This window comes from Trichomycterus rosablanca, chromosome 12, assembly GCF_030014385.1.
Source record: "Trichomycterus rosablanca isolate fTriRos1 chromosome 12, fTriRos1.hap1, whole genome shotgun sequence".
NCBI lineage: Eukaryota > Metazoa > Chordata > Actinopteri > Siluriformes > Trichomycteridae > Trichomycterus > Trichomycterus rosablanca.
The window spans coordinates 23,044,438-23,095,316 of NC_085999.1; the positions used below are offsets into that span (position 1 = coordinate 23,044,438).

The window sequence follows — 50,879 nt, forward strand, 5'->3', positions numbered from 1 at the left end:
GCTCTTAATAGATAAACAAATATTGTTATGAAAATACATGCTAACAGGTTGTCATTAGATCAATTAAATTAATAAAAAATCAGTGTACTAAATATTTAAAAAAAATAAATGACATCATTTCCCTTTGTGAATGAGGTTGAGTGTGCATGTCGCGAACAAACAGGAAAAGAAGGTGGGTACTAACCAAGCCTATTGTGCCGCCACCTGTTTGGGCATGCAGAACAACCAATGAGAGAAAGACCATAGATGGGAAATAGGTCAGCTCATCTTTATAGTCATCACAAGAACACAATCTATTCATACCACACATTAGATAGCCTAATGTGCCATGACATCAATATACACATACTCATTTGTCTTTAAATCTGTATGGACTACAGTGTCTCAGTGAGTGCTCCCTAAACTATTTTTTTAAATATTTTCTTTATTGTTTAAAGTACCTTAATGTACCTTTTACATATACTAAAGTCATGTTTTCAAACCCAGTGTTATTGTGAGACTAGATCTCATGCAACATAATATTTAGCAAATCATAATAAGCAAAAATCAATTAAGTTGGATTCTGTCATTTGAAGTTTTTACTGTAAAGGTAAAAAAGGACATGCTTATTAATACAATACAAGCTTGAGGACTTGAAACAATGATGTTATTATTTTGTGGTGTTGGTATGCAGAATACATTCTTGATTGATAGTAGTTTTGAAGCATATGTGTACTACAGAAGCCCAAGAAATTGGCTTCTTACCTATGGGCAAAACTAGGTGACTAAACAGTTTGAAATTCTATTTGTTTATATATTTTAAAATAATTGATTTACTCAGATTGTATGCATTCCACAAATTGCAAGAGAAATTGAGGCAATTGCATTGAAAGAAGGCTGTCTGAAGATGGGGTACAAAAGCAAACTTCGAAGTCTGTTAAAGCTGTTACATTACATTTGTTGTTACATTTTGTTTATTTTTTTATACAAGGTTAAACGCAGCACCTTGGATTGTTTAAAGTGAGGCTCTTTAAGCAAAACGTTTTTTTCAGATGATACAATAAAATAGGCAAAAGAAACTCCATTTTCAGTTTGATCCACTAGTAAAAGGGCATCAAAGGCATAACCATATGATATTAGGCCTTTGTTTAGTGCATCCATGAAAACCATTAGATGGGGGGGTTTCCTGCAAAAGAGCCTTCTGTGTAAAAACAACTGAACTCAAGTGTTAATCTGTTGGGATTGGTTGATTAAATACACGTCCTTTAGGTCAGTGCTGATCAACTTCTCAGCGCTCACAGAATCAGAAGACTTTGTTTCACTAATTGAACATCAGGAGGAAGATAGTACTGCTTTTGACTTTGATGCTTAAAAAATTATTCTTCTCTTGTATCCTTGTGTTGTAAGAATGCATGAATTGACTCTCATCTCAATTAATAAGCTGGACTGTTTTGATGATTTTTTGGTTTCCTCAGATTGGTAATTATTCACTCAAACCACAACTTCTGTGTTTCGTCCAAGCATCAAAAATAGAGGAATTAGTAATAGAGGATAGAGGATACTAGAGGAACTAGTCATAATCAACAACAAGACACAGTTGGGAATGTCATATGTAAGTAAAACAAGCTGCTTTAGAAGCAGAATGCAGGGTGAATGTACAAACTATAAGATGCTGTTTGAAAATAATTTAAATTTAGTACCAAATGCTGCTTTAGAAGTAGAATGTAAAAGAAAACATATAGACTGTAAGATGCTTTATGAGCAGAATTTAAATGTTAGTACCACAAGCTGGGAACCAAATAGCGCCATGAGAACAGAATAAAAATAAGTTTTTTGTACATAGCACAGGGGTTAAAATGTGCAATGAGAACAGGGTGTTGATGAATTTGTGCAAACTGAAGCTAGCTATCTTATATTAAGGTCTCACGAGAGCAGATGCTTCAAATTCAGTATTCCATGCATTTGCTATTCTCTACCTATAGCTAAATATAGCAACTTTTAAAGTTCAGGGTGTTTTGCAATTTATTTTGAAAAATACCTTTATTTGTCATACATACATATACAGATGTACAGTACAATGAAATTCTTTCTTCACATATCCCAGCTTGTTAAGAAGCTGGGGTCAGAGCGCATGGTCAGCCATTGTACGGTGCCCCGGAGCAGAAAGGGTTAAGGACCTTGCTGAAGAGCCCAACAGTATCTTCATAACAGAGCTGGGATTCAAACTCTCAACCTTTCAGTTGATAGCCTAAAGCCCTACCCACTAGGCTACCACTGTCCCTTGTTTTGTAAAATATGCAAGGACAACATGTGATCTTGCTGTTACATCTGCACTTACCTTTTTATTTTGTAAGGTTATCCAGATGAGTCTTAATTGAGCTGCTTGCTGTTGTAGCATTTGCTGCCTAATTCAAAATGATCAAAATCCTGCTCCTCTGTGATAAAACTCTGCCCACAAGAACCAATCGTTTGCAAAGCTGCTGCATTTAAACCTAGATATTCATTAGGAGTAGTTATAAGGTTCATTTAGATTAATATTAAATAGGGTACCAACACATATTTTTGAGAATATTTTTGTTTACAAATTACATGGTACAGACAAAGTTTCAATAGTTTGTCAGAAGAGAGAAACTCGAATTAATCTTAACAACCCAGGAGCATTCAAACATGGGTCTTTCTGAGATAAAACATTGTGATTATTGTGTGTATGAGCAAGTGGCAGCTCCAGTAGGTGGGTCCGATTTGGTTAGCATCAAGTTTATGACACTAAACTGATGTCTCAAACCTAAACAACATTCTGAGATGTGTGGTGTGCATGTATAAGCTGATGAGTGATGCCTGAGCAAGTGTTTGGAATATATCTGACTTTATGTGGCGCTGCAGTTTAGTCACTGCAATCTAAGTGTTAACAGGCAATTGAGACACTTGAATGAGCAGTTAGTTCACACATGGTTCTTCTTAAACATACACACCTTTGGACCTGAAGAGAGCTAAATCAACAGAGAAGGAGAGAGACGCACCCATACAGAATGAAGTCATTTCAAACCTTTTGAAGAAATGTTGTGTGTACAAACAGTATGTTCTTATTGTAATGTATTCATGAAATGTGCTGATGGGAAATACATAGCACTCATATGACTGAACAGTTTATTTTAAATAACCTCTTTAAACAATGCCCAAAAATAACAGCTTATACAAAAAATACTTTGGTGTCTTACTGTAACGTGTAATACCACAAATAACCAAACATATCTCACTGGACTAAAAAAAGAACAGATAACTCAATACAGACTTTTATTGGAAATCTTCAAGCAGTTAGATAGATTGTCTGTTATTAAAAGAAAACACCAAGTGAAGTAATGGAATGTATTACAATATATTTTGCCATGTTTCATGATATTGGGACACTTTGGCCAATTAGTATTTAAACATCACTGTTATTAAAAGCATTTGCTTATTTAGTTTTTAATTTTTAATTATTTAAATAGAAACTGTAAAACATGTATTGACTTAATTGTGGGTGATTAAGTGTGGATCATTGGGTAAATTGGCAATTGTATCAATTTAAAATTAAATCCACAACACGATAAAGTGTGACAAAAAACAATGGGTCCAAACACTTTTTGGATTCTTTTTGCCTTTGAGTCTCCAATACCTACCAATCAACATTTACTTCAAGCTGCTTATTACGAAAAACTCATGAAACAGTGACTTATAGTTGAGGACCAAGCCCAGTCCATCGAAAACAAGTATGTTCTAAGAGTATGGTTTAAATAAAGTTGTATATGGAATAACTAATTTTATAGAAACTGCAAATACAAGATACAACCAGGTAGAAAACATAATTAAGAATTTTATATTTTTATTTCTGTCTGGTGTTAAGTGTACAGCTGACTCACACTTAACCCTTTAAAAATTTCCCACCTCTTTCTCTCACTGGTTAATTTGCTTAATATTGAACTCAATGTGATTTTATTTTACCCACACAAGGGTCTCTGGGGTCCAAAGAACAAGGCATTAAAGTAATTGTCAACAGAACACAAGGATTAAAACAGTGTAATTAAAAACAGTATTATAGTAAAACCATAGGAAAATAATAGGAAATTGCCGCCTTTTCACATCTATGCCAAGTGACCGAGACAGCCAGCATTTTCCTGTGGGCTCCTGATGGGGCATACCTAATGTTATTGAGGTACTATAGAGTGAGACCATAAATGCTTTTAAAAATTAGTAATTGAATCTTAAAATCAATACCCTGTGGCACTCACCATGAGTTTAAAAATGTATGCATTTATTTTTTATGCAGATGAAACATAACATTACAAGTATTTTAGTCAGTAAATACAAATATAGTTAAAAGTCAGTGTTGCCGCCAAGTTGGAGGCATATTATTTATTTATTACATTTAATTTTATGTAACTGTTAATAATATGTGGATAGACCTAAACTTAATACTTAGGGATCTCCAGATCCTTATGGCCATTTTATGAACTTCTATCTGATAAAATATTCTGTAAAGTAATTCCTGTTTGTGCCATAGTCTACTAATTTAGGATTGATGATTCTGATCAACTACAGCTGGTGACTTGCCTGTGCCCATATAAAAGGGAAAGTTTGACTACATTAAAATGTACATGGAACAGTGGTCTCTTGCCAAAATCAGTAAGACAACCCAAACTGTTACCTTAAGCTTTGTTGAGAGGATAATTGTCCAGACGGTCAAATGTAATCTAATAACCACTAACCAATTTAAAAATCTGGTCTGCCATTAATACTGCTATGATCTACAGCACTTAGCATATGCTTTTCATAAAAAATACTTAATGTTGTGACTGAAAACAGTCCAAGCAATTAAAGACCTTGTCTAAAGGTCCAACAGAGGTAACCTTGCTGAAGTAAGGTAAATCAGCAATGTTTTGATTACTAGTCCAGTACCCTTACAATTGAGCTACCACTTCCTTATTTTCAGCTTGATTACCTTTGCCCACTTCCTCTCACAACAAGAAGCATAATTCAACCTGTTGTAGTCCCAACAGAACTACAAACCCCAGGAACAACAGTGCTCATAACACTCATGCGTCTCAGCTGATTCATTTGACTAAGCCATTAAAGGTAGACGGCCGGTGTGTGTGTATAAATCAGTTTGAGAGCGTTCGTTCCATTTTAGCCACTAGCAGCGGTTTGAAAATCAATTTTTTGCATATCAATTCCTAACATTATGACCATTGTTTCTACACTCACTGAATATTTTATCAGCTCCACTTACCATATAGATGCACTTTGTAGTTCTACAATTACTGACTGTAGTCCATCTGTTTCTCTGCATGCTTTGTTAGCCTGCTTTCACCCAGTTCTTCAATGGTCAGGACCACCACAGAGCAGGTATTATTTGGGTGGTGGATCCTTCTCAGCACTGCAGTGACAATGCTGATGGAGTTTTTAAACACCCCACTGTCACTGCTGGACTGAGAATAGTCCACCAACCAAAAATATCCAGCCAACAGCCCCCAGTGGGCAGCGTCCTGTGCCACTGATGAAGGTCTAGAAGATGACCAACTCAAACAGCAGCAATAGATAAGCGATCGTCTCTGACTTTACATATACAAGGTGGACCAACTAGGTAGGAGTGTCTAATAGAGTGGACAGTGAGTGGACACGGTATTTTAAAACTGCTGTGTCTGATCCACTCATACCAGCACAACACACACTAACACAACACCACCATGTCAGTGTCACTGCAGGGCTGAGAATGATCCACCACCCAAATAATACCTGCTCTGTGGCGGTCCTATGGTGGTCCTGACCATTGAAGAACAGGGTGAAGCAGACTAAAAAGGTATGTAGAGAAACAGATAGTGGTATGTAGAGAAAAAGATAATGGAACACAGGGATAAATGCACCTCTATCCCAACTTTTTGGAGTACAAGCATATATTATAAATGTGTTTATATTTTCAAAATACAGTACAACTATGAAAATGAAAATACTAAAAATGTTTACCTACCTTTATCAGTTAAATAAAGATTCAAGAGAATTAAGAAATTACAAATTCTTATTTTTATTACAACAAAATGTTCCAAATTTTCTGGCAATTGGGATTTGTACTTTAGATAATTAAACTATTTTTTTATATTACACAAAATAAGCCAAGTATCCTTTTTTTAAATGATGATTTCATTTATTAAAGAAAATGCAGTTTTGCCATATCTGGCTGCATGTGAAAAAGTAATTGCCCCCCTAGCAAACTACTGCTGAACAAGAACTCGTTTTGCATTTACCAAAAACATCTAGATGACACCCAAGACTTTTGGTTAATATTCTGTGGACTGTTGAGATTCATATTTCTTCTCTGAAATTCTAAAGGAGAATGTCTGCCTGTCAGTTTGTAACCTAAAGCTCAAGCACAGTTGAATTATGCAGCAAACAAGCAAGTCCACTTTTTTATGACACAAAAGAAAGAACATTAGTATTTTGAAGTCCTGACTTGAATTCCAGTGAGATGCTGTGGCAAGACCTCAAACAGACAGATCATTCTTCATGTTCATTAACAATACTTTTTCACAGCACTATTGTACAACCCCAAATCAGAAAAAGTTGGGACGGTATGGAAAATGCAAATAAAGTAAAAATGCAGTGTTCCTTAAATTTACTTTGACTTTTATTTGATTGCAGACAGTTTGAACCTGGGATTTTTCATGTTTGGTCTGCTCAACTTAATTTCATTTGTTAATATACCTCCATTCCTGCATTTAAGGCCTGCAACACATTCCAAAAAAAAATGGGACAGGGGCAATTTAGGGCTAGTAATGAGGTGAAAAAACTAAATAATGATGCGATTTTAAACAGGTGATGTCAACAGGTGATTGTAATCATGGTTTGGTACAAAAGCAGCATCCAGGAAAGGCTAAGTCTTTGATGAGCAAAGATGATCAGAGGATCTCCAGTTTTTCATCAAATGTGTGAGAAAATTGAAAAACAATGTATCTCAAAGACAGATTGGAAGGGATTTGCATATTTCTCCCTCTACAGTGCATAATATCATTTAACGATTCAAGGAATCTTAAGCTGTACGCCTGTGATCTTCGATCCCTCAGACGGCACTGCATCAAGAACTGCCACTCAACAATAGATGATATAACCGCATGGGCAAAGGATTACGTTGGCAAACCTTTGTCAAGCACTACAATACAGAGTTACATGCACAAATGCCACTTAAAACTTTACTGTGCAACAGAAGCCTTATGTTAACCATGTCCAGAAGCGACATCAGCTTCTCTGGGCTCATAGGCATCTAGGATGGACCATCACACAGTGGAAATGTGTATTGTGGTCAGATGAATCAGCATTCCAGGTCTTTTTTGGAAAAAATTGTCACCGTGTGCTCCAGACCTGTGTCAGTGCCCTTGGCAAAGGTAATTTACACTTCTGTGATGGCAGCATTAATGCAAAAAAGTACATTGAGATCTTAGAGCAAAATATGTTGCCTTCAAGACGTCATCTCGTCAATGCAAATCCACATGCTGCACACATTACAAAGGCATAGCTGTGGAAGAAGAGGGTACGGGTACTGGACTGGCCTGCCTGCAGTCCTGATCTGTCCCCAATAGAGAATGAGTGGAGAATTTTGAAATGAAAAATGCGACAACGATGACCCTGAAGCGTTGCGCATCCTAAAACGTGTTTACAGGAAGAATGGGACAAAATAAAACCTGAAACACTAAATCACTTGGTATCCTCGGTGCCAAAACGTCTTTTAAGTGTGGTGAAAAGGAATGGCAACATTACAAAATGGTAAATGCTTTACTGTCCCAACCTTTTTCGGAATGTGTTGCAGGCCTGAAATGCAGGAATGGATGTTTATTAATAAATGAAATAAAGTTGAGCAGACAAAACATGAAATATCTCAGGTTCATCTTGTCTGCAATTAAATAAAAGCAAAAGTAAATGTAAGAAACTCTGTGTTTTTTTATTATTTGCATTTTTCATGCTGTCCCAACTTATTCTGATTTGGGGTTGTATGTCCAAAATTTATGACTAAGTCATAAACTAATTCCTAGAAATATTTTCTGACATTAATATTTAGGTGTTTGTAACAAATGCTTAGTTTAGCTCAGTTTTTGGATTGTAATGTTATGATTTCGTATACGATGAAGAATAATCTTGTGGGCGTGGTATATTCAAATCACGGGTGTGGTGTACGGTGGGCGTGGTTTTTACGAACCTTGGCTCCTGTGTTTATTATAATCAGTGTGCATGAGCGCACAGAGAGGAGGGATCTCAACACGGTAAACCTACGTTCACGCGTCTGGAGTTGGAAGTCTGGAACTGATTTCTCTGTTAAAAAGTAAAGACACTGAACAGTTTGGTGTGTACGGAGCCAGTAAGAAATATTCTGATCCAGCCACACGTGTTTAACCTGTAGAAGAGCAGAAAAAGTAAAGCAGCATCGTCTGAAACCTGTTGGATTGTTTGTTAAAGTAATGACTGACTGAGCAACATGAAGGAGAATCCTGCTGGTTTACTTATGTCTGATTCATTTACAACCGATCGTGATTTTTTATCATTTTTTTGTGGACGCACTGGATTTACCTGTTATGAGGAACGTAAATGTCCTGTCCCTATACCTTGTTAAAGCCTGACGAAAGGAAAGTTTACTGCAGTAACGGTAAATGATTTACCTGTCGTCGTCACCATTTTTTCTTTACGGTACGTAAAAGACACTTAAATTTTATATGTATACAAACTAACTAACTAACTAACAATATTATATATATATATATATATATATATATATATATATAATATAATATTGTTAGTTTATATACATTATATACACACCGTTGATGCAGTTACCCATTCATATTTGTGTAATTGACTTATGCCTATTTTTTGTAGTTTATATATGAATATCCTTATTTAAATAAAGTAAAAGATGTTAATGATTCAGGAACATTGATGAGCATTAATTTAAAACAGATTAATGAATTTGAAATGAATTTGAAATGATTAATGTGTTGTTTCTACATGTCTGAAACTGAAATGGAACAAATACTATTCTACCCTAGTATGATTACAGTGCACACAATTAAGAGTTAAGGAGCTTGCTCAAGGGCCCAACAGGGGCAGCTTGGTGGAGGTAGTGGGGCTTTTGATTACTAATCTAGTAGTACCTTAACCATTGAGTTTACACTGCCCAGATTAAGGTGGTGGGACACATGCTTTAGAATGATAGTCAAAAATTATCTTAATGTGCTCAGTTAGGGGCATTTATTTACATTTATTTACAGTTTAGAGTCTGGGGTCACCTGGAAAAACAGTGGTTCCAATTCATGGCAGGGTGTCACATACTCACATATACTTTACAGTAGCCAGTTTACCTTTTGCATGTTTTTAAAATGTGTAAAATAAAACAAAATTACACAGAGGAGGCAGGCACACACCCTACCAGCTTCACCACTGTGTCGCGCTTTAGTTGGGTTAAAATTCTTAGACTTATTACATTATTCGTTAACCTCTGTGAATGGGAGAACTTTCATGAGGATGGCAATGTTTTATCATAATAATTAATAATTACATATGCACTCAGGTGGTACAGCGGTACATTTCACTAGCCCACAACCTCATTCAGAGATTCAGGGTTTGAATCCCCAGTGGTGCTGTCGGCTGGTTGGGCATCTGGATTGCTATGCATTGTGCCCAGTGGTTTCAGGAAACTGGACCCACCCAACCCTGAGCAGAATAAAAGAGTGCTAAACATAAAAATGAAATGATCAGTCATAATTAAAATAACTTTTTTGATTTGCAGTGAATCTTACCAAACTATGTCAGCAAAATATACATGGAATAACTGAGCCAATAAACCCACCACCCCAATCCACAGGTGTCAAAGCTTAAGGTGTCACAATTGTCTTTGTGTATACCCTACATGCATTCGCCCACCTGTTAAAAATATGAGTGAATATGACTTATCTCTTAAATCTGTTGCTTTTACATCTCTGTGAACTATTTTGTACCACTTAGAATGCCAGTGCAATTCTGGCATGATAGTCAAAAAATGTCTTACCTTTTTTATTTATTAGGTTTTTTGCTTTATCAGCTGCCTGTGGTCTGAAGTCCACTGCCTCAAAATTATTCACAACACAGGTCATGTAACCACCATCATAAACAGTCAGACTCCTCTTAGGACATATTTTAATCAAATTAGAAAACCACCAGACACAGGTCAACTGTTAAATCATTAACAGACTATATTGTTATATTAACCTGTATAAAACACACAGTACCAATAATAACAATTCCAGGAATAATACAGTTTGTATTCTTTTTAAACAGGAATAATTTTATGTAAACAAAGTCACGACTTCTGTATTAATGAAACATTTCTTTTCTTTTTCTTTTAGGTTTTCACTGCATTTATGACCATGGTGTTTTTGAAATGTTCACTTGGCCCAACGTGCATTTCATGTCTGGAATAAAACTCTGCTTTGATTTACGATGCTGTGGACTGTGAATATGCTGCTGGAGCAATTATGGTTTCCTTTAGGGATTTCTTTTTCCGAAGGGTAGCAATAAATTAAAAACGGGGCTGAGCTGAAAAACACTCAGGAGTAACGGCTAAAAATTCAAATGATTTTTTTCTTCTAATATTTTGACCAAAATTAGAGGCCCAGACCAGGATCTTTTCACCATGGCTAAGTCAAGGAAGCCTCAGGTCTCTGGTGTGGTGATAAGGTTGCTTTCTGTACTTGTATTGCAGCTGCCACATCTTGTGCTAACTGCCTCGAAGGACATAGTGTGTGAACCCATCACGGTGCCTATGTGTAAAGGAATTGGCTATAATCTTACTTATATGCCCAATCAGTTCAATCATGACGCGCAGGAGGAGGTGGGATTAGAAGTGCACCAATTTTGGCCTCTGGTCCGAATCCGCTGCTCTCCTGATTTGCTATTTTTTCTCTGCAGCATGTACACCCCCATCTGTCTCCCGGACTACAAAAAGCCATTACCACCATGTCGCTCTGTCTGTGAGAGAGCCAAGAGGGGTTGCTCACCACTTATGATCCAGTATGGCTTTGAGTGGCCTGAGCGCATGAGCTGTGAGCGGTTGCCCATGTTGGGTGACCCAGACCGACTGTGCATGGATCAGAACAACAGTGAGTCCACAACGGTATCACCATCAGTCCCCAAACCCACTCACAAAGGCTCGACTAGACATCGCTCCACATCCAAATCTCTTGCAGCTCAGAAGTGTGACTATGAGTGCCGTTGTCGTGAGCCTCTAGTACCCATCAAAAAAGAAACACATCAGTTGTTTAACCACGTGGAAACAGGGTCTTTCCCCAACTGTGCATTACCCTGCTACCAGCCATACTTCTCACAAGATGAACATGCCTTTACTACGTTTTGGATTGGTCTGTGGTCTGTTCTGTGTTTTATCTCCACTTTGACCACAGTTGCCACCTTCCTTATTGACATGGAGCGATTTAAGTACCCTGAGCGTCCTATTATCTTTCTCGCTGCCTGCTACCTTTTTGTGTCCCTGGGCTACATTGTGAGGCTGCTGGCAGGCCATGAAAAGGTGGCATGTGGAGGCTCAGGTGACCAGCAGCACATCCTGTATGACACTACAGGACCGGCTTTGTGCACTTTGGTCTTCCTGCTGGTCTACTTCTTCGGAATGGCCAGCTCTATCTGGTGGGTTGTTCTCTCCTTCACCTGGTTCCTGGCTGCTGGCATGAAGTGGGGCAATGAGGCCATCGCTGGATACTCACAGTATTTTCATCTGGCAGCCTGGCTCGTGCCTAGTGTAAAAACAATTGCTGTTCTGGCCCTCAGCTTTGTTGATGGAGATCCTGTTGCCGGAATCTGCTACGTGGGCAACCAAAGCTTGGAAAGCCTGCGAGGATTCGTGTTAGCACCATTGGTAGTCTACCTCTTCTCCGGGTCGTTTTTTCTGCTGACTGGGTTTGTTTCACTGTTCCGCATCCGCAGTGTCATCAAGCAAGGTGGCACCAAGACAGACAAGCTGGAGAAGCTGATGATCCGTATCGGATTGTTTACTGTGCTGTACACAGTGCCAGCCATGATTGTTGTGGCATGCCTGGTCTATGAGCAGCACTACAGGTCAGGCTGGGAGCAGGCGCTAACCTGTACCTGTCCCTCTGAAAGGCAACAGCTTGACCTGGGGCCTGACTATGCTGTCTTTATGCTTAAATACTTTATGTACCTGGTGGTTGGCATCACCTCTGGTGTGTGGATTTGGTCAGGAAAGACTATTGAGTCATGGAGAAATTTTGTGGCACGATTTTCCAGGACCAGAAAACCAGCTAACACAGCTTCATCTATGTATCGTGAAGCTAGCACTGCATTAACTGCCCGGGTGGGATCTGCTTTACCTGGATCGTACCACAAACCTGGTCTGCCATCACATGTCTGATTGGACTTATTAAGCAAACCTGTGACCAAACTGCTGCCAAATAAAACTGTACTACCTGCTGAAAATGCCAGATCTTTGTAGACAGAAAATTAACATCTGGAGATCATATTGTAAATGTAAAAAAGAAAAAAGAAACACTTAAAAAGCTAACTGAAAAAGATTTAGCTGTTGGACATTCAATGACTTGTCAGTTTTGAACAGTCACATAAGCTGTGAGATGTTTTTTTAGGAGAAAAAAACCACAGGCCTACTTAATTAGGGTAGACTTCTTAATTTATTAGTGTTATTGTAAATATTTGTCATTTTTAGATTGTGTTGTACAGGATATTTCACAGTTGTGTACATTTGTGTTTTTTTATGCAAACCAGAGGTGGAATTTATTTGTGCATATTACTAGACCTTATTTTCAAGTACCACATAAAAAAAAAATCTAATTTAGAAGCATCATTTACTGGTAAAAGTGATGTTTCTATTTTTAAATACACTTTACTCAACAAAATAATTTGGGGAAACCAAAATAAACTTCGTCTGAGAATCTGTTAGTAATGTTTACATGTAGCCAGACATGCCTAAATTTAATGTTTGTATGTTTATGTTCTTTCTTTGAGGGTCTATGCAACAATTCAGCATCTACAAACCCCATTTTCAAAAAAGTTATGACTACAACATCAAATATGTGATTTGTTCATTCTCAAACTTTAATTTAACTGACAAATGTAGAAAATTTGTTTCCAATATTTACACTGACTAATTTAACTGCATTTTGTAAATATACTTCCATCAGCCATAACATTAAACCCACCTCCTTGTTTCTACACTCAGTCCATTTTATCAGCTCCACTTACCATATAGAAGCACCTTGAAGTTCTACAATTACTGACTGTAGTCCATCTGTTTCTCTACACACCTTTTTAGCCTGCTTTCACCCTGTTCTTCAATGGTCAGGACCCCCACAGAGCAGGTATTATTTAGGTGGTGGATGATTCTCAGCACTGCAGTGACACTGACATGGTGGTGGTGTGTTAGTGTGTGTTGTGCTGGTATGAGTGGATCAGACACAGCAGCGCTGCTGGAGTTTTTTTTAATACCGTGTCCACTTACTGTCCACTCTATTAGACACTCCTACCTAGTTGGTCCACCTTGTAGATGTAAAGTCAGAGACGATTGCTCATCTATTGCTGCTGTTTGAGTTGGTCATCTTCTAGACCTTCATCAGTGGTCACAGGGCGCTGCCCACGGGGTGCTGTTGGCTGGATATATTTGGTTGGTGGACTATTCTCAGTGCAGCAGTGACAGTGAGGTGTTTCAAAACTCCATCAGCATCGCTGTGTCTTATCCACTCATACCAGCACAACACACACTAACACACCACCACCATGTCACTGCAGTGCTGAGAATGATCCACCACCCAAATAATACCTGCTCTGTGGTGGTCCTGGGAGAGTCCTGACCATTGAAGAACAGCATGAAAGGGGGCTAACAAAGTATGCAGAGAAACAGATGGACTACAGTCAGTAATTGTAGAACTACAAAGTGCTTCTATATGTTAAGTGGAGCTGATAAAATGGACAGCAAGTGTAGAAACAAAGAGGTTATGGCTGATTGGTGTAAACACGTTACATTTTATGCATGCATCACAAAAAAAAATATCTGACATTTTAATAATCTGGGAACTGAGGATACTAATTTTCAAATTTTTAACTAATGCTGCAGTTCTGCAAGTGGAATCCCCTCCATTCTTGCTTGATACAAGATTTCAGCTGTTCAGCAGTCACCATTGGCTAATTGTACTATTCATGATGCTCCAATCATTTTTACTAGGAAACAATCATGGGCTACAGGCCAACCAAACGACCATTCTGTTGTAGCACGTGCAGAAGGTCTTTCACTGAGTTGGACTTTCTGGGAGGTCACCTTTATGGCAGCATATGTTGCTCTAAAATCCTGATATATTCTTCTGCATCAATGGTACATATGCAAGTCACCCAAGCCATGAACCCCATACCCTGACAGATGTTAGCTTTTTTACCCTTTGCTGATAACAGTTTGGAAGCAAGCTGAAATATGGACTCATTTGACCAAAGCACGCATTATCACTGTCCATCTAAGATGAGCTAAGGTGCAAAATAGTTTTAGGTTGCAGTTCTTGAACTCGGAAGTGACAACAGTTCTCCGAAATACTTCAATGTGGCTTTATTTATGACTGTAGGATGACAATATCTGGCCTTGCTCTACACAGAATGAGATATCTCTGAATCTTTTTACTATATTATGTATGGTAAATAATACAAGCTTTGAATTGTTTGCAATCTAGTGTTGAGAAATGTTCTCTTTGAACTGACTAACAATGAAGTTTGATGAAAGTGATAAGCTATGACCCATCTTTGCCTTTATAACTAATCATAATATTCTCACCTGTTGCCAACCTACCTGGAATGTTTCACAATGGTATAACTTTTTACTCTTTTATTTAGACCTTGTTTTAACTTTGTGATGCAGGCAATACAATTCAAAATGTATTTATATTTACAAAATAAAATGCCAAAACATTTAAGTATTTTCTTTCTATTTTTGTCAGTTAAATAAAAATTCAACAAAATTAACAAATCACAGATTCTTCTTTTTATTGCATTTTACAAAATGTCCCAACTTCTGGAGATGGGGTTTCATTTAGAGAAATATATTGGACTGTTTTTTCACAAATAAGTTATACTGGATTGCCAGAAAGAACCTTAAGTATAGCTCATCACATTTAATCCCCCCACATGCGATTGCTAATATTATTTGGTAGATAATTCTAGTCAGGTTCCTGGTGGGCCGGGTTTCACCGGAAAACAGTGGGTGCAATGCAGGGACACCCTGGACAGGGTTTCAAAGGATTGTTGGGCATCTGCCAACACCCCAAACATAGCCATTCATGTCTGTGTAAATGGCCAGCTGGCCAATAGCAGGGTGATGGGCTGGGTAAAATATTGCCCCACACAGTGTACAGTAAAAGAAGTTTAAAAACAGTTGTAAGGGATGTTATCATAATCTTAGCCTTGGGGTTTCAATGCGTTGTAACCCGTTCAACTTTTTGATGGCTAAATTATTGGAATAATGAATATGGGTTTTGCTTAGCAGCATTTAAGCTTATTACCATGTAAAATTTGGTTGTTTTAGATTACCTTTCAGACGAATTTGGCAGGAGGCCAAATGTACTTTTACATGGGCACATAAAAGTGACAAGCTGTAATCAGTCATCCAACTAACAAGGATTAAAGCATAAGTCACAGAGTTAAATAAGGACTTAAATAATAGAATGTTCAGCACCATGTAGTTAATGAAGTTGCTTTATGTGTATTTTAAAAATAGCACATTTTCAGAAAGCCCAAAATAAATGTATAACTGATTCTACTTGGTCAAAAAAGGACGTGGTTCAATAATTCAGTCACTGAAAAAGAACTTTTGCAGAGCTGTTGCATACCTCCTCTTTCACTCAGGCTTCACTGAAGAGACGGCTTAGAAACAATATTATATTGATTAGGGAACCATGTTCACTTAATATATATTCAGCTGAAAATTCAAGAATGTCACCAAATATCAATAAACCTTTTTAATTAAAATCACTAACTTTGTCCTTTAAATCTGAATAATATTAAACAAAAGACTTGACAGACCTCGGAACATTTCTCAGATTTACTATTGATGTTGGTTTGATGTTCACTGAGCTTGTCTCCCAACTAGTGTTCACTTGTGTTAAGTGCAGCTTGTTCCTTATTCTAGACTTCTCACCTACAGTACCTTCTTTAAATGAACAGGATATAGATTTAATTATCTATAGCTTTTTTTTTTTTTTTTGCATTACCCACATAATTAATGACTGACTGTGAGATAAAACAATCATGGTATCTTACTAACTGGATTTTCCTGCAATTGTCCCAGTCTCCTTTTAGTAACCTGCAGGATTTCTGTTTGTGAAAAGGTTTGTAAATCTGTGTAAATTATTAAACATTAATTTGAATGTTTTATTGTACAAATGTTATTTTAACTGAAATCTTGCATCCTTAGTGTACTTTTGCATTTTTGTATTTGTGTCTGTGTTTCATTTGTTTTTGCATAGAAATGTAAATGCCATTTTTGTAATATAAAGTCTGGATTTCAGCTTTGTGTGTAACTTCCTACATATTCAAGTTCTTTTTTCTCATAATATATTAATCATTAACATATTAACATGTTAGTGTTTTTCTTTTTGATGTTTTGTGGCTAGTTAAAATGTTTAAAGAAAAAAATAAGAGTTTCAGTGGTTACTTGTAGAGATGGGCAATACAGCCAAAATTTCACAATGCTTAACGGTAGTACAAAAACATAAATTGTAATTAATTTAGCTAAGATCTAAAAATGGGCATTATTAAAAATACAAGTTTACACAACAACTAGTTAAATAAACAAAATCAATATTTATTCTGGGAACACTGTACACAAGGCAGGATTACACCCAGGATAGGGCACCAATCCATTTTTAAACACACACATTTAGCAGCCAATTCACCAACTGCACTTTTTTAGAAGGTGAAAGAAAACCTGCTACACCACCATGCTGACCTAAACCAAACTGCAATTGGTAAATGTTATTATGTTAAGAATAATGTTATAAACCATGATTTAAATGATGCATATACTGTTGCATCACCTTGCTAAAGAGCGAAACTTTTGCTGGGTTGCAACGACACTAAAGCTGACAAGCTGGTAAGACCAAGAGTAAGCTATTAATAGTGAGGTGTACCTGGCTAAAACTGTGTTGATCATATTTTTCTAGTCACATTATGACATCAGCCAATCAAAATTTATAATATAGTGATTTGGAGTTGAACACTTTGTTTATGCACCAAAATTGGTAGGCTAATAAAGTTAAGGACCATGCATAACACAACAATCTGAACCTTATCAAATACTTTTACATAATGTACAACTCCAAATCAGAAAATTCTGAGACAGTATGGGAAATGCAATAATTAATGCAGTAATTCTTGCATTTTATTTGACTTATTTAATTGCAGACAGTATGTTTTATCTGGTCAACTTTATTTCAATTGTTAACATACATCCATTTCTGCATTTCAGGCCTGCAACACATTCCTAAAAAGTTGGGTTGGGCAATTTAGGGCTAGTAATGAGGTAAAAAACTAATTATTTTAAAATGGTGATGTCAACAGGTGATTGCAATCATGATTTGGAACAAAAGCAGTAACCACGAAAAGCTAAGTCTTTAAAGAGCAAAGATGGGCAGAGGATTTCCACTTTGTTTTCCACGTGAGAAAATTATTCAAATATTTAAAATAAAATGTTATCAATAGCTGATATAACCACATGGGCAAGGGATTACTTTGGCAAACCTTTGTCACGCAGTACAATTTGGAGTTACATTCACAAATACCACAGACAACTTTATTGTGCTAAAAAGAAGCCTCATGGATACCATGTCCAGTAGTGATGTCGAGATCTATGTGCTTGGATAGATCTGTGATGGACCATCATACAGCAGAAACAAGTATTGTTGTCAGACAAATCAGTTTCTGTATGTTATTTTTTTTTTGGGAAGAAATTGATGTGCTTTGGACCAAAGACAACCCCATACCATGACAGATCCTGGTTTTTTAACAGTCTGGATGAGGATCATCAGGGTCTGTCATGGTATGGGGCTGTCAGTGCCCTTGGCAAGGGTAATTTTGCATGTCTGTAATGACTGTATAAATGCAAAAAAGTACATTGAGATTTTAGAGCAACATATGCTGCCATCAAGACGTCATCTTTTCCATGGACGTCCAGGCATCTTTTAAATAGACAATGCAAAACCACATGCTGAATACATTACAAAGGCATGGCTGCAGAGAAAGAGGGTACTTGACTGACCTGCCTTCAGTTCTGACCTGTCCCCAATAAAGAATGTGTGGAGAATCTTGAGTCAAAAAATGTGACGACCATCATACTGCTGGGTTGTAGAAGTGTGAAACTTAACTTATTTGTATTAATTAAACAAAGTACACTATATTACCAAAAGTATATGAACACCAGACCATTAGATTATTGGACATTCATTCTAAAACCTTGGGTACTTATGGTAATTTAAATTGTAATCATTATGCAAACAGTTTGCAGTTGTAATTTAAAGTGTATAAAGTGCATCCTAAAATGTTACTTTTTTACAAATTTAAAACTTTTTTACAATTGTTACTTTCTTACAATTTGTCCTTGCCTAACACAGTCATGTGACAGCTTCCTATTGCACCATTAACATGCAGTTTGATTTGAGGGTAGATTGTGAATTGCAAAAAGATTGTGACTGCAGATCACAGACATACAACAGTAGATGCAGTATTTAAATGCTTTCCACTTAGCTGGTAAACTTGTATCTGGTCAACAGCATGAATAGCACTGTGGTCATGGGTTTTTGACAAATTTTAAGCCTATAATACTGCATAAGCTGTAGTGCACATTTTTACCTTTACCTTCCTTAAAATACCTCCTCAAAATTAACTTAGTTATTATGCAGGAGAAAGTTATGCCACATTTATTAAGAACAAGCAGTAGGTATTTTATTTAATTTTAGATACATCCTGGACCATGCACCTGTCTATCTTGGAGCACAACTTAACCATTTTCCCATGCCCACCTAGAGTAGCCAATTCAGCTACTGGCAGGTCTTTGAAGGTTAAAAGCCACACTGGCATGGCATGAAATGAAAATGAAATAACTCCAGACAGTTGCAAATGGGTGGCACAGCACAGGACAGTTAAAAGTATACAAGTCATATTTATTGATCAATCTGGAATGAAGAGCTTGTGTGCACCTATTTTATTAGTCAGTGAAATGTGAAATCTGGCTTCACATGCTTGCTACAATTAAGTCTAATGATGAATGTTTGGTTTTGTAGAACCCGTAGTGTTTTAAAAAAACAATCAAGCAAAAACAATGCAGCCTGCTGTTTTTCTGGCACTGCATGCCTATAATTAATTATAACATTTTCTATGCACAAACCATCCTGTATCATCCATCCATTTATCATAATCATTATACCGTATATTATAAAACATGTCATCTTTCATGCAGTCCCAAAACTCCGCTCAGTAGCAGATCTGTCAAACAGAGAAACCTTTTTTCATGTAGTGTTTATTTAAAATAATCCAACTGCAATTGATTTCAATTTGAAACTGGCAAGTTCACAGCTAGTAGCCTACATAGTAAGCAAAATATAAACAGAAAGAAAAAAAGACACTCGAGTCACTTTTTGTTGTAGGTCATTGGTTGTTACAAGAATCAGGGCCAGTGAAAAAGTCTCTACCGAAAGGTGGGAAGCAATGCAAGTCTGAGATCAGATGTCTAGGAGAGCACAGCGTTGGATCTGCGGATGCCCACCAGGTTGTCTGCGCTGAAGGATCTCCTCATGGCAGCTCTGCTCAGATCTTTGTATTTATTCTCACACAGTCTGGAAATAGCCTGCATCAGAAACAGTCAGTCAGTGTTCCAAATCAAATCATTCCTTTTTGCAAACTTCTTTAATTCTTTAAGTTTAAGCTATGTGGAAAGAGAGTACATTTTTATATTTCTATAAAGTACATGAATTCTTTTCTTCTTAAATACTACAAAAAAATCTGTAATTTGATCATATTTGAACCTTTATTGAAAGAACCACAACTTTAAGAGTACAAAGAAATTACTTTTGATTGACCAAGTTGATTGCATTTCAAAATGGTTATTGAATAATCAAGTAACATGATTTTGATTGGGTATAAAAGATAAAACCTCCAATCTGATCAAGAAGAACTGGACCACCAAACAGCTCTCTGATCTGAGCAGCCAGTGTTGGGCTCCCACAGTATCGTGTACAGGCAACAACACTAGGTTTGATTAGATTTTTTGATCACAGCAAGTTTAGGTCCCTATCCACTTTATGTATTTCGTTGTTAATTTGAATCTCTCAATTCAAAACATGCATTAAAGAAGATGATTTGTCTAACCAAAAACATTTCTACCATGTAGCACAGACATGCAGTAAATGATTACTTTTATTTTTACCTCAAGTTTTTGAGCACGCTCGTTGCTCAGAGGTTCCAGAGGGAAGCTCAGGTTGTTGTCGTCAGCCAGCGAACGCAGGTCAAAATAATACTTGGCATATACACTGGCCGGAACATTGATATTAAACTGTAGCAGCTCCAGGAAATGCCTCTCCATCTCATTCCTGATGAAGGTAAGAAGAGAAATGTTTACTATTTCTATCAAAAAATTACTAAGAATACATTGCCCTGAAATGTTAAATGTTGCAAAACATACATTTATGTTGCTGCTTAAAAAATAAAACAATAATATTAGAAATTATTTTATATAGTGAGTTTTCTCATAACCAAGCTCGCTTTACATTACATTAATGAAAAGTGGAAAAAACTTCAGTGAACAGAGGAATGCAAGTACTGCAAAAGGAAGCAAGTTTCAAGCCGAGGTTTGGAGAGAAAAAAGTGACATCCACGAAAGGATTGGTGTACGTGTTCCATTTGATGGCCATGATGCTAAAAAAGTCTGCCTCCAACAGTGACCCATGCAATTTTTGGGACGAATAAATACCCTGTATCAGAGGAGAGGATCCTGAGTGTTCGAGCAGGGAAAAAAGTATGGAGGAGTTAAACAGGCTCTTCCTAAACCATGCAGAGATTTGTATGCCAATAGGGAAGATTAAACTGAATATGAAGTGGGACAGGTAACCAGTGTAGACTTGGGGCACAATGATTTTGTTTGGGACACAAATAAGCAAGTTGCAGTAGCGGGTGATATGAAAGCATGAACCAGGGTTTCAGAGCTTAGTATAACTAATGAACAGTAAGACTAGTTTCCTAATAAAGATGCTCTAAATGCCAGCCTGTGGTTCAAAGATGATCGAGTGCTGGAATGGACAGTACTTTCTTGGTCATGTTCATTTGTCCCAATAGCAGGGATGGCAGAGCCCGATGCGTAATAGACGGCAAGTTGATTTCTGAAGGAGCTATAAATAAAGCAAAGATCACAAGAGATGCCAAATGACTGATATAACATATACGTAGCAGAGTTTAGACAATGAAAGGCAATACTGTATAGTTGTGCAGGTATATAAGAAAATGCCATAGCCTAGCAGTGATGAACTAGACAACCGGCCACAGTTATACTGTAGCACAAAAAACAGCAGACATCCAGTAGCTCTGTTGAGAAACATTCCAACTTGCTTACTATGATGTGTTAGCCAACCTGTTAAGCCAAACACCAGCCAGAAGAGTAATGACACGTGAAGCAACCATATAGATTAAAAACATAAGAAAAACTGGGACCGTAAAAAAAGAAAGCAAAATGAAGTCAGCTGAGGAAATACAGACACCAGGGTAAGATTCAAAATAGTAAGTAAATATTCCAGCGAAAAGCATGCACGACAAACCCTCAACTAGAAGAAGTTGGTTTATGCTTTAAGTCTATGTAAAAACATGTGGATCTCTTTACATAATATTAGGAACAGTAATCAATAATTGTGTCATGCCTGCCTGTCTGTTCACAGTGTAAAATAGCTTAATTATCCAAATACTTTTTAATCACTATTTCAGATGAGTTCTATTAGAATGATTAAAATTTGGAGCACACTGTAATAATTGGATCTGACAATAAAAGTCTGCACCTTGTTGCTGCAAGAGCAACTCCTAATGTCTGGTCAAGGCACTGGCACAAGCTACAGAAAAATATGGATAGAGAAGCATTGTCTTCCAAATTTTGTGTAATAATTTCACAATGGCTGGTGTAATGATGCAGCCCTTAACATATCACGTGCCAGGTCAGGCATGTTTTCTGATCCATTTTTAGCCATCAAAGGCATTGTGAGCAGCAAAAGTGTTTAATAGGGTTGAGGGCATATGCATATATAATAATAATATTAGGTTGGCAGCATATGAATGATTATTAGCAATAGATGTGGCTGAAACATCTAAGCTCAATATACCTTTGACCATATAGTGTACTGACTAATATTGCTACAATGTAGAGATAGTTTAAGTGTTCTGTTTTTACTATGCATTGTAGAGGACTATTAACATAACTAAGAAACAAGTTGTAGTGCTCCATTTCTATTATTAAGAAATAACTGTGTTACCCTGTTTAAAATGTTAAAAGGGCAGGTGACAAGAATGGTTGCACTACAAGAGACTGCACAGTGTTTTTCACCATCCTCATTTCATCTTAATACATCTAACAGTGAAGAGCTATCTCCCCAAACACAGTGGTTCAGATGCTACAGGGAAAAGATACATAAGGACACTGTGTGGGAGATGGGAAGAACAAGGGGGATACTGGTCTCCAGGGGCAACAAATGGAGTGGGCGAGAGCCTGGACCATTATGTAGGGGTGCTGAGAGCACTTATGTCTGAACAACACACAGACTCACAAAGCCAACTTCAATAGAACTGCTGAAAACAGAGCTGACAGAGGACAGAAGAACAGAAACATGGCCTTACAGATATACAGTGGTAACAATACAAATAAAAAGAACAAAGGATGGATGGATGGACAGACAGACACACCAACAGACAGATAAGAGCCACGAGGACCTTCTACTAAATAAAACTGCAGCTTGCAGCCAAGAACCAACTAATACACTTGCAATAGATTAACCCTGTTTTAGATAGAACTATTGCCTTTAATAGCAGAAATTTGTTCAGAACTAATATGTTAATTTGGGAACAATAAGCGAGAACTAAGTAAAATTATAGTTCATCATGATTTAAAACATTTTTACAATAAATCAAGTGGACTTAAAAAAACAGAACCTTTCCCAAATTAAGGATACAAATGTGTGATATCAGTAATGATGGGAAATTAGGAAACGTTACACAAAAATGCATTGTAGTTTAATTTAATCAACTGCTTTCTTTATAAATCATTTACATGAAATAATGTTAACTGTATAGATCAATTGAGAAATAATGTTAAATGACAGCTAGTATTATTTTACTCTGTATTATACTGAGGGTCAATAAAGCTGAACAAAAAGATTATTACAATATCCACTATATACAATAAAATCTTTTTCCTGAAGAACTTAGACATTTGCAGCAAAACATTTTTGTGACCTAAATATATATATATATTTTATTATTTTGCTAAAATGAACTAAAAAGAAGAATTAACGTAAGTAAAGTAAACTCATTTTCATCTCGTTGTTTTGTTCATACTAAATCAATGTAGACTAAGAAAAGTGTCTTGGCAGGGTTTAATATAAACCGTGCAAATTAGTCTTGTTTGTGGATACATGTAATGCTGTGTTTTGGTTTAAATAGCTTAGTATTTCTGCATGGCTGAAATTATGAAAAGCTGAAAGGATGTGTTCTTTGTGCTTTGTCTTGGTGCTTTTATTTATGTAAATGTCTTTGTTCTCATGTTACCTATATCCACATTTCTTTACCTCATTCTCCCTCACACACATACACACGCACACTTACATATCCTCTACAGTGATGTCTTTAAGGATCTGGCAGTAGTCCACATTCCACACCGCCTGGTCATCCCACACTTTGGAGGCTAGTAAGATGGCTCCCAGTACAATTCTCTTCCAGTTGGATGGACAGATGTCAAGCTCTGCATACGTCAGAAGCCGCTCCAAATACACCTGTAGCACACGGGGAAGCGTAGCTATATGCTTAACCTCTCTCATTTTATTTCAGCACTATAAATATACATAAAGCTGCAAACTAGATTCAGTGCCTGCTTTGGTGTAATTGTTCGTGGGTTTCCTGTTTTCTGCTAGATGTTTACTGTATTAAGCAAATGTGGCTTGCTTTATTAATTACAATCTGCTGCTCTCTGGTGGACAATAGCAGAACTGAGTGTGCAGGCGTCAGGATTTAAAATACAGTATTTTAAATATTTGATATTCATGTCGATCTATTTAAGTGAATCTGAATGCGCTGGAAGCTTTTGCACAAAAAATGAGCAAAGAGAGGTGTTTAAACCTTTTTAGCACTTACTAAAATTGCATTTACAGGTTATCAAGGCAAAAGGATGTTCCACTACAGTCCAGTACAGTCTAAGAGTAAAAAAATAGTGCACATGTACATTTTTCAAGAGAACTACATGTATTTTATTTAAACTCGATTATGCCAACTTACATAATCAAAATGATCTGTATCACTCAATAAAAATTCTCTCCCTTTCACGAACACTTCTTGTTGTATATTCTACACACATAATACCTTTTACGGGGGTTGAATATTTACGATTGCAACTGTATGTCTTTGAACCCAGTCTTTCTAACAATTTACCAATATCTGCTAGACTCATTATTGTGCTGGTTTTTGACACTTATACTCAATTCCAGGATTCTCTGCATGAACCATTAATCACACAATACACCATTCAGCCACAATATTGCGATCATGCTTAATTTAAACACGCAACCTAGGAGTTTTACTCATTAGGAAAGAGCACAGGAACACCGCATTTCTAGGCAAATGATGTTTTATGTCAGCAAAGTGCACCACAGATACAATGTTGATGAAGAAGTAGAGAAGACCAGAGGGAGTTGCCTTGTGTGTTTGTATATCTAGAGAAAGCTTATGATTGGGTGCTAAAAGAGGAGCTGGGGCATTGTATGAGGAAATAAGGAGTGGCAGAGAAGTATGTGAGGGTGGTGCAAGATATGTACAAGGACAGTGTGATCAGCTCCGAGTCCTTACTTGTTTGCAACTGTCATGGACAAGCTGACAAACAAGGTCAGGCAGTCTCCATGAACTATGACGTTCACTAAGTACATTGTGATTTGTAGCAACAGTAGGGAGCAGGTTGAGGAGAGCATGGAGAAATGTAGGTATGCATTGGAGAGCAACTGAATGAGGGTTAGCTGCAGTAAAATAGAGTACACATGCATGATTGAGGGGAAGGGCGGTGGAAAGGTTAAGCTGTAAGGATTACAAAAAAACAGAAGAGGAAGCTGGAGATGGCAGAGATAAATATGCTGCAATTCTTATTGGAAGTGGCAAGGATGAACAGGATTAGGAACAGACTAATTACAGGGACAGCACAGGTAGGATGTTTTGTAGACAAAGTTAAGTAGGAGAGACTGAGATGGTGTGGGTGTGCTCTGAATGTGCAGAGGAGGAATAGGAGTTATATTAAAAGGGTGCTGAGGATAGAGCTGCCGGGCAGTTGTTAGAATATGGAAGAAATTATCCAAGCAATATGACTGTGGTGTACTTAATATACAGGGTTGTGTCTACAATGTGTATATACACCGATCAGACATAACATTATGACCACCTCCTTGTTTCTACACTCACTGTCCATTTTATCAGCACCACTTACCATACAGAAGCACTTTGCAGTTCTACAATCACTGACTGTAGTCCATCAGATCCTCTACATACTTATTTAGCCTGCTTTCACCCTGTTCTTTAATGGTCACACAGGACCACTACAGAGTACGTATTATTTGGGTGGTGGATCATTCTCAGCACTGCAGTGACACTGACATGGTGGTGGTGTGTTAGTGAGTGTTGTGCTGGTATGAGTGGATAAGACACAGCAATGCTGATGGAGTTTTTAAACACCTCACTGTCACTGCTGGACTGAGAATAGTCCACCAACCAAAAATATCCAGCCAACAGCGCCCCGTGGGCAGCGTCCTGTGACCACTGATGAAGGTCTAGAAGATGACCAACTTAAACAGCAGCAATAGACGAGTGATCGTCTCTGACTTTACATCTACAAGGTTGACCAACTAGGTAGGAGTGTCTTATAGAGTGGACAGTGAGTGGACACGGTATTTAAAAACTCCAGCAGTGCTGCTGTGTCTGATCCACTCATACCAGCACAACACACACTAACACAACACCACCATGTCATTGTCACTGCAGTGCTGAGAATGATCCACCACCTAAATAATACCTACTCTGTGGTGGTCCTGTGGGGGTCCTGACTATTGAAGAACAGGGTGAAAGCAGGCTAAAAAAAAATTCCGTAAAGAAATAGATGGGGCTACAGTCAGTAATTGTAGGACTACAAAGTGCTTCTATACAGTAAGTGGAGCTGATAAAATGGACAGTGAAAGTAGAAACCAGGAGATGGTTTTATTGTTATGGCTGATCAATGTATACGTGTATGTTACTTAATTTACTTAATGTAAATACACAATATACAATATTAAAGCTTTCTGAACTTATTGCACTGCTGGTGTTAGTTGTCTACATCATAACACTTAGCATTTGCTGGTATTATACATGTCAGATATATGGGTTGAATACTGCTGCATCTTATGTTTTGAGTTTAAAGTTGCATATTTAATTTGTACATACTCTGCGTTAGGTAAGTAAACATATTTTAATTCTATATTTAAATAATACTGAGAGAAATACAGGGATATAAATCTGCCATTATTACAGAAAGCTTATATTTTGGTTGTTATACACTTACCAGTGTGACAATGGCACACTCAGCAGTGAGCTGAGCAGCGCTGAACAGTGTCCTGATGAATCTGTAGATGAGTTTGTGTTCAGGGTCTGTTCTGTAGTAATCATCTGGAACTTGCTCCCTCTGCACAAAAATTACAGATTAGCAGTTATTAAATGCTCTCATCAATAATAATAATTAATGAGCAGTAGCATGCACCCTTCATGCATTACAGTTACAATACCAGTTCTACATACAAAACTGAAACATTCTAATTAAATCAACTTAGAGATCAGCCTTATAGTGTACTCTGAGGGGAAACCACTAGAAGCTCTAAAGCACTCTGCTGGTTAAAATAGCTGAAACTTAAGAGGAAAAAAAATTGACTCATTTTTGAAAACAGCTGCTAATAAAATGGTACATGTGTTTCTACCTAACAAATACAAATTAGAATCTTTACCTTAATGACATTAATAAGCTAGGAATTGGTGTTTTTTTTAGAGCTTATCTTTTAGTTTTAACACTTTATTTACTTTGCATATAGTTGTGATTAAGGTGTAGCATAAAGTGTAATGCTGGGGACCTAGAATAAAACATTGGTTCATGTTTACAGTTTGGCACGTTCTCAAGTTCACTACGCAAAAGATGATGTTATTTTTAATTCTATTTACAGATCTTAATTGTATCCAATTACTCAAATGTAGCTCCTCTTCTGCTGTAAACCCCTACCCAGCATGTAGCCAACATGTGCCATCAGACACATGTGTAGTTACCAACCACTTCTTTTTACCTGCAAGGGTATATTTCTCATCGACCAGCCAGCAGAGGCTGAAATTGCAGCAACAATGAGAAATCCTTTTAGCCCGGCCTTCCTCAGATATAGCTGATCATGTCTGTATACGGCCGGCCAATGGCCGATCATGCTGATCATGTTTGTGCCCAGCCGGCCAATGGCAGAACTGAGATAAGAACTCAAAAGCTTAAAATCTCAGCAGTGGTGGGCTAGCTTGTTCTATCACTGCGCCACTTGAGCACCCAATATTTTGATCAGAGTGTCTGTAAACTTTAAAGCAGTAATCAGATAATGACTCGTCTCTTTAATTCAAAATCTGTCTGCCTCTACCAAGAAACTAAAATGGGTTGTCACTGGACCTTCCTGCAGGACAGTGATCCAAAACATATGTCCAGATCAACCCAAAAATGATTTACTGAACACTAGGGTTGGGCGGTATTGCCGATTTTCATACCGTCATACCGTCTTCAGGAAATACCGCGGTATACGGTATTACCGCGGTGGGGGGGGGACAAACTTTACAGAGTACACACTTGAGTGTAATTACAATATTTCAATGTTTTATTATAAAAAGATTTAACAATCTGAACGTCAAACATTGCTTATCTTATCTATAATAAATACGCATAAGTATAAATGCATGTGTATCAATTACACTTTACCACAAACATTAACACAACATTTTGGCATTGTAATCTCTCTCTGCCCACACAAAACAGAATAATAGCAGGCTAAACACTTCAATATATTTCAAAAGTTAACTGGTTAGTTTATAGTTACAGATATTTCTTAAAAGTGTATGAACGTGTACGATTAGTTATGCCTGTAATACAGAATTAAGTTCTATACCGTAACAAAAAAATATGAATGTAAATGTTCATGCTGCGATGACGGTGATGTAAAGTAATGTTAAAATAATTCAAAGTCCAAACATTTGAGTGGTTAACGAGAACGCTACTTTAAATGTCACACAAGCTCAGTGCAAAACACGAGCACAGAAACGGTACAAATCCGATCTATTCCCTACACACTCGCTCCCTACGCCCTATAGTGCACTTAACATTGTTAAAGGGCCAGACAATATATTTTATAATTCACATTACACGACAGGTGAGACATTCTTTTTTTCTTAATATAGCGCTTTTATTTAGGAAAAAATAGTTCTTACATAGGCAGGAAAATCTATGGCAGACAAGAGTCAGAACAGCGGATTGGGCGTAACGTTATTATTATTGTTTGCTCCTTTTTCTCAACATTTGTGCTCGATTTACACTGAAAATATATTTAGTAAATAAGTACATGTGCGGCATGCACGCGCTTGTGTTCATTTCCGGTTGAACTGATAAAAAATGTTGATTTTGAAAAATTTAAATACGAGCCGTTATTCAGTTTCTGCTTGTTAGCTCACAGCTAACGCTAGCCAGTGTGGCTCTTCACTCGTCTCTCTGTGAGCACCCCACAGCCAATCAGCGAGCTCCAACCGCCTACCCCTCCCACCCCTCTCTTACTGTGGATGCGCGCATGTCCTAAAGTCTCAGTTTTCAAGGTCGACCTGAAGCAGAAATTTGGCGCTTCACATTTAAAAAATACCGTCACCATTTTTGAATACCGCGGTATACCGTAATACCGCCCAACCCTACTGAACACAAAATCAAGCTGTCTTTGCCTCCTGATCCAAACCCTATACAAAACTTGTAGGGTAGGGTAAAGAGGAGAGTGCATAAGAAAGGACCTAAGAGCCTGGACACTCTGGTGAGATTCTGTAAAAAGGAATGGTCTCAATAGGAAATGACTAAGTGTTTTATTGGCCAAAAAAAGGTTATGCAAGGTATGGAATGCACAGATGCCAATAATTAAAGAATAATTTAATTATACAATAATTAAAGAATTTTTCCTTATTGTGAGATTTACCTAATTCACCAAAAAGTTTATTTTTTTAATCCCCCTTACAAATCTTCACTAGGAATGCCAATATTGTGGAGGGTACTGTAGACTCTATGGCAGGTGTTAAGGTTTAAGTGACTTTGACTTACAGAAAGTGGATGCTTCTTCTCGTCAAAAATGTCCAGCGATCTGTCCGAGTCTCTGCAAGTAACAAATTTCATGTTAACATTTTATAGCCCATTCTAAAATGCATAACAGCATTAAAGAACTGTGTTAGAAACTGTAAAAAAAATTGTCACATACCTGTTTTTAATATGATAATATATTGCTAATGTAACGCTGAAAAAAGAAAAAAATATATTACAAAATGAAACACTGCAGATCTAATCATTATTTGTATACATACAGTGAAGTCCCACATCTAAACAATATACAAACAATAGCATGTTTTGTTGTTTTGGCTCTATAATGCAGCACACTGGACCTAAAACGATGACGTGTATAATGGTTTTCATTGTTCAAGCAATTGCTTTATTGAAGAGTAGTAGTATTTTAGGTTTTACTGCCATATCAGCATCTATGACTACATTTAAGCCATATATTTATTGCCATTTATGATCATACTGAAATAACTGAGTTTTGGTATAAATGCTTTACATAAACATAACATGCTTTTTGTATGTTAGTATTTTGTTCTGGTAAAAAGGTCTTAAAGAATTTTCTTCTGCGTAATATTTTTATTTAAGGTCTGGGCAGTTAATTAGGATATGTTTTATTGTCAATGGTAATTTGAAAGGTTGACACATGTGCTGCTTCACCTGCTAATAGATGCTTGTGTGTGAGATTGGTATAACCTATAAGCCATCTTGTATAAATTACTTGGTCCTGCCGATTTCTGTTTGTGTGCTCATCTTGTTTTGATGAGGATGATTTTGTGGGACTTGTTTGTTTCTTTGTTCTACTCTGTTTGCCATTTGAGTTGATGTCCGATGGTGGAATATAGCAGTTGGTTATTTTATGGCTCTTTTTGCCATCCTATCTGCACGTTCATTTCCAGGAAACCAGAAATCGCCTGGCATCCAGCAGAAGGTGATGTGAAATAGTTGTTCCCATAGTGTGTTTGATTTGGTGAAGATGTCCATGTCTGTGGGGTGATGTGTTTACTATTTTCAAGGCATGTTGACAGGATTTTGATTCAGAACATGTTTTTGTTTTGTAACGTAAGCTGCAGGGCGTGGGCTTTGGTCTGGTAGGTGGATACTGTTAATATCGACAAATTTAGGGTTGATATTTATGCCATTTTGTGATTCCGGTTTGGATCCATCTGTATATATTGCTCTGTGATTGGGGAGGTTATTTTTTATTTCTATTAATTTTTGTTGGTATTCCAAGGGATGTGTCATTAACCTGATTTTTAGCAAGGCTAAGAATAAATGTTGGGTGGGGACTGGCAACGGTGCACCTTGGCTAGAAAGTCTAGATGATGAGATTTTTTACATTGGGCTAATCCGTTTTACGTGTCTGATACACTTTTTTCAGCTGGGTTATGTTCATTTGATTTGAGCTTAATTATGTATCATAGAACAGATTTGTAATGTGTGATGTTTAGAGGAGGTTCAGTTGTTTCCATATATAAACTTTAAACTGGGGCCATTCTGAATGCACCCTAGGCTAGTCTTAGTCCCTGGTGGTGGAAGGCATCTAGTGTTTATTTCTAACTTTCTCGCTGCACCAAAGACAATGCTTCTGTTAATGTTCTGTACGAATAGTGTGATCAGCTTTCCATCCTGTTTTTATTAATACTTAATAATGTTCCGTATTTCTTGGTATCCAATCTTAAAATGCCTCGTATGGAGAACAGTTTGTTGTCTTGTATTAAGCCAAGGAACTTTGTCTCTTCTACCTTAATGCTGTTTCCATCTTTGAAGAATTCTGGGTCTGGCTGTAGGGATCTTAGATGGCAGAAATGTTTGCACAGTATTTTTGTTTTGGAGAACTTAAATCCGTTTTTAGTGCCCATTTATGGATGTGGTTCATGATTTTGTAACTTTCTTTCTATTGCTGGCATGTTTCTCCCCCCTGCTGAATATACAAAGAGCATCCACATATAGACAGCATAATATATCTGGTCTAATGATTTGGGTGATGCTGTTTAACTTAATGCTAAAAAAAAAAGTTACAGAGAGAATGCTACTCTGGGGTACCCCCAAATCCTGTGTATGTAAATTTGACAGGGTCATGTTTATTCTTACTTTAAATGTCCAGTTTGAGAGAAAGTTTGATATGAAGGGTAGTTGTCTCTGCAGTCCTATCTTGTGCAAATCTTAGTGTACAATATTATCATGTTTTCATAGAATTTTTCCAAATCAAAACAGACTTTATATTTTCTTTAATTATAATCGTGGACATATGTTTTCAGCCGTATGAGATGATCTATGGTACTTCTTTCATTCCTGAAGCTGCACTGATATTTGCTTCTCCTCATGCAAATACAGCTGGTCAGGGCTATAAAACAACAGTTATTTGGGGATGCTATGCTCCTTTCCTAGTTTTGAAATGGGGATGATTATGGCTTTTTTTCCATTATGTTGGTATTTTCCCCATTTTCCTTATCAACAATAGGAAAGGTGATGAGCATGCCTCTGTCTCAACTTTTTTGGAGCGTGTTGCAGGTATCAAATTTTAAATGTGTATATATTTACAAAAATACAATAAAACTGATTAAAGGAAACACTGGAAAATTTTTCTTTCTGGTAGATTAAATGGACAAAGCTATTGTAGACACTCTACCCCCACAGCCTTAGAACTTGCATTTAGAAGTTCATGCATTTTAAAAGTAACATGAAATAACATTTTGGCTACAAGCATTTCCTATGTTCCTAAGTAATTGCCAGCTCACAAGGGCAACATCTATAGTGTTTTCTACTGTAAATGCAAGATGAAAATAGGCCTTCATGAAAGATAAAGATATTGCTTTTATGTGCTGGACAACAGACAAACTAAACTAACTACTGTCTAACTATTTCTGATATGCAGAGTCAATGTTATGCAGAAGTCAATGTTTATTTTTGGACCTGATGCACATTATACAACAAAACATAAACATACACTCAAATTATAAAGGCAGGGACTACAAGTCAAAAGACCAAATGCAGCGTGCACTGCTTCTAAGTACTTACCATTTAATTGTGCTTTTAAGGTTAGGCTGACTAACTGTACTATCATCTATAAATATGGTAGAGCAGGAGCTGTATTTTTTGGAGAGTAGACCAGGAGATACCTGAGAAACAAATTAACCATTACTATTAACCATACTAAAACATTCCAATACATAATGTCTGCAGTAGATGTGTATTCAGCTTACTTACATGATTTATATGATTGCTTTTCCTCTTGTCCCGGACTAAAACAAAACAAAAAACTGTTAATATACAGCCACTAGAGCAAATTTTGAAAAAAAGGTTGGTAGTGCTACATTTAATTACAGTAAGTGAAAACAAGTATTTAATTTAAGTGTTTAATATATTTTAGTGCAAAAAGAATAAAAAAAAACATGCAAAAACAAATATGAATACTTACCTTTGTGTTTGCAAAGACAATGGCATATACAGTTTCAAGATGTCTAAAGCATCGTAGTTCTTTTTTTCCACCAATTCCTTTTAGAAAACTGCACTTAATTTCCCAATGTAACAAGGGTAGACTTGCCATTTCTAAATCTTTGTGAAATTTGTAGTAGATTTTTTCATTGTCACTAGATACTTTCTTACACATATTAAAGAGATTATTTGAATACAAACTTTTTAATGAGAATTATTTTTAATGAAACAGTATTTTTAAGTAGTTGTTGAATAATTTACCAAGTTCAAACTTTTCTTAAATATAATAATAATAATAATAATAAGAGAATTTTAGATTTATATCCAGTAGTATTTCTATTAACTGCAAAACAACACAGTTTTTGCAAATGCCAAAGCAACATGTAAAGCTTGGGTAAATCATTTTGGTAAAATAAAGGTTCAACAAATTCAAATATTTTGTGCAGTGTCTTGTTTACCACTTACCATCTGTCTGTGACTTGCTGAGGAAGATGGTGCTAGCACGGGCATGATCTGAAGGGTTGGACTCTAAAGCTAAATCTAAAAAAAAACAAGACACGATTAGATAAGAGTAGCAATATTTCAAATTAAGAAAGAGTGACTACACAATCAGTTATAGAATCATGATCACACTTTCACCAATAATTAAATGGCTTAACTTGTAATGCTTTTTGCATTCAGCCAACTCCCCCTTATAAGAGTTTATTGTTTGTGTAGTGTGACTCATTCATTCACTAGTTTACTAAGCAGAAGGAATGAGGAACTGCAGGAAAGTTTAAGAAGGAAACATTTGGCAAAACAACTGGGATCTCTAGCGAGACAGTAAAATCAAAATGAGTACAAGAAGATATGGTATAAGTCAACAAGAGAAATGGCAAAGGCTAAGAAAAAAGTGTATGGAAGGGAAAGTGTCTTATACCAAATGGCCAGTCAGAGGAATAGAGCTAGGAAATATATGCAGCAGGTTAGAATGATAAGGATGTTGATGGGAGTATGTACTGAAATGAGACTGTATTAAGAAGGTGGAGTAGTTTGAGGAGCTAAAAAAAATGTAAGAGAAAGAGAGAAGGAAAGGAAGAAGGTTGGATGACATAGATGTAGTGAAACAGGGAGTGCCTTGGATGAGCAAGGAGGTAGCAAGAAATAAAAGAATGGAGAAGCAGGTGGCCCAGTTAGACAAACCAGTGGAGGCATGGAAATGTTTAGGAGAGAAGACATTGAAGTTTTAACTAAATCTTGGAATGTAAGAAGGAAGAGGATGATTAAGGAGTGTAAAGAACCATAATGCCACTGATGTTTAAGAACAAGGGTGATGTGCAGAGCTGCAGTAAATACAGATGCATAAAGTTGGCACAGCATTAATATCTGGAAAAGAGTAATGGAAGCTAGGCTGAGACATGAGGTAAGGTTTTGTGAATAGGAATATGGTTTTATATCAGCAAAGTGCACCACAAAATAGGGAAGGTCAGAAGGAGTTGCATTGAGCATTTGTGGACCTAAAGAAGGCTTATAATAGAGTGCCGAGAGAGGAGTATTATATAAGGAAATTGGGAGTGGCAGAGGACTATGTGAGAGTGGTGCAAGATAAGCACAGTGTAAGAGCAGTAAGATGTGCAGTAGGAATGACGGATTAGTTTAACATGGATTTGGGACTGAATCAATGACCTAGGTTCTTTCTTGTTTGCATGGTCACGGACAGGCTGATGGACAAAGTTAGTTAGGAGTTTCCATGGACTATGATGTTCATGAATGGCACTGTGATTTGCAGAGAGCAGGTTGAGGAAAGCCTAAGGAAGGAGTAAAAAAAGTACATGCGCGTGAATGAGAGGAAAGGCGTTGAAAAGGTGAAATTGAAAAGAGTTGAGGTGGTGAAATTGGGCAGTTTAAATACTTGGGGTCAAATGTACAAAGTAATGGAAAGTGTGGCAGAAAGGTGAAACAGAAAGGGCAGGCAGGGTGGAGTGGGTGACATATCAACATGTAAATACAACAAACAGTTGTCAATAGTTATTAACACAATATTACTTTTAAACATTTGAGGATTTATGTGTTTGGTAAAATTACATTAGTAATTTAACTTTAACATTACTCACAGATTACAGCAAAATATTTTCAGGCCAAGTCATAAAATTAGTCACAGAGAAGGCATTTAGGGCCTATACACACTTTCCATTTTAGGAAAAAGTGGGTGCCGTGGCCCTTTTTTTGGAATGGCTGCTTTAGTATGTTTTCATTGGCTTTCATATAAAAAAGGCAGAGGCAGCTAAGAAAAAAGCAGACTGCTAAACAAGTAAAATGCTAATATTTTAGCCCCAAGCCGTAAATAAACAGTCAAGTCAAGTCAACTTTATTTATATAGCGCTTTTTACAATAGACATTGTCTTAAAGCAACTTTACAAAATCCAGGACCAACAGATACAAAAACCCTTGTTGAGCAAGCCGAGGGCGACAGTGGCAAGGAAAAACTCCCTGAAAATTACAGGAAGAAACCTTGAGAGGAACCAGACTCAGCAGGGTGGTCTGGAGGATACTTTAAATAAATAGGATTTACACAAATTATACACACACAGAATTAAATGAACTAAAAGTTATAACTGGCAAAATATAAAAATAAATAAATAATAATTGAGTTGTTATTCGGTCTAGTCTTCAATAAAGTCTGTAGTGAGTTCTTGTCATTCTTGGTGCAATTACTCCAGATCCGTCACATCCGGCAGGAGCAGCATCGTTGGCACTGGAGTCTCGACTTCAATCCTTAACCTCGGCAGGTAAATAGGTTTCCATCAGAATGCCCTAGGGGTAAAACAATAGAGAATTTAGTTAATAATGTACAATGCTAGTTGAATAAAAAAGTTTTACAGAGAGTTTTAGACTCCGGCAGCTCTAATTATTACAGCATAACTAAAAGGGAGAGCGAGCAGGTAACAAGGTCATGAAGGCTTTCATAGGACATCAGCGTCCACCTCCCCACCGTCATCAAACCTGAGTGATAGGACAAGAGAGGCAGAACGACAGCAACCCAACATCCCTGATCACCACAAGTTTCTATGACCAAGAACCCCCAAGCTCTGCACCTTTGTCTATACTAATCAAAAGCCTGAGAAAATAAATATGTTTTTAGTCTAGACTTAAACATTGAGACTGTGTCCGAATCCCGAACAGAGGCAGGAAGATTATTCCAAAGTTGTGGAGCTTTGTAAGAAAATGCTCTTCCACCAGCCGTGATCTTTTTAATTCTAGGAACTATAAGTAACCCTGCATCTTGTGAGTGAAGTGGACGCGCTGGGTTGTAGTGATTAATAAGTTTACTCAGATACTGTGGAGCCAGACCATGTAGCGCTTTATAGGTTAGTAAAAGTATTTTGTAATCAATGCGGAATTTAACTGGCAGCCAGTGTAGAGACGATAGAACAGGAGTAATATGATCACATTTTCTAGTTCTAGTTAGCACTTGAGCTGCTGCATTTTGAACTAACTGGAGTTTGTGTATGGATCTACCAGAGCATCCAGTTAGAAGAGCATTACAATAATCTAAACGAGAAGTTATAAACGCATGGATCAGTTTTTCGGCGTCATTAACAGATAGTATATTTCTTATTTTAGAAATATTACGCAAATGATAGAAAGCAACTCTAGTAATATTATTGACGTGTGTATCAAAGGAAAGATCTGAATCTATTGTGACACCTAAGTTTTTTACATCTGGGCTGGGAGTAACATAGAAAGTGTTTAGGTTCAGCACCAGGTTAGACAACTTGTCTCTTGCAGCTTTAGAGCCAACAAGTAAAACCTCGGTTTTATCTGAATTAAGTAAAAGAAAATTACACGACATCCAGTTTTTTATGTCGTTTACACAATCTTCTATCTTACTGATTGTGTCAGTATCATTTGGTTTGGCTGATATATACAGCTGTGTGTCATCTGCATAGCAGTGAAAATTTATGCCATGTTTATGAATAATTTCTCCTAGTGGAAGCATATAGAGTGTAAATAATAGCGGTCCAAGTACCGACCCCTGTGGAACACCACACTTTACTTTTGTAGTTTCCGAGCATTTATTATTTACATAAACAAATTGAGAGCGGTCAGTCAAATATGATTTGAACCAAGAGAGTTCGCGTCCTTTAACACCTACTGTATTTTCTAGTATTTTCTAGAGTCGAGTTCAACCTTAACATTGGCAGGTGACACACTCTCACTCTGAAGTCGTATTTTTTCTATCTTATCATTAAAGAATTTTTAAAAATCATCGCTGGTACAGTCGGGTGGTGGTATATTAGATTCAGTTTCATTTACGTTTTTAGTTCATTTGGACACTGTCTCGAAAAGGAATCTAGGATTGTTCTTATTTTTCTCTATTAGGGACGAATAATATAAAGATTTAGCTTTTATAAGGGCATGTTTATACTTTCCATGCTATCTTATATACTTCCAGTGTAGTGAGACGCCACTTGCGTTCTAATTTCCGTGCTGCTTGATTAAGTGCGCATGTGTGGTCATTGTATCATGGAGCAAGTTTTTTTCTCCCTAATCAGTTTAGTTTTGAGTGGGGCTACGTTATCTAAGGTTGTGCACAATACGGTCTCTATTTGTTGAGTTGCCTGATCTAGTTCTTTAGGTTCTGATGCTGGTATATTTGGTAATTCTGGTAGGCAGTTTATGAACGCTGCTGCAGTTGCAGATGTAATAGTGCGCTTACATTTAAAACGATGTGGTTGCTGTATATTATTGGATAAGGACACTTCATAAATTAGTAGAGAGTGATCAGAGATTAAGTCATTCTGTGGTACAATTACCAGGTTGTCTATGTTTATACCATAAGTAAGTATTAAATCTAAGGTATGTTTACAGCGGTGAGTGGGTCCCATTACATTTTGGGTGATGCCTAAAGATTCTAAAATAGAGTCAAACGCAGTTTTGAGTGGATTACACTTATCCTCATAATGAATATTAAAGTCACCAACAATTAAAGCTTTTTTAGTTGATAAGATAATTTAGAAAGAAAATCAGCAAATTCGTTAAGAAGTAAGGACCAGGGGGTCGATAAACAGTAACCAGCTTAAACATACTAGTTTTATCAGATGAATATTTATTGGCTATGTCAGAGATAAGAACTTCAAACAAGTTTGTTATGGGAGATGATTTTACAGTAAGACCTATGTCTGTCATAAATTGTGGCTATTCCTCCACCACGACCGCTAAGACGTGGCTTATGTTCATAACTGTAACCTGGAGGAGATGCTTCATTTAAACCTAGAAACTCATCAGGTCTAGCCCAGGTCTCGGTTAAACAAAGTGCACTAAGACAATTGTCTGTGATAATTTCATTTACAATTACTGTTTTGCATGCAAGTGACCTGATGTTTAGAAGTCCTAACTTTAGTTTAGCCTTACTAGTGTTTTTATGATACTCATTTAGATTAATTTTAATTAAGTTATTATGACATACTTTTTGATTTTGTTTTGGCTTACACCTGCCACGGTAAACAGATACAGTCTTAATGGTTTGTGAGCTAGGGATTTCGGGTGACGTTCGATTGCGACTCGCAGACAGTTGGTTAGGCCTGTTTGTCTGCTGCCTGGTCTTGGCTCTGGGTAGTCATTTAACACTATCTGCCACTACACTAACGCGGTGGTAAAGCCTATAATATATAAGAATATCCTATAACCAGAGCACTTACATTAACAGGCTTCTCAGCGGGTGGGTCACTGAGTGGGGAAAACCTGTTGGACACGTGCAACTGAGATATTTGGTGCTTTGCCCTACGACTATGTCGCCGAGACGTCACCCAGTCGCCCCGCTGTGAGGGCTCTAATGCCGGAGTCTGGGGTTCTATATGTGAACTGCTGGCATTCGGGACTGCTACAGCTGAATCTAAGCACTCACTACTAGTATTCTGTTCTAAAGCCCGAATGCACCCTTCTAACACTGAGATCTTCTCCGTCAGTCTAACAACTAATCTACACTTATCACATATAAAGTTATCACTAAACACGGAGAAGGAATAACTGAACATGTTGCACTCGGAACAGGGATATAAAGCTCCTGCTGGGGCCATTATAACAAAGAAATGTACTTAGCTTTAGAAGATGAATTGAAGTTGCTGTTTAAGTTGGATTCACCGGCGCTTCTGCTGGTAGTCACAGAAAAACGGCTTTAATTCCGGACAAAACAGACGTTGATAAGCTGAAATATAAAAACAAACAAACACAAACGCGCTTCGTTCGGACAAAATCGGCTGTAATTCTGAAGGAAAAAGGTGTTTATGCGCTGCTGTACAAAACAACAAACACAAACGCGCTTCCTACGGACAGAAAACGGTTTTAACTCCTCACAAAACAAAGGTGTTTAAGCACTGAAGTACAAAAAACAACCAAACACAAACGCGCTTCGTGCAGACAGAAAACGGTTTTAATTCTGGACAAAAAAGGTGTTCATGCACTGGAGTACAAAACAAACCAACTAAAACAGGCTTCGGATGCCGGTAGCAGAAGTTTCCTAGTAACAGACTTCGAAAACAAGCACGGATTTACGTTAGTAAACACAAGCACTTTTTTTACGATAGACAAAATAAAACTCAATATTAACTACAAGTGGAAGATTAACGTTTAAATTATATGTTTAAAATATACGTATATAAAAAGTTATTTAGCTAATGGCTACAAACAAACAACTAGGCTACAGTCTCAGCGTGCGTACCACCGGAAACGGAACAATCCACTTCTCTCACGAGTGATCTCATTGCTGCTGTTCTCTAATGAAGCCATCAATGTCTTTGTTTTATGTCTGTTTTATGCCAGAAAAAGAAACCATATGCCTGAAGCTTGGCTACACCTCATACCCGTTTCAGGGTTTTTTTCTTTGGCACTGGCTGTTTTTTTAACCAAATGATTAATTACAACCAAAAAAGAGATTACAAACAGTGCTTAAAAAATTAAGAAACTAAGACAACATAACACCAAGTCAATGAAATTTACTCTCTTTTTATCCTTCCCAAGTAATTCTCTATTTTTGTGTTTTGCTAGTGTCCTTGTCACTACAGATCGCATGATGTGGTAGCCCTTTCAGGTTGCACAGTTAGTCCAGCTGCTCCAGGAAGGCATGTTTATACATGCCATCGCAACAAGGTTTGTCATGTCTTCAAGCACAGTCTCAAGAGCATGAAGAAGATACTAGGTCACTGGCCAATACATGAGAGCTGGACAAGACCCTAAAAGAGCATTAGCCCAGAAGCAGGACTGGTACATTCTTTGTGCAAGTAGCACAGGTGAAGCACCACCAAAGTTCTACAAAATGACCTACAGCAAGCTAGTTGTGTCAGAAAAAAAACTTCATAAGTGTTGCATCAAGGCCCGACCTCCTCTTTTGGGAGCTATACTCACAGCCCAGCACTGTGCAGCTCAACTGACATTTGCCAGAGAACTCCAGTATCAGTATGTACAGTGTATCACAAAAGTGAGTACACCCCTCACATTTCTGCAAATATTTCATTATATCTTTTCATGGGACAACACTATAGACATGAAACTTGGATATAACTTAGAGTAGTCAGTGTACAACTTGTATAGCAGTGTAGATTTACTGTCTTCTAAAAATAACTCAACACACAGCCATTAATGTCTAAATGGCTGGCAACATAAGTGAGTACACCCCACAGTGAACATGTCCAAATTGTGCCCAAAGTGTCAATATTTTGTGTGACCACCATTATTATCCAGCACTGCCTTAACCCTCCTGGGCATGGAATTCACCAGAGCTGCACAGGTTGCTACTGGAATCCTCTTCCACTCCTCCATGATGACATCACGGAGCTGGTGGATGTTAGACACCTTGAACTCCTCCACCTTCCACTTGAGGATGCCCTACAGGTGCTCAATTGGGTTTAGTCCATCACCTTTACCTTCAGCTTCCTTAGCAAGGCAGTTGTCATCTTGGAGGTTGTGTTTGGGGTCGTTATCCTGTTGGAAAACTGCCATGAGGCCCAGTTTTCGAAGGGAGGGGATCATGCTCTGTTTCAGAATGTCACAGTACATGTTGGAATTCATGTTTCCCTCAATGAACTGCAGCTCTCCAGTGCCAGCAACACTCATGCAGCCCAAGACCATGATGCTACCACCACCATCCTTGACTGTAGGCAAGATACAGTTGTCTTGGTACTTCTCACCAGGGCGCCGCCACACATGCTAGACACCATCTGAGCCAAACAAGTTTATCTTGGTCTCGTCAGACCACAGGGCATTCCAGTAATCCATGTTCTTGGACTGCTTGTCTTCAGCAAACTGTTTGCGGGCTTTCTTGTGCGTCAGCTTCCTTCTGGGATGACGACCATGCAGACCGAGTTGATGCAGTGTGCGGCGTATGGTCTGAGCACTGACAGGCTGACCTCCCACGTCTTTAACCTCTGCAGCAATGCTGGCAGCACTCGTGTCTATTTTTTAAAGCCAACCTCTGGATATGACGCCGAACACGTGGACTCGACTTCTTTGGTCGACCCTGGCGAAGCCTGTTCCGAGTGGAACCTGTCCTGGAAAACCGCTGTATGACCTTGGCCACCATGCTGTAGCTCAGTTTCAGGGTGTTAGCAATCTTCTTATAGCCCAGGCCATCTTTGTGGAGAGCAACAATTCTATTTCTCACATCCTCAGAGAGTTCTTTGCCATGAGGTGCCATGTTGAATATCCAGTGGCCAGTATGAGAGAATTGTACCCAAAACACCAAATTTAACAGCCCTGCTCCCCATTTACACCTGGGACCTTGACACATGACACCAGGGAGGGACAACGACACATTTGGGCACAATTTGGACATGTTCACTGTGGGGTGTACTCACTTATGTTGCCAGCTATTTAGACATTAATGGCTGTGTGTTGAGTTATTTTCAGAAGACCAGTAAATCTACACTGCTATACAAGCTGTACACTGACTACTCTAAGTTATATCCAAGTTTCATGTCTATAGTGTTGTCCCATGAAAAGATATAATTAAATATTTGCAGAAATGTGAGGGGTGTACTCACTTTTGTGATACACTGTATGTATCAGTGCGTTCTAGGCCGCCAAGTAGCGTCACTAATAACACAGTAATACCCTGATCCAGGTCTGGAAGGAGATCCCCCAGGTCTCATCAGCAAGTGGGGGCACACATACAACTGAGTCCCTTTATGAATTGCTGATATAAAAGTCATGCAAACTGAATCAGTCTACAATTTTTATTTGCAAACAAACAAAAACTGTGAATCAGTAGCTTGTACGAATCGCCCATAACAGCAATAACTTGAAGTAATCATTTTCTGTATGACTTTATCAGTGTCTTACATCTTTCTGAAAGAATTTTGTCCCTCTTCTTTACAACACTGCTTCAGTTCTTTGAAGTTTATGGGCATTCGTTTATGCACATCTCTCTGCTATGTGAAACTACTAGCACAAGCTAAGATTAACACAAAGTAGGCTGACCATGGATTATGTACAGTATGGTGGCCACACACTACAGGCTATTTAAGCAACAATCGTGCAGTAGTCACAGCCATTATATTATTAGTGATAAAACACTCTAGGTTGTGTTATTGCTTTCGTACAGCCTTTTACAAAATAATAATTGAAAAAACAAAAAAAACAAGCCAATAGCTACTAGCCTGCCTTAAAACAATAGGCTACAAAAGGTAGGCTACTTGGTAGTGTTATGATTTACATAACACTACCAAGCAGCATTAGTTTAAAATAAAAAGCAAAAATAAGCAAAGATGAAAGGGAAAATGGCCAAAAACAAAAAAAGTGTGTGGTAGAATTGTTTGTCTGATTAAAGCTATGGATTAAAAATATAAGAATGCTGTGCCACCCACATATAAATGTCGTTTTTAACCCATAGCTTAAATCAAACAATGACCTTTTTAAATGGTTATCAGTTAACCATTCACATCCATATTTCAAATCCATTATGGTGATAGTGGGCAAGTAACAGCACTCGGCCCTCCTGCTGCCATAGCAAATGACAGGGAATTATGAATGCAATGGAGAAGTAAAAATGGCTACTTAATGCACAAGGGTAGTTGCACAGAGCAACTCTTTAGAGCAAAAGCACTGTTCTAATCTGAACAGAAGGCTACCAACTACCAGTTAAAATCTACATTCATGATGCTGAACTGGTTCTGCTCAGTGTTTATGTAAATCTTAATGTTTTACATTATTGACATGTTAATTATGTTACACTTTTTTCATTAAATAAAGTATAAAAAACTTGACATGAAATGTGATTTAATATTGTGTTAAATATTGTATTATGGGAGGCTAAGACACTCACTGATTATAGCTATTGGATAATAAAAATTGACAAAAATGACAAAATTTAAAACATAAAACTCGGATACAAACACACTGCTTGTGTCTTTCAAAACCTTTTCACAGTGTTTTAAAACTTTTACAACACTTCTGATGAGCTATCAAAAACACAACCACTTCATGTACAAGCTACATTGAACAAGTCTTTAGTAATGCTTGTGACTACAATTTTTTTCATTTCTTTATTATGACTTATTTATTAGTTAAGTTACACATGATTCTACACATGATTCATGAGCTTAAGTGTTGAACACCATCATGGGCAATTTTGTATCTTAAATTCACGTATTTTACATGTTTTGGACTGTGGGAAGAAACCTGAGCTCCCAGATACACACCCAAGAAGAACATGCAAACTCCACACAGGACCTGGGCTCTACCTTGGAATCAAACCCAGGACCTTCATGCTGTGAGGCACCAATGCTATCCACTGAGCCAACATACCACCCTCATGAATAGATATAAAAACCATGTAATCAAATGTAATCAACTATGGTATCTGTATGTTGAATTATCCAAAGAAAATGCCACAGTTATTCCACTTAAATGTAGATTAATAATACGTGTTAACAGAGTGAGCAACCATGATGCCATATGCCAAACTTGTGCTGAAAAGAATATATTTGGTTAAGCTAAACTCAGCCATTGCCAGGTTGACCAAACATCATGTCTGCAATGGCATTCTGGGGGTAGGTTCCTTGTATGGCTGTGTTGGATTTACTGGAAATAACACTGACTTGCTAACCAGAAGGCAAATTTACTTAAAAATTAAATTTATTTAAAGGTAAGTGAAATTGAATGATCAACTGCAGAAAGGTCAAGACCATTTAATTTCCTATGAACCAATCCTGTAAACTAATTATCGTAAAGTTTGTAGCCTAAAAGCATAGCTAATGAACATATTTAATCTATTTATCAGATGGCAAAATGATTTATTGCTTAAGCGATACTTGGCATACATGTATCCATTCAAAGAGGGTCAATCTCTAACAGCTGAGGATGCTAAATTGGGGGTTCCATGCTGCCATGTCAAAAATAACCTCTGCTTATGGGGCAGGGCACTTTCAAATGGGCTTGGGCCTTCAGTGTAGGGCTGTCATGATCACAAAATGTTGGCTGACATTGTCATATAAATAATAGTGATTTTTAATGTCCATGTTAGTTACTACAGATAAAACCTGTAGGCCTTCAGTGTAGGGCTGTCACCATCATGAAATTTTGGCTGACAATTGTCAAACAAATAATTGTGATGAATAAATCTGCCCCACAATATTTTACAAAGCCTGTATGCTTAATAGTAGTGTAATAATATACGATAATGTGCACACAAACCATTTTAATTATAAACGTCTATTTGTTCAACAATAAACTTATATAAATAATTTATAATTAATTAATTTATATTCTGTTTGCTTGGTTTAAAGTATTACCACTGTAGTATATAGTCAGCTCAAAATCAGCTCAAAGCATCATGATCAGGTGAGTATATGATGAACAGGCCTACAATTATCAGAGTGGGGTCTCTGTAGGTTCACAAGGGATTCCTGTTTTTTATGTGCACTAGGGAACATACTGGAATGCCTGTATCAGTAACAGCAGCTGAAGTAATAAATGCAACCTACCAGGCATTTAGACTTCATAGGAAGTCATTTCTCTAAAGGCTGGGGCAGGATGTCCACAAGGGCAAAGTAAACATCAGTAATGTGTGCCAAGCACCCCGTGGGAAACCAAAAGATACTCACAAATGTAAAAAATGACTCTCACTAGTGAGTTTTAACAGACTAGCCTGCTTCTTAGCATCCCATACAATTTAGACATAAGAAAGAAAAATACATGGTGGAACTTACAGAGTGACCAACAATATTAGGCGAGGGAGTCAGAGGAGCCAGACTAGAACACTAAGGTTAACTGACCAGCTTTGAGCATTCAATCATAACAAACACGGCACGGAGTTTCATATTACCAAGTATTACTGTTTTAATTATTTAAAATCAGCATAAAGTAGTGGACAAGGCAGTAAAAATCAGCATAAACTCTGAGAGCAGAGCAAGCTCAACATTTATATTAATGGAGTCACTGGCAAACAGTTTTTTTGCTAAGTAGGCATTTTAATTAAATAATAGAGATGCAGTTGGTACCTTAATGCTCTTCCTGACAACATTAGTGTAGTTATAATATGATGAACATCAGTCATTAAACAATAACATCCTTAGTCATGGTCCAATCTAGGCAGGTGAACTAGGCAACTTTCTTGTGTACAAAAACACAAAGCACTGTTCATTTAATATATCAGCTTTAATTGAGGAAGATAGTTATCGAGCAATATGTTATTTCGCCCCCATTTCTAGCATGGAAATCAATAACAGGAACGATGGTACCTACCCTCCGGTAACTCCCGGTCGCTGATGTGCTGTAGGTACGGCCCGGTGTCTTCAGACAAATCTGCGTTTATCTGGTATTCCTCAATGCGCTCGATGGGCCGTGGGATTTTGGGGCTGCCGCTGGGAGACACGCAGCAGGACACTGTATTTCCCATGTTGCACTGTACTTAGTGCTGAGGTTTAAAACCTGTTCCTCTGAAACCCACACTGAACTCAATCCACACATCAGAGGAAATTCGGACTCGACCCACTTAAGTTTACTTAATCCGGACAACTTCGGTACGCACTAGCCGGCCAACATGGAGGTATGTGGTTTTGTTCTGTATTGAACAAATGGAAATAAGATCTAGCTAATGTAACTCACTGATCAGCTCATAGACTCATCCGATTTTCAAATCAAAGAACTTTCTAATCTCTACACATTTATCCATACATTGTAGCTGATTCGGCCATTCATTTCTACGTAGCACAAGAACATTGCTAGCTAACGTTGCTATGTTCTTAGTAAATAAGCGGACAATTAGCCTTTAAGCTAACTCGCTTTGTTTAGATCCAGAGTATGCGCGTAAGCGTAAAAAAAAAGTTAATGTGTAAAAAAGTCATTTATAACATGAAGTAAAATAAATGTAAATATTCCACAGCACAGCACGGTAATTACAGTTCTCAGTCCCACAGCCGTCCAGGCCTTTTAGCTGTCCAGTGAACGCCGCTTCTTCACTATGCCACCTATTAATAAATAAATGAGTGAATAGCTCCTCGCGTTCTTAGAACGCTAAATTGTTAATTTTCGAGCTTAAACTTCCCCATTATGCTCTTTTCAGGGACCCTCTCGTTATCTCCTCCTCCACACCACCGGCCAGTATCCGTCTTCAGTCGCCGCCATCTGTTCCACCACGTAAGACTTCGTGTCGAATACCAAGAGTCGATTCATATGAAACCAGAGTGAATCAGAAGTGAATCAAAGGTCGACTCTACATCAGTAAAATCTCAGGGCTGGATTATTTAAATAATTAAAGATTATTTTTACGTAAACTTAACGACTGATTACAACCCAGCGCAATTACTTTGTTCACAAAGCACTGCTGGCCTGGTTTCAATGTAACATGCTGGGTTAACTGTGCTAAGTGCTACATTCTATATTATAGAATAGAATTACTTTATTTGTCATATATACATATACACGTGTACAGTACAATGAAATTCTTTCTTCGCATATCCCAGCTGCTTTGTTAGTTGGGGTCAGAGCGCAGGGTCAGCCATTGTATGGCGCCCCTGAGCAGGAAGGGTTAAGGGCCTTGTTCAAGGGCCCAACAGTGGCTGCATGGCAGAGCCTGGATTTGAACTCTCAACTTTTCAGTTGATAGCCCAAAGCTCTACCCACTAGGCTACCACTGTTCCGTATTGTATTATTCAACCCCCACAACTTAAAATGTATTATGGTAATGTTTAGAGAATTGAATGAAAATAAGAAGTCTCAGTAAAGTAATAAAAAAAACATTTATGATAGAGGCAAGTAATTTTGACAATTTGACAAATTTTTAGTTTGCACGAAAAACAATCAAGTTCTACTGACAAATGTCGATGTACACCATTATTCCTCCAGTCTCAGTACTTTACATTTACATTTTCGGCATTTAGCAGACGCCTTTATCCAAAGCGACTTACAGTCTAAGCAATCTTCTGCTTACTAGTCCAGTTCTTTAACCACTAGGCTACAACTGCCCAGTACTTGGTGAAACATTCTTTTGTTTTGATAAACTCTTATGAGCAATTTCAGTAAGTGCTAACAAGCTTCTGACACCTGTTTTTTGGAACTTTGTCTGGTGCAAAATCTTCTGTCTCACTGAGATTTTATGGCTTTCGTGATGCAACTGTTTTCTTTCAAGCCTACCAAAGACTTTCTATGGGGTTTAAATTGAGACTGAGAAGGCCACTAAGGAAATTTCAGGACTGATTTCTTAACCAAGCTTTGGTTAACTCATTAATTCGTTGTAAAGATGACTGTGAGAGAGTCTAATATTCTATCTTTATTATTTTCTCAAAAATCGACCCTCAACTGGATAATGCTCCCAATTCTCAGAGTAATGATGCCATAACAGGCCAAAACTGGACCCCATTTATTTATTTTGTGCACAAACCAATGTGAAGTCATTGTGTCTGAAGCAGCACTAAACACCAATCCTGAAAAGTTGAAGATATTCTTTGGCAGTTCTGTCTACATTGCCTGTCTAGGGTATCCAAATATACAGATGTTTTGGGCCTCAAACACCAGAGTTTAAATAGTGGCAGAATCCATGACCAAAAATGTATTCTATTAAGATTCAATAATCTTGATATTTCCAGTGACTACAAATGCAGAGACCTCTTGTGGAAAGCCAGGTCCCTTCTGGACAAAGTGAGGCAAGGATGTCTAAATCAGCCTAGAACAGGAAAATTGTCCATTGATGAGCAAATGATTCAATTTACTGATCCCTGCCCAATTCGCCAGTATGTACTGGGCAAACCATACCCTACTGGATCGAAGGTTTTTGTTTTGGCCACACCAAGTGGCATAGTCTTAGATTTTGTGGTTTCCCAAGGTAAGACCACCTTCAGAGTCACAGATGGATGGGGCATTGGAGAACAAGCTGTCCTTCATTTTGCAGATACCATTCTCAGAGAAACCCACCTGTTTTGGAAAGGTTCTTTACAACTCTCAATCCCCTGGACACCCTGATGGAGAAAGGGTTGGCAGGTACTGGAACTCATGAATAGCAGAATTCCAAAGGAGTGCAACATTATAGGGGATCAGGCCAGAAAGGAAGAGGGGCATCTGAAATGGTCAGTAGACGAGGTCCTGAACTTGCTTTCATCAAGTGGTTTGAAAACCAGTTTGGGGCCAGTGATAGCTCAGTGGTTAAGGTACTGGACTAGTAAACAGAAGGTTGCCGGTTCAAGCCCCGCCACCACCAAGTTGCCACTGTTGGGTCCCTGAGCAAGGCCCTTAACCCTCAATTGCTCATTGTGTTCCGCTCAGTGTGTAAGTCGCTTTGGATAAAAGCGTCTGCTAAATGCTGAAAATGTAAATGTAATGAAAACAAGCCAGTGGTCATGACATCCTCTGCCTTTTCTTTGGGATTTATTTACTGTGTTTATGATTCAGTTTCATATACGGTGTTCTGATGTCCACTGTAGTGGATATATTATATTTTTAAAATAAAAACATTTTTAAAAATGCAAATGTTTTCAGTATGTTTATTGACCTTCAAACAATGTGGGAAAACAAAGAATTGGGAGACATTTTTTTCCTGGTAATCAGTAGGATATGGCCTGATTCATATGGTCGAACGGTATCTATTTTAATTCCCAGTCTATAGAACTGTGTCCTAGAACTCTAAAGACCTATCCAAATTCCTTCTGGTGTGTTCCAATTGATCCTTTCTTCACTTTCTGGTACCTCACAGACAGACCACAGTATGTGTGGCTTAAGAGCTGTGTGTTGGACACAATTAGTTGCAGCTTAGGAGGTCCACAGGGGATAGTCCTGGCTCCATTCCTCTTCACCCTTTACCATGCAGACTTTACCTACAATACAGCAACCTGCCACCTACAGAAATTCTCTGATGACTTTGCTATTATTGGCTATATCTTGGATGGTGATGATAGTAAGTACAGGGAACTCGCCAAGAACTTTGTGGACTGGTGTCAGAGGAACTGTCTTTAGATCAATATGGATAGAAGAGATGGTGGTAAACTTTCATTTATAAAACGGATAGTTCCTGGTCCTAAAATCTGATTGGCTGAGCTGCGTTCGAAGCCGTTGTAAAATCCCCGATAAACGCACACCTATGACCACCTCACATCATTCCATATTAATACGCCACTGAAAAGAAAAAGTGAATGTTATGTTCGCCCTCATGTTGCCTAGCAACACTGTTAAGGAACTACCTGGGGTCGCGGAAGAATGCTTTTTGTAAGTGTTTTTGTAAATAAAAAAATTTATAAATTGAACATTGTTGTATTTTATTATATTTTATGTTGACCACCGTTTTATAAAAGCAATAAGCCACTCGAGACCGTGCGTTACTGCTATGATTTTATCACAGGGAAAGACGTTTTAAAATAACCTTACCCGTGATAAAATCGCAGTAACGCACGGTCTCTCGTGGCTTATTGCTTTAATGACTATCAGTAAAAATACAGACAAGTACCCAGGTGTTCATCTTAATAATAAACTGGACTGGACTGGACTGACAACACACAGGCACTGTATAAGAAAGGCCATCTCCGGTCCTTCAGAATAAAGGGGACTCTGCTCAATTCCTTCTATGACTCGGTGGTGGCTGGGGTAACGGTGTCATGACAGCAGACAGGAAGTTGAACAAACTCATCAAGAAGGCAAGTTTTGTCCTGGGTTGCATAGAAGATCTGGTGGAGGCAGTTGGGAATAAAGTATCGCCAAACTGTTACCCTTGGGGAGAACACCTCCCACCCACTGCATGAGACAGTCGCAGCTCTGGGAAGTTCATTCAGTGATGGGCTTCTCCACCTGTGGTGTACAGTGGAGAGATACCACAGTTCCTTCCTTTCTGCTGCTATCAGGCTCTACAATCAGCACTTCTTAAACCTCATCAGCCATGCAATACCTACTAATAACATCAGGAATCGGGGCGGCATGGTGACTCAGTGGGTAGCACTGTTGCCTCACAGCAAGAAGGTCCTGATTTAAATTCCCAGGTGGGGCGGTCCGGGTCCTTTCTGTGTGAAGTTTGCATGTTCTCCCCATGTCTGCGTGGGTTTCCTCCGGGAGCTCCGGTTTCCTCCCACAGTCCAAATACATGCTAGTGAGGTGAATTGGAGACACAAAATTGTCCATGACTTGTGTTTGACATTAAACTTGTGAACTGATTAACCTTATGTAACGAGTAACTATGTGTTCTGTCATGAATGTAACCAAAGTGTGTAAAACATGGCGTTAAAATCCTAATAAATTTGTAACCATTTGTCAATTTTGTAACTTTTGGCCTATTCTTGACTCCTCAGGAATCTGGTGCCAGCCAGTGATAGCTTCC

At 37.8% G+C, this 50,879-nt stretch overlaps 2 protein-coding genes across 2 annotated transcripts; one reads left to right on the top strand and one right to left on the bottom strand.

Moving 5' to 3' along the window:
• The first annotated feature begins 10,649 nt into the window (after nt 1–10,649).
• Nucleotides 10,650–12,415, top strand: fzd5 (frizzled class receptor 5). Its single transcript, XM_063005879.1, has one exon. It carries the CDS (start codon nt 10,667–10,669, stop codon nt 12,413–12,415), a length of 1,749 nt encoding a protein of 582 aa, XP_062861949.1. The 5' UTR covers nt 10,650–10,666.
• Nucleotides 12,416–18,966: 6,551 nt separating this feature from the next.
• On the bottom strand, nt 18,967–46,723 carry ccnyl1 (cyclin Y-like 1). The gene is made up of 10 exons (XM_063006424.1): nt 45,830–46,723; nt 33,578–33,652; nt 32,885–32,919; nt 32,696–32,796; nt 29,820–29,855; nt 29,666–29,717; nt 26,864–26,983; nt 23,899–24,065; nt 20,471–20,633; nt 18,967–19,891 (listed from the first exon to the last, which is right to left on the bottom strand). The coding sequence occupies exons 1-10, from the start codon at nt 45,981–45,983 to the stop codon at nt 19,775–19,777; spliced, it is 1,020 nt and encodes a 339-aa protein (XP_062862494.1). The 5' UTR covers nt 45,984–46,723; the 3' UTR covers nt 18,967–19,774.
• Nucleotides 46,724–50,879: the final 4,156 nt, after the last annotated feature.

Coding starts and splice junctions, on each gene's coding strand:
- fzd5 (XM_063005879.1), top strand. CDS start 10,667: ATGGCTAAGTCAAGGAAGCCTCAGGTCTCTGGTGTGGTGATAAGGTTG.
- ccnyl1 (XM_063006424.1), bottom strand. CDS start 45,983: ATGGGAAATACAGTGTCCTGCTGCGTGTCTCCCAGCGGCAGCCCCAAA. Junction 32,920..33,577: donor CAGCAAGTCACAGACAGATG/GTAAGTGGTAAA, acceptor GTTTTGTTTTAG/TCCGGGACAAGAGGAAAAGC. Junction 26,984..29,665: donor AGAAGAAGCATCCACTTTCT/GTAAGTCAAAGT, acceptor ATTTTTGTGCAG/AGGGAGCAAGTTCCAGATGA.